At 38.1% G+C, this 71037-nt stretch overlaps 8 protein-coding genes across 8 annotated transcripts in view; 3 read left to right on the top strand and 5 right to left on the bottom strand.

Moving 5' to 3' along the window:
- Positions 1-18480: 18480 nt before the first annotated feature.
- LOC115629324 (nucleosome assembly protein 1-like 1) lies at positions 18481-19982 on the bottom strand. Its single transcript, XM_030525772.1, has 2 exons — positions 19865-19982; positions 18481-19492 (listed from the first exon to the last, which is right to left on the bottom strand). Exons 1-2 carry the CDS (start codon positions 19909-19911, stop codon positions 18481-18483), a joined length of 1059 nt encoding a protein of 352 aa, XP_030381632.1. The 5' UTR covers positions 19912-19982.
- A 1344-nt stretch (positions 19983-21326) lies between these two features.
- Positions 21327-22142, bottom strand: LOC115629322 (proteasome subunit beta type-1-like). Its single transcript, XM_030525771.1, has 2 exons — positions 22051-22142; positions 21327-21930 (listed from the first exon to the last, which is right to left on the bottom strand). Exons 1-2 carry the CDS (start codon positions 22140-22142, stop codon positions 21327-21329), a joined length of 696 nt encoding a protein of 231 aa, XP_030381631.1.
- Positions 22143-28977: 6835 nt separating this feature from the next.
- On the top strand, positions 28978-29613 carry LOC115629385. Its single transcript, XM_030525839.1, has 2 exons — positions 28978-29126; positions 29196-29613. Exon 2 carries the CDS (start codon positions 29202-29204, stop codon positions 29589-29591), a length of 390 nt encoding a protein of 129 aa, XP_030381699.1. The 5' UTR covers positions 28978-29126; positions 29196-29201; the 3' UTR covers positions 29592-29613.
- Positions 29614-39407: 9794 nt separating this feature from the next.
- Positions 39408-45123, bottom strand: LOC115629347 (sarcoplasmic calcium-binding protein). The gene is made up of 4 exons (XM_030525795.1): positions 44578-45123; positions 41597-41800; positions 40777-41085; positions 39408-40701 (listed from the first exon to the last, which is right to left on the bottom strand). The coding sequence occupies exons 1-4, from the start codon at positions 44740-44742 to the stop codon at positions 40468-40470; spliced, it is 912 nt and encodes a 303-aa protein (XP_030381655.1). The 5' UTR covers positions 44743-45123; the 3' UTR covers positions 39408-40467.
- A 7294-nt stretch (positions 45124-52417) lies between these two features.
- On the top strand, positions 52418-55189 carry LOC115629321. The gene is made up of 2 exons (XM_030525770.1): positions 52418-52560; positions 52669-55189. Exons 1-2 carry the CDS (start codon positions 52511-52513, stop codon positions 54275-54277), a joined length of 1659 nt encoding a protein of 552 aa, XP_030381630.1. The 5' UTR covers positions 52418-52510; the 3' UTR covers positions 54278-55189.
- Positions 55190-55754: 565 nt separating this feature from the next.
- On the bottom strand, positions 55755-57841 carry LOC115629349 (protein SREK1IP1). Its single transcript, XM_030525798.1, has 2 exons — positions 57503-57841; positions 55755-57412 (listed from the first exon to the last, which is right to left on the bottom strand). Exons 1-2 carry the CDS (start codon positions 57605-57607, stop codon positions 56651-56653), a joined length of 867 nt encoding a protein of 288 aa, XP_030381658.1. The 5' UTR covers positions 57608-57841; the 3' UTR covers positions 55755-56650.
- Positions 57842-58306: 465 nt separating this feature from the next.
- On the top strand, positions 58307-63828 carry LOC115629348 (AP-3 complex subunit beta-2). Its single transcript, XM_030525797.1, has 4 exons — positions 58307-59189; positions 59501-60344; positions 60695-61948; positions 62651-63828. The coding sequence occupies exons 1-4, from the start codon at positions 58548-58550 to the stop codon at positions 63430-63432; spliced, it is 3522 nt and encodes a 1173-aa protein (XP_030381657.1). The 5' UTR covers positions 58307-58547; the 3' UTR covers positions 63433-63828.
- Positions 63829-69560: 5732 nt separating this feature from the next.
- Positions 69561-71037, bottom strand: part of LOC115629320 (uncharacterized protein CG3556) — a 3670-nt gene continuing 2193 nt past the window's right edge. Inside the window, exons 3-5 of the mRNA XM_030525769.1 lie at positions 70976-71037; positions 70641-70723; positions 69561-70569 (exon numbers count right to left, since the gene is read on the bottom strand). The exon at positions 70976-71037 is cut by the window's right edge and continues 16 nt beyond it. Coding sequence (XP_030381629.1) covers positions 70508-70569; positions 70641-70723; positions 70976-71037 — 207 coding nt within the window. The 3' untranslated portion in view covers positions 69561-70507. The remainder of the gene's footprint in view (positions 70570-70640; positions 70724-70975) is intronic.

Here is a 71037-nt window from a genome sequence, read left to right as displayed (position 1 = left end):
CAACTACAGTGAAAACTCTCTTGGCCGGACACTCATGGGAGGATAAAAATTGGCCCTGGGAGTGTCCACTTAAGGGGACACTTAAATACTTTGTACACCGATCGAATGTTTTAGAAAAAGTATCCGCCGAAAAGAGAGGGAGTTTTCACTGCATATAAGGCGACTAGGTGACTTTTACACTCGTTGTATATACTATACATATGTAAATATATTACTGAATATTATTGGATCTAACAGTCAAATATTTGAATTCTAATGCCCAATACTTAAATAAATAGAAACACAAACAAAATAAATAAAATAATATAAATGAAATTTATGAAATGAGTAAAATAAATAAAATTATATTCTTTTTTTAATTATATAAACATGTAAAGACTTAACAAACAAAATAAATTTAAGTTTAATGAAATTTCTGAAATGAACAAAATAAAAACTTTAATACAATAAAAATTTCAAAACTAAGCCGTACTCGCACAAAATAAATAATAAATATAAATTAAATAGATAAAAAAAAAATAGATAAAACTTTAAAAATATATAAAATATTTTATTTAATTAAATAAAAATGTAAAAAATAAACCGCACACGTTTCCTAAACAGACAAGCAAAATAAATAACATAAATAAAAATAAACAAAATTTGAAAAATAAATAAAATAGTTTTATTTAATGAAATAAAAAGTTAAAGCAGGAACCCCTCACTTTTCACATCCAACAATTTAGACCTGGCTCAGGGAAATAGAAGTCAAGTCAAATCAAGTTAGATATACTTTAGCGCAATACTTTATTTATAATAATTATTGCATCGATCTATTCGCTGTTATATAATCCCTGCGCCAACCACTGAATAACAAAGGCAACAGCAACGACACAATGTAACTTTCTACACTTCCTTTGCCAGCGATTATTTCATACAACGAATTTCTATGTGCTCGTATTTATGTACATGAATGTAGTAGAATACATATACTACATATGCATACATACGAGTACATATGTATAATTATGTGACCGCCTTGAAGCAATTACAATTGCTGCTCTCATCCGTTGCAGTCCGGGTCATCAACATTAACTGCCTGGGCCGAGGTGGCGGCGGCACTTGTTGTTGTTGTTGTTGTTGTTGTTCTGCGGCGGCAACCTAAACGTTAACACTTGAACTCTTTTTGATTTCGCACACAAGCATGTGCATGTGTGTGTGTGTATGTGTATGTGTGTGTGCCGCACAATGGCACAATTATGTTAAATATCGACAAGTGCCGTCTTCAGGCAGCGACTGCTTTTGTTGTTGCTGCTGCTGCTGCTGTTGAGCTTCATACAACAAATATTAACGACGAATGGTATTAAATACTCGAAGGAAAACAATCGAAACGAATGGCAGCCCTTTCCACAACACACACACACACGCATATTTAAACGTCCTCACAATGCAGGTTGAGTGCTCCATAATTGTTATTGTTGTTGTTGTTTTTTATGGTTGCTTCTTGTGCTTGAGGTCTCCACGTTCGTCCAACTGGGTGAAGTAGTTTTGCGCACGGAATTTCCATACTTCAACACACTCCTCTTACGAGTAGAAATGCAAATGTGTTGATACTGAAACAATCGCACATAGATCTCAAAAATGATCCATACTCGTATGTTTATTTCAAGCAAGTTGGAAAGGAACTCCAAAAGGCTCTTCTTCCAAGGTGAATTGCTGAAGGGTTTTGGATCTCTACTTTAAAGAAGTCAAATAGAAATAGCAACAAAGTGATTCGACCCGACAGGTCCTACTCATAGTTAGAAGTTTCCATTTTCTGTACACTTTAATATTCTTCTGTTTTAAAAACTTTCGAGGCGACGTTGTTAGTCCAGCGTCGTGTTCGATATAAGGTTTTTCTGTAATAGTATTTCACATAGAATCTACTTAGTTGGCGAATTTCCGATTTATTCAACAGAAGAAACTAACAGTGGACGCTAAATGGTACTTAAACACCAGTATTCGTATTATTATATATAGTTGTAGTATATATATAGTAGTATATCTCAATCTGATATCTGAGCAACACTAAATACATATATTGTTCAATTATATTCAATATTGTGGTGTTAGTAGCTTTAAGGATCAAAAAAAGAAACAAGCATTGATTTAAATAGTTTTTTTCTCCCTGAAAGATGATAAAGTCCATTATTTTATAGCCTTACACATCTGTGCTCTCTGACTTTTGTTCTTTAGAAACTTCTCTAGAGTCTGCTTTAAGTAAAAAAACAAAATGTTTACAAATGGTGCAAACTCCTCCAAGATGTGCGAGAAGATGCCGACGACGAACCTCGCTCTGGACGCTCCAACACATCTACAACAGAAGATATCGCCGAAGCTGTGGAGAAAATTGTTTTTGAAAATCGTCGAATTCCCATCAGAGAAGTTGCTGAGGATGTTGGCACATCAGTCGGCTCGTGACATGCAATTGTTTCGAATGTTTAAGTTTGTATAATATGTCGCTTTCTGAACAACATTGGCGGACTTTTCGCTTATTCCCAGTCACAGAATATTTTTGATAATGTTAATGAAATAACTATTTTAGAGCAGATTAGGGGTATCTTACTTTTTATTGTAACTCGTTCAGCGTTCATTCTTGGCTCCATTTATTTGTTCATTCATCCGTCCATCTATCCACAACCATCTATCCATCACTCCATCCGTCCGTCCATTCGTGCGTGCAATGAAAAACGCGTTACTTAATTATGCAATCTAAATGCATTGAATCACTTCAAACAAATGACAATAATCATAATGATGGCAACGATGAGAATTCTGGAATTAGTGTGAGCTTGAAGGTTGCAAACTATTGCCCGAGGCAGAGGCAGGCCAGCAATGTGAACTCATTTGTTGTTCTTTTGCCTGCCAACCACATACACCTACACCTATACCTACACCTAGATCCATACTCATACCCATACCCACACCCATCGACGACACACACAACACAGGCAGGCAGGCAGGCAGGTGAAGTTGCCCTCAGTTACATCCATGGGATGTCAAAAAAGGACGAGAACGAGGACGACGACAAATCTTTGCAATTTATTTACGTGCCATTTCGTAGCAAAATTTGCGTTAGATTTCTTTGGCTTTTATTTTTGGTGTTGACTGCTTTTGCTTTTGCTGGCGGAATTCCAAGCAAAGGCAACAACCACAGTTATGGTGGAGGTGGCAGTGATGATGACGATGACGATGATGGCGATGGTGATGGTGATGGTGATGGTGACAACGTCTACAACTTTCGGCTGGCGGCTTACAAAAGTCATGACGCGCTGATGACGTTGGCTTCGCATTAGTGTAGCACGACAGTGGAAGGATTTAATGGCACATTAAGAATTTTATTACCGCACACAACAGTAACAGAAACACCAGCACCAACAACACCAACACCAACAATATCAACAATACCAACAACAGCAACAACCTGCCTGGCAATAAGAATCCTTAATAGTCGGTGGCATCGCTCGCACCTTGCGCGTTGGTAAAAAATTTTTCGCGCGCGTACACACAAAATTTTTGACAAGGCAGCAGCAGCAGCAGCAGCAGCAGCAGCTTTAGCTCTCAAAATGATCATAATTATTATCATAATCATTATTATCATAGTCGTAATCGTCATCGTCATCTTCGTATAGAAATCTTTCAACGTCGACAAAATTTTTTGCGCTTGCACGGATTTTCGACAGCAAATGCTGACGGCTGTCAAAAATTGGAGAAGGACAACAGGAGCCTGAGCCCGAAAAACTTAAGCCAGCGTCGTCATCATTATTACAAGTTTTGCATAAATGAATGAATGAATGAATGAGTGAATGCATGGCATGACATTTATGTATTTCATTTAGCCCAACCAGCCCCAGTCAGTCAGCGACTCATTTGTCGCCTCAAATGATGCGCAACTTTTTCAAATCTAACCATTATTGTTTGTTGAATTTTGGCGACGGTGTAGTATCCTATAAGACTCCTTCCTTCCTGCCTTCCTTTATTTGTCTTCAGCTACCGAGTGTCTGTATTTTGTTAGGTGTCAGCGAATTTCAATCTGTTAAATGCTTCCCACCCACAGCATGTTGACCACATTTTTTGGGCCTTGACTATGAACCTTAATTGAATTAATTAATGCTGAAGGTGAAAGGTATTTGGCTGTCGTCTCAGCATTTCTGGCCCATCAATTTAGCATTCAGAACTTTGTTATTTTATAGAAATGATAGTTCTTTATGTTTTTAAGCAATAATAAAGAGTTTCATTGCATAATTAAATAGGATTTAGGCAAACAGATAAGGAAGAAGAAAATTTAAATATTCATTTAAAGATTCTTTTGACGATTTGCAAAAACATTCAAGGCTACAATCAAGTATTATTGGCGAAGAACTATCAATCGTGAAGTTCAAAACATCTTAGCGATGCAATATAGAGACAATTGTGGGCCTAAAGGAGTGTAAACCTCTAAGGAATGACGACAAATAACAAATCACTACTTAAGTGTCAAAACAAAGGACCGACAGAGAATACATCCTGAAGATTGTGAGATGTTAGGAAAAAGATCATGGATTGTAGTCGCATTAAACTATGCCTTGTAAACAGAAGGACTTCAGCCTAAATTAAATGATTATCTATTACCAATTGAATAAAGGAAGCTACTCGTGACAAAATGAAGCAACGATAGATATGGAGGTTGAAAAAGGTATGGTTTTAATTCATTTGCCACGGACCATTCATTAACACTTGCAATATATTTAGAAAGATTTGAGCAAACCTTACCCATATTTAACTTGTTTATGTTCACATTAGACTTAGCCATCGATTTGTGTGCGGCTCTCGAGTGTGGTTCAGCCTCTCTCATTAGCGCCCACCTTATCAATTATAGCGGCATAAAAAGCCTACAACAAACAGCTGCCGCTTCGGGTTGCACCTTGGACTCTCCAGTGCTTAAACGTCGCGCAATTAACGCAACAACGGTGTCCGTGTCCGTGTCCGCTCGCCCGCATTTGTTCAATACCGCCCCACCCCATCCCACTCCATCCCACCACCGGCCTATCCAGTCAGCAATGGCCCGCGACAAAACAATGTGAAGGCAATATACTTTTTTATTTATATGCAATTTAGTTGCCTGGTTCTTTTTTTCCGGGTGATTCTCTTTGTTTGTGCAACCCTTTGAGCACGGCCGACGCCCCGGCTTGGCTCTGCCCGGCGCACGCTACTTAATTTGAATGCATTTAAAAATGTTAAAATATGAGAACTGCCGTGAAACAACGCCGAACGGCCGGCTGAACGAAATGAAAACAGAAAAAAGAAAAAAAAAAACAGGAAAAAAAAACGTTTTAAAAAGACCAAGAAGAAGAAAAAACAAACTGTCTACAAAGACACGCACTTTGAACGTAAAACACTAGTGCTAAGCCAGTCGGTGCGAGCGAGCGAGCGAGCGAGATGGCGATTGGGAAAAAGGCAACGGTACACAAAAGATTTGTACGTGTTGTTACTTGATGATGTTGGTCGTCCACAGCCCCCCCAAAACCGCTCGCTACCTTCCCCCCCCCTTCCCCTCTCCAACAAACAGCGAGTGCTACGCGCAAAAATTTCGCCGACACACGATGCCAAAACAAAAAGCAGCAAATGCAAAGAGATAGATAAAGTGTTGGAGAATGAGAGGGAATGAGGGAGTGGGAGGAGTAGGAGATAGAGATGGAGATGGAGCACTCAAAAAACAACAACAACAAAAAATAGGTATTATAATAAAAAAGAAATGAAGTACACATACAGCAAACAGAGGGCCAACGTTTATAGGCATGGCGTATTACACGCCCCCTGCCCAGCCTCCTGCAACCGCCTCCATTACCAACACCGCTGCCTCTGCCACTGCCGCCGCCACTGGCTCATGTTACATGCCGGAAAAGAGATAATTTTATTTCATTAATCCTTTTTTGGGACAAATTCGCTGGACATTTTTTTGTTGCCTCGCTTTGGGCGTGGCTCAAACGTAATATTAGCTTAAAAATTGTGTAAATAAAAATTACATTCGTAAGAAGGTCGGACGTAACAGAAAACAGCAGCTGCTGTCAGTCGAAATTGTGGGTGTGGAAGTGGGTATGGGCATGGGTATGGGTCTGAGAATGGGACTGGGACTGGGTGGACACAATACCGGCATTGAGGGCGACACAATGTGTCCCCCAAAATGTCTGCCGCTGAAAATGACCGCAAGTATTTGGCGTTGGTAATGGGCATAGTCATGAATTATTAACAAGGTAGCAGGGCACAACTGTACTTTCGAATTCAACACATTCATATTATTGCACATACTTGTACATACATACTTAAGGTATACTAGTATGTTCGTTAATGTGTCTATATAAAACGCATATGGAACAACAGTAATTGGCACTTGAGCTGCAAAACTAGATTATACTATATGTAGATTATCGACAAAAATGCATTACTTCGTATTATATTATAAATAAATCGATCATTATCATAACATTTTTTCGGTTATTCCAAACTAGTTGTTCGTATCGTGATACCGAAATATCATTAAAGACTGACAGTAACTGTAAAACGAAGCAATGCCTACAGAAAAGTATTTATAATAATATTTTCAGAATTCTGTAATTAAATTTCTGGATTAAGACAAATAATTGCTGAAATACTTTCAATGAAGCTTACATTTTAGCCTATGCTACAGGTTTAAACGCTCTATCAAAGGTTCAAAGATGCACTATAGAATACTAGGTAGAGGATTACAGTTTTAAGCAATTTATATATCTGCACGGAACATTATGAACATATGAACATGACAGCCAACTAGTTTATTTTTTACTACAGACTAAAAAGTTGATCGGAAACCTTAAAACACACCATGAATTTAGTCACGATTAAAATGCTAGGAACTAACAAAATTCAAAGCTATTTCTATTATGGAATAGAAACAATCTTATGGTAGATTTAAACACATTTAATCTGTATTAGCTTGACCTTTTATAAAGCTGATTTTGATCCCAGCAGTACTTTTCAAATAGCCCTTTCTTTATACGCATCCTCAAGCTATCAATAGCTGCTCACCTTCGCAGACTGTTTGACTGTTCACAGGTTCACGTAGACAGGCAGTTCATGTCAAGATTCTATAATTAATCAACAAAAACATATATCTATAATGAAGGATAACTATAATTGATAACTACTAATAACATATCAGTCATATTAAAAGAGATAACATTTTGGTAATGGAAAAACTATTTCTAGCGTCCTATGAGTCATATCAACGGGAAATTATGTTCCTCTTATTGTTAATAGATGAACAACTAATTACAATCCTTTCCAGGCTTTATGATTAATTTATTATAATAATTTCCATCTCTCAACGGAACTTTCTCTTTTCTTTCTAATATCCTCTCTGACCACACACGGCTGTAAGACGGACTGGCTAGTAAATCTTTTCCACTGGGTCAGAGTTTCTTTTTATATACATTTTCTTTAGTTTATTGTTTAAAATGAAATGAATTAGCTTTCAATTCACTTGAAGTTTTCTTTCTCTTTTTGAAAGTTTTTTTGCAGGTTTATTAACGCCTTTGACTACATTTGGCTGTGATTCGCCACTTTGCCATTCATGTAGGCTTTGTTATAACCCTTTTATTATTTTACCAGTGTCGACCAGTGTCTTTCTTTGTCAACATCAAATTAAAATAAATAGAATTAATAAAAGATAAATTGAAAAACACTAGAAGACAAAATGCAGAAGTGGTTCTTCTTCTTAATTGCCAAGTTCAACTTCAACCAGCAGTTATCGGCAAGTTTGTCGGATCCTTATACATTTATCTATCCTTAAGAGCTCGAATATCGTTTGGCTTCCACAAAATCATGTTCTTCTGCAGTTTAGTTTCTTGTTGGATCGATGCAAAATGTGCAACAGCTTCTGCTCGCGTTCCAATTAGAACAGGATATCATTAACGACTTTTCCCCATCGCCTTTCGCTTTATAATCAACATCAATATTAACACCTTGGCGCTATGCGTCGCCTGTTGTAATTTACAACGCCTTTCAGCCAATATAATTTTCGCTTAATGGGCACGGGAGTGAGAAGGAGAAGGAGAACCCGGCTGAAGGAGCTGAAGGAGAACAATTTTCAAACCCCTTTGGCTGGCACGCATAATTCAAATGGCTTGGCACGTGGCGGGCGCGGCAAAAGTTTTCGGGGCCCATTTGCGTTTGCCCCAAAAAATTAATGTAACATTTTATTTGAAAAAATATTTCGCTACGCGTCTGAAGCTGGCGTTGTAAATAAATTTTAGCTACTACTACCTATACTATACTTTTTTTGTTTCAAAAATTATAAACAGTCGCAGTGCCATTGTCGTCGTCCTGCCAGTCCTCCTTGTGTGTGTGTGTGTGTGTGTGTGTGCGTAACTGTGCTCATTAGTTGCCCTACACGCAATTAAGCACAAATGGCTTTTGAGGCGTTGTCGGCGCACCAAAACGCAGGCAACCAGCCAGTCTCTCCTTGCTGTCTATGAGCCTATGATGCGTTGTCGTCCCTATGACAACTCGCTCGCTTGCTCGGTCGCGCCGGGCTGGGCCGGGCCGGGCCGGGCTTAGCTGGTGCGGCGCTATGTAACCAACTATAAATCCTGAAGCAAAAGTTACACGCAGAGGAAACATTGTCAGTGCCTTGCAGTCTTCAGCCTGCGCTGCTGCTCCTGCCATCGCATTATCATCATCCTTCTCATCGTTCGCACAGTCCGCCTTGTCGTCGTCGTAGTCGTCGTTGTCCTCCACAAAACTTTACGTTTTATATTTCTTTGGCTTTTTTCCTTTTTGTGCGCCGTGCGCCCGACATTAATAGCCGCCACTGCTACAATTTCAATGCACCTACAACAATGTCAACGCATTGCGCTACCAATTGGGAGTTCGGATTGCCAGCATTTCTATAAGCTGCCACACAAACTGGAAACTGGGCAGCTGCAACCACTTCGAATTGTCTAAACTAAACATTTGCGAGCCAAATATAAGCAATGTAAGGGGGTTACTATGGACAAAGCCAATAATCCCAATAGTCGATTTATTTTCAAAGCAAATGTTCGACAGCAATATTTATCGAAAAACTGGCATACAAATTCATTTTGAAGCAGATATTGTTATTTAAATATTTTCTGCAAAGACCAAATTTGTATTTTCAACTCAAATTCACTTTCATCTTTCAATTGCTTCACAAGATATCCAGCTTAAAAATTTTAAATATACATTGTATACAATCATGAACCGATGTGTAAAATATTAATTGAAAAGGGATTTCTTAGCTAGGAAAAAAATTAATTTAAGAAAAAAATATGTAGTTGCGAGAAACTTCAGAGGATTATTATATTACAAGGTGCGTCCCAAAGTACACCTGCTAAGAATTCTGGTTTGATATTTTGGCAAGCTGAAGAATTTTCCTTTCAGTCCGAATTGTATAAATAATTGCTAAGAATCGTTAAGTTGGAGACATTAAATTCCATTTCCATAAATTTTACAAAGATTTCGGCAGATTTTTAAAATAATTCCTACACGTTTTGGACTGCATCTTGATATCGACCTTGACCAACATGTTGGTCGTAATGCAAATCCGAATCACGTATACCACCCGTGGGCGTAGAAAGCAAATGAGCAATCATCACCAGAAACTTGTTACTTTAACTTGCATGTTTCAAAAAAAAAGTTTACCTAAATATCAAGTTAATAATGCGATCTTCATATGTGGATCTACCAGAATGGAGATACTTTTATAGCTTGTATTGCAATGTCTTTCTATCGGAAAGTTTATAACTTTACAAGAAAAATTGAAACTTTTTTCATAAATTTTGCATAGAAATTTTAAAAATAACTGACTTCAATGACTTCGCCAATAAAGTCTTTACACATTATTAGCAATCCAGTTTTAATTGTACTACTTTTTAAAATAAGTTTGAAATTAATAGTAATATGGAGAATATTTTAATACGCTCTAAATAATCTCAATGTTAAGTCCAGCTGCAAATTTTGCATTCTAATTTTGCATTATAAATTATTAAGTATACGAGTATAGCAAGCATGATGGGTCCAGTCCGTTAAAGTAGGGAGTTAAAAAGGCTCAACCCAAAGAGGTCCCTCAATATGCACCCAACTTTTTACCCATACAGATCGTACACTGCATATTAGCGTCCATTAGATCTCAACGTAGCCGCAACTCTGTTAGGGCCGCCACCCAACCGCCTTTTATTTGGCAGCCACTTGCAACGAGGGCTACCCAATTGGTCTTGTTTTTGGTAGCGCATTAAAATTTGTCGTTCGTAACTTTAGAGCGCGCATCCGCTGCTGCCGCTCTGCTCCACACTGCCCTGCCCCGCCCTGCCCTACCCGGCACCACTCTGCTTTGCGTCTGGAGCTCGGAAAAAAAGAACCCTTGCCAAAACCAAAAAATTTATTACACGTAAAATTTCCACCTGTGAGTCGAGCAAAGTCAAGTCGTTGAGTCGACTCGAGTCGAGTTGCGCGCCATTTTAACGCTTAAATAAACTTTTTGCTTGTTGTTGTTGTTGTTGGCAGTGCTTTTGGCATACATAAATATACATAAGCACAAATAGCGTGCTGACAATACAACAACAACAGCAACAATAATAGCAACAGCAAGAGCAACAATAATAACGGCTACAGCCGCGACTATGAGACTATGACTATGAAATTGTTGCCAGACGCCGCTGCTCCTGCCCTACCCACCACCCACTACCCACTCCCCTCTATCACGCTAACAGTGCTTAATGCCACTACACAGTGTACCCCCTCCAGCCCCCACCCCACTCAGCAGAAGCTCCAGCAGCCGCTGCCACACACAAAGGATTCATAAATTTCGTAATTGTGAAATGTGCATTTTAATGTGCATGAAAATGAGTTTAAGACAAATTTTTATTTATTTGCAAAATGCTGTTGATTTATTGAAATGGTCGCTGGAAAGTTTCTTCTTTTTTTTTTTGCCAGCACACACACTGCTGCGAGAACTCCAGTCCGTCCCCACGCTGTGATGCTGCGACTCTACGCGCTTTCGCGTTTTCCAACACTGCAAAAGTTGCTCTCCGCTGTCCTTTGTGTTAGTTTTGGGAATTTACACAAAATGTTGTTGCCGACAATCACATTTCGCTCGCTAATTGAAATAATTTAAATGTTGATTACTGATCAACGAAGCATTTTACCAGATCTCCAAAACCCGACCCCAACCACAACACCAACAGCATCCACAATAACAGCAGTCAAGAGTTCGCTGCCCACGTTTACCACTCACTGAATTCGACTTAATGACTATTTTTAACTGTTGCGCCCACAACGGTCGTTTGCTTCACATTGCGCCTTCCAGGCCGTAGCAAAAATACCAAAAAAAAAAAAAAACAAAAAGTAAACAAAGGACTGAATGTAATTTCAGACTCACCGAATATTGCATACCCTGGCGCACTTCATTTTAGTGATGTAAGAGCTTTAAGGACGAATAGCTTGAATGAAACACGAAGTTGGATCAGAACTGAACTCTAAGATAAAGATAAAGCCAATATATTAAGAATCCTAGAAGAAAAAAAATAATTATAGCTCCCCAGAAGATCTGATGGGCATAAATTCTGTGGCGAATTTTTGGAGATTGTAATATGAAATCTGAATACTATATTCTGAAAAAAATTACAAAATTATAATTGACTTTATTAATATTTCAATTACTTAGAAGGAACACAAAAGACTCTCATGATTTCCAAGTGCTCTCATCCGTGATATTATATTTCAATGGTATGGGATTATTTGTTTGTTTCAAGATCATCAACAACTTCATAAATATATTTGAAAAATATAAATAAATGCTGTGGGGTTTGAATTCGAATACATTTCACAAACTCGAATTGGGTAGGTTATGAAATTTTCACAAATCGAGCAAAGTTGCAAAATCAGAGTAAAAACGACAAATATATTCGATCAAAAAGTTGCATATACTATACTTGTATACATATATTCAAAAAATTTTGAGAAACTCTCAAAATGAGTGTGGCGCTACAAGAATCAGGTTGAAGTTACAGTGAAGGGTATAGTTACATATATATATAATATAATATGTACGAAAATATTCACTGTTCTACCTCACTGTCCTGCCGAGCAGGACCCAGTTTCAGGCACATGATGCCGCCATACCTATAGTATGTATGTAGGAGTATGTACGACTATGTAAAGCAAAATTCAACCATGTGCATGATTCGTTTATGCTTTTGTCAGTTCGTCAGTCCCAACACGATGTTACGATGTTACGTGTGGTGTGTTTCACCTGTCGGTCGCTGTTGGGCAACCGTCCGAGTGGCCAGTCAGTCAGTCAGTGAAGCACCGCCCTCCCCCCTCCCCAGCCCTCCCACCACCTGCACCACCTTTCAGCCCCAGTCTTTGCTGCACTGTGCACTGTTCTGAGCCGACTCCTCGACGGCTACGAGTCAGTTGTTTGATTTTACAGTTGTAGTCCAATTACGATTTTGAGCGCATACCAACCGCACAGATTTTTGCCCTAGGTACGAAGTACAGTCCGTCAGCTAGTCAGTGAGTCAGTCAGTCAGTCAGCCAACCAGTCAGACTGTCTACCTATCTACCTCCTGCCTGCCTCCTGTCTACTTGCCAACCGTTAACAGCAACAACAGCCTGGCCATAGTCCTCGTTCCTCCCTAGTCCTTCCACCTTTGGTGTGTGTGTGTGTGTGTGTGCCAGCGCGGTTTTTGGTCAGCTTCCGTTGTGCTGCCACTGCGCTCTAAATTACATTTTAGCAAGTTAATTGAAATGGAAATTAGTTGAAATTGTAAAACGAATTGAATTGTATGTGATTAGCTGGAACATTTTCGAATTGGTTAAACAGGAACTGCAGCTTTGAGCCTTGAGCCTGAGTCCAGGTAAACGAAACACACTCCAATTGGTAGCACACAAAACTACATCGAAATTTAAGGCTTGAGTGGTTCTAAGCAAAAACTACGCTATAAAGTCAGCTTGACTGAAAAGAGATGCTGGCAAACACATAAGTACTGTATATTTTGCCGGGCTCTTTTAAAACACTGGGCTTTCAATTGACTCTCTAGGCACAATTTTTATGCTAGGGTCAAAAAGCCATAATAAGATTTTTCAGTCGGAAATATGCGCTCCCTATTTCTGGCCTGAATGTTCTTCTATTTTCAATAAATTGCTAAACAAATTCAAGAATTTTTCAGCTCCTGAAAAATTTTAACACACAAATATATTGCTTTGTTCGTATATGTATGTATGTATAGCAATATTTAAAAGTATAATCAACTTAAAATAACTAATGAATGAATAATTATCTACAATTATCTACGCTCTTTATTTCTAGCCTGAATGTTTTTCTATTTTCAATAAATTGCTAAACAAATTAAACATTTTTGCAGCTCCTGAAAAATTTTAGCACATACAAATATATTGCTTTGTTCGTATATGTATGTATGTATAGCAATATTTAAAAGTATAATCAACTTAAAATAACTAATGAATGAATAATTATCTACAATTATCTACGCTCTTTATTTCTAGCCTGAATGTTTTTCTATTTTCAATAAATTGCTAAACAAATTAAACATTTTTGCAGCTCCTGAAAAATTTTAGCACATACAAATATATTGCTTTGTTCGTATATGTATGTATGTATAGCAATATTTAAAAGTATAATCAACTTAAAATAACTAATGAATGAATAATTATCTACAATTATCTACGCTCTTTATTTCTAGCCTGAATGTTTTTCTATTTTCAATAAATTGCTAAACAAATTAAACATTTTTGCAGCTCCTGAAAAATTTTAGCACATACAAATATATTGCTTTGTTCGTATATGTATGTATGTATAGCAATATTTAAAAGTATAATCAACTTAAAATAACTAATGAATGAATAATTATCTACAATTATCTACGCTCTTTATTTCTAGCCTGAATGTTCTTCTATTTTCAATAAATTGCTAAACAAATTCAAGAATTTTGCAGCTCCTTAAAAATTTTAGCACATACAAATATATTGCTTTGTTCGTATATGTATGCAATATTTAAAAGTATAAAATAAAAGTTAAAATAACTAATGAATGAATAATTATCTACAATCCAAGCATTGTGGGTGCTTCAAATATTTAAAAACTCAACGAAAGGTATTGCCTTAAACTTGTATGCCAGGACTCTCAAGCTGCAGGCTTGATCCTAAAAGATTATACAAGTATGAAGAATAATCTGCTAATCAGCTTCTACTGTCTAGCAATCAAAGTCCATTAACAACCCATAATGGAAGATATCCACTTTTCTTGAAACTTTTGCTTAAGAAAAGGAAAAAAAATAAATAAACTATTATTCTATTTATAAACGATTGATTTTACAAGGTGTGTTCCAAAGTAAACAGGACTTTTTAAAAAAAGAACAGAGCAAATGGTTTTTTAGGCAAAATCAATTTATTTTATTGAAAATAGTCTCCTTCTGCTTCAATACAGCTTTTTGCACGATCCAAAAGCATGTCGAACGAGTGTTTTAGCTCGTTGGCCGGTATGGCCGCCAGTATGCCGGTGCAAGCCTTTTGAATGACCTCTACGTCTGCATAATGCTTTCCTTTCATGGGCAAATACATTTTTCCGAAATGGTAGAAGTCGCACGGTGCTATATCAGTTGAATACGGCGAGTGATTAATGGTTAAAATGTGATTTTTGTTCAAATAATCGGTCACAAGCGTCGATCGTCTGAGCAATTTTTGGTCGTCAGTCAATTTGTGCGGAACACACACCTTTGTAAGCCCAAATGCGCCCAAATGGTCAAAATGCGATAAATCGATGACTTGGAGATGTTCAATTCCATTTCCATCAATTTCAATGATGATATCGTCTGATTTTTGATGAATTCACGCACAGTTTCGATGGAATTTTCGGTGATCACGGATTTTGATTCGCCCACATGTTGATCGTCATTTATGTCCTCACGACCACTTTGAAAACGTTAAAACCACTCGTGCACTCTGCTACGGGATAGGCAATCATCGCCATAAACTTGTTCCATCAATTGAAACGTTTCGGTAAAAGTTTAACCAATTTTAAAACAAAATTTAATGTTGGCTCTTTGTTCGAAGCTCATTTTCGCACCGATAACACAAACATACTGACACTTAAAACGCAATAACTTCACTTCCAATCGATGAAATGTCATGAAATTCTCACTGGACAGTCGATAAAGATAGCAGATTCTAACGCACCAGTCGACAAAAAGTGAAAAAGTCCTGTTTACTTTTGAACACACCTTGTATTTACAAAAAAAGTTATTCTCAATGCAATCCATTATTAAAACGAACAGCTACAGCTTAACCTATGGACAACCGGTATTGTATAAGCTGCCATTAGTATCTTCTTCTGTGGGTACTAAGTTGACATTCTATAAGCTGTTATATACATAAGTATTCAAGGTCGTCAACCTCATCTCATCAGGCTAATTAAAAATCAAATTCTAATAAACTGGTAACGACTAAGTGTGTATGTTAATTTAAGAACTTCTTCTTTTACTTGAAACGCGATTGGATGAGTATTTATCCTTTACTAAGCTACAATCTGGCGGCAACTACTCCTTCCCCTCCCCCAAATAGTGCAGAAGCAAACATTTGGTGACGTTAGCAGTCTCATCACATTGCAGTGACCGCAAAAGTTAGCAGCGCCAACAATTTACTGCTCCCCATCCTGCTCTCGTGCTGCACTTTCCTTCCTCTGGGAGGACTGCGGTGGGTGGAAGGATATGGCTGCTCACTGACCACAGACGTCGACATCGCACGCGCGCACGTATATTTAACATAAGTAATATTAATACCCATTTTTGTTAAAAACTAACGTGCATTTTTTGTGCTCGTGTGTCGCTCGCGGGAGCAGCAGCAGCGTAAAAAATTCTTTATATATTAAGTGTGTGTGTGTGTGTGTGTGTGTAAGTGTGCATGTATATTTTGTGTGTGTAAAATTATTATCCTTCACGCTTAATATGCAAAAGCGGAAGCCGTCATTTGTACGAAAAGCGACAGCGAGCTCAGAAAAAAAAACGAGAGAAATGAGAGAAGAAAGAAATAAAAACAAATCAAAGCATTAACTACGCTACGCCGAAGATTAAATATCCTTGCAAACCAATTCAGGCGAAGTAAATGGTCCTTTGGTGTATGCTTTAAAATCGGGTTTAACTTTTTGATATTTCAGATTTGCATTGTTTTCCAATTCTAATTAGATAATTTGACAATTGGATTTAGCACAAAGATAACAGAGCGTTTCAATCTAAAGACCTACTTTGATTTTTTGATCTAGTAATAACTGATAGGATATAGTCAGCCAATATGTGTAAGATATTGTCTTCTTTCAAAATATTAATTATATAGCATTAACACAACATTATTTATAATTTAAAAAGCACCAACAATTTTTGCCAACAGCTTTAATTTAATCGTGCACTTATTATAACTTTTAATAATTGTTTTAACTGCTTGTAGTCATACAAAACAACTGTGTTGACAATATTGCTTTAGCCATATAAGAAAAGCTTTATAATACTTGTAACATAATATTTATTGTTTCTTCTTTTTGGAAAATCCACAATAAAAGCTGCCTACGCCCTTGGACATATGAATGGATGGACTAGCCGGAAAATATATATAAATAAATCATATTATGCGCAACTTGTATATATTTAGGTTACGAATTGTAGACAAAAGCTATCATAGCCCTTTGAGAGGGTATTAAAAAAAGCTGACCAAAGGATAGCTATTTAACATGGCCACGCATGGCGCTTCTGCTGCTGCTTCTGCTTCTCCTGTATATACATACACACATACATACATACATATGTATGTATGGCGGCATTTTTTTTATGTCAACGTCGTCTACTTATGCGCCACATGCTCATATATACGTGTGTCCGCCATTTGTACGCATGTCCTTACAAAATTAGTGCCTCTTTTTTTTGTAATTCTTCTCTTCTTTTTTTCTGCTTTTGTAAGTATGTAAGTACAATTTTTTTAATACATTATTTGACTGCATTTGCATGCGACTAGCGCCGCCTCCCAAGCCCGAGTGCGTTGATTTCCTCATACTATCTATGAATATGTGTGTACTCGTATATTTGTATATGTATGTTTTTCAGTTCGCTTTCCGTTTTGTTTTTGCAACTGTTTGTGCCACTTTAGCGGAAGTATCGTGCAGCAGCGGGCACCCCTACGATATTGCATTGGGAGCCTGACCATTCGCCCTTCCGCCTCTCCCCCTTTCTTATCATTTTTTTACACAAATTATTTTTAGCTTGACAAAATGGTTGTATGTATAAAAAATTGAATACGTTTTCTCATGCAATGCGGCTGCCACTTCATCTCCCTTATCCTTTTTCTCGATGCCACACTCCCACTGCCAGGACTGGTTAATAATGTAAGTGTTTAAGATTGCTTTGGGTTCGGGTCATGAGACTGGACATTGTTAGTATCCCGGGCTGACTGTACTTATTTAAATCGAATTCCTATGACTGTTCTTATATATAGAGTTCAAACTTGTTGACTTGTGAGGAAACACTCCATGACTTCATAAAGGGAACGGAAAAAGATGAAGGCAATATTTAAACGAATAAAAGAATTACACAAGTCTTCGTCTTCCTGGACCCTCAATGCCCCAAAGCTTTTTTCATATACTTGTATAAGTAGTATACATATTATATTGCAAAAAAAAAGCCAGTTCTTAATTGGCATTGAGGGGTTTTTTATGATTTTTCACAATTTCGCTTCATCTTTTATTTTGTAGTGTTTGCTTAATAATTGATAATATTGTTATCATAGACTTCAAGAGTTTGTATTGCACCTCTTCCATACCCCTATGTAATGCTGATATCTGGTATAAATACAACATAACTAGTTTAATATCGTCTAGACGAACAGCCTTGCAGGCTTCACATCTCTCAGGCGCGGGGTTTTTCCGTTGTATTTCTGGTAGATAGGATTTTAGAGAAAGAAAAAAACTAATTAACCTGATTTTCGGTACTTCCATAGCTCCAATATTTTCAATTTTACAAATTATCCTTGTGTCCAATTTTAAAAAGCAGACAGATTGGGTAGCATTAAATACTATATACTATAATTATACTATAAAATGAATACTGTAACAAAACTACAATATTAATATTATAATAGTACTGTTGTAGTAAATTTATCATAATAAGACTATAATTATAATATTTGAATAATAATACTTGACCCTCAAATTCAAGAATAATTTACACCTACAAATTCTATGTTTTAGTTGACCCTTATTTGTAATAAAACTTTTAGTGGAACATTGAAGTTCCCATTTTTACTGACAGCAAATAATTCTTTAATATTAAATAATACTTACAAGTTTCATTTTAAAAATACATTTCATAAAGAGAAATATTTCATGGGTACATCAAAAGTATTTGTGGTGAAAATATTTGGTTAATCTCACTTCTTAGTACGTGGATTTGGATTTGGCTTCTTCTTTGAGGTATTTGATTTTTCGGCCTGAACTCCAACAGCGCCTTCATCTTCGGTCGGCATCATTCCCATATCAATATCATTATCATCAGAATCGTCCCACTTTTCGACAAGTTCTCCTGTGTAGAAAAGAATTGCTTTTGGAACGATATGGGTCCGAAAGAAATCCCCAATTATAAAGTCGACTGCCAGACTACTATTAATGTGTTTGAATTCCTCCTTGCTGTTAAAGAAGTCAAAGAAAGACGCTCGACGAACGACTATTGAAGTTATTTGTTTTTTCTTCTTCTTGACAATGGTCTTTATAGTCAAGTTCTTGTTAGCATTCCACTGAATAACAGACCCTTCAGATTTGTAGATTACCGGCCCTTCGTAATAGAACGGATAATCCTCATCCACAGTAACAGTCTGGAAATATTTCTTTGTAAGAATCGCATTTGGGAAAAAGCTGTTCTTGTCAAAATGGAATTGAATTGTAAACGATCTGTCAGCATCATAGTGAATAGAGATGTCTGTAAGTTTTTTTAGGACTGGCTCATCATGTTTTTGAATAAATTCCGGAATCGTAATTCTGAGTACAGTCGACCAGAATCCGGGAATGCCCTTACACTTTTTGGGAACACTATTGAACTTTTTTAAAATCTTGGCGAAACTCTCCATATCAAAGCGTTCGAGAAGTTGCTTGCCAATTTTCTTATCACCAGACTCAATCCAATTGGGAGTCGTCTTGGGGACTTTAATGAGGCCGTTTATAATTTTAGAACGCTCATCATACAATGCCTTGAATTGTTTCTCAAATTGTAGTTCTAACTGTTGCAAATCGTTATAGAATTCTGCCTCCACTTCGATTTGCTTGTACTGCAAATTTTTCAGAGCTACAATTTTATTTTGAACAGCAATCGGCAAGAAGCTGATTTTTTCATTGATGTACAACCGTCGGTACAGAGTAGGCATGACGTCGAATACTTGTTTGACCGCCCTAAAAATACAAATAAAAATGATTTACAATTATAAGCAAACGGTGCGCTTTTATGGGCGAAAGAGTTTGGCAAAAGGCACAACTTTCAAAGCTCAGTGTGCTGCCTTATTTGCTTCGCTGATGAATGCAAGCAAATGGGATAATGGAGGCTCTACTGTTTGCCAAATCAAAATCAGTTCACATAAATTGCACAATTCAAGGTTAGGAGCAAAATATACACACATATGTACGTATGTACATACACATGTACATCTATGTATATGTGTGTATGTATGTGCATGCTTGCAGGTGCCAGCCCAATATGGCTGCGCAAGCGCATTTGACAAAACGAAAATTGAGAGCCTTCACTTAAACAATATTCAATTCACTTACTCTTTATCCACTTCGAAAACGTGCTCCTTATTCTTGTTTGCACTCATTGTGGAAATAGCTGCTTATTTATTTCAACAGTTAAGCAGAATATAACAGAACGCAAAAGTAACACACAAACGATGCGAAGACAGGCACACCAGAGAGCAGCCAGCACATCGAGATAACTCGATAGATGCTTATATATCGACTACGCTTTTGTTTACTGCTACAGTACTCTAAATCGATAACGAAGCATTTAAATGAAACGCTTTATAATACTACTCTATACATATAACAGATTGGCATTTTATTGAGAAAATGCCCCTTAATTATGGCTAAAAAGGATGGAGCTACAGAATTGAAAGGCCAGTACGCAAGTACGCATTGTGAAAAGCGTATGGTATTTTTATCGACACAAATTGTGGTAATTTTCTTTTCTTTTGATTACTATTATACTTATACGCAAGGGCGTTGGCCAAAAATTTAGCCATATATAGTCGAAAACACGTTCATTATTATGACGCAATATTTCGCCTTAAAATGGATCTGAGTTGGATTTGTTGAAGATTTTCCATTGATCATATGCATGTTATTTTTTAAATGCATCATGCATTATTTAACCAAAATTTTAATGTTTTTTCCCTCCCCTCTTTGGTAAAAGCTGCCTACGCCCTTGCTTATACGCCCATGTACATATGTTAAAATTTGTGTAACATTTATATGTATATTATACTGAAACGGTGTTGTGTGTGTGTGTGTGTGTGGGGGGGGGGGGGGGGGGGGGGGGGTGTGGAAATTCCAATATTCACATTTTCATCATATTCACATAAGGCATCTCGGACTAAAATTTGGTTCCCTAGGTCTCCGAGATATGGAAAATGTCCTCTTGGTGAGCAGTGGGGGGGAGGGGGGGAATCAAACAAAATAAAACAAACTCGTATAGCGTACACACATAAGGCATCTTTGTGCAAAATTTGGTGGCTCTAGCTCTTATAGTCTCTGAGATCCAGGTGTTCATACGGACGGATAGGCAGACATAGATCGGCTCGTCTCGTCAAAAATATATATACATTGTGGGGTCTGCCACGCCTCCTTCTGCCTGTTACATTTTTCACCTCCCGCAAACCTAATATACTCTAGTATGTATGTATCATGTACAGAGTATAAAAATCTGACTGAGATTTGTTGTTGCAGAATAGATCTGCTATTGTTTTTGATGGAAATAACATTAACAATCAAATCATATTCGTGAAATTCTACAAAATATCTACTTGCTATTAAAAAAACATCAAATGTTATTGAAAAATCACCATTATTGGAGCTTCCTTTAAATTTATTTCCGAGTGTGCAGTTTTCAAACGTGGTGTGAAGATTGGCAATGGAGATGACCAATAGGCTTCAACTTTATCTTCTGTATTATTTACATCAAAATAGATTATCTTTCGAATACACTTTTAGATGAATAGAGCAACAAATATTTAGATTAGGCCTTGTCCAGTTCGATAAGCTGAACATCGATGCCCTGCTTGGTTATGATGTTCACAATAATGGACTTTCCAGTGTAGGTTTGACGATTGGCCACACCGAATGCGTATAAAGCTACGTTCAGAGCATATGTCTTGGTTATTTCATGCTTTCTGAACTTGAGCAAGCGGCCAATACGCTCGTGCAGTACAGGCCTCAAGAAAGCATCAGCCGAACCGCCGCTAGTATATCTCTGACGCCTGCAGCGACCGATGCCATTGTAGGTATAGACGATTCCCTCTCCAGTCTTATCGATGCCAACCAATATGTTGCACAGGCCGTGCGGTACAAGCTTACATTTGTACATAGCCATGGAGAGTTCATTGGCCGCCGCATTGGTGGTCATTGTCTTAAAGTTCTTGAACTCGTAGGTCTGCATGCGACTCTCAATCAAACGTTTCACCAAGAACGCGTCGCCCATGGGTGCCGTAGAACCCAATACCGTTAACGGCGACAGCGCAAAGATTTTATCATGGCTGATCAAAACTCTCCCGGAATTGGTGCACAAGCGCGCGTCCGCTACCACAATCGCAAAATCAATGCCGGCGATGGCAACAATCGACCTGTCGAACAAATTAAAAATTCAGTGTGTAAATACATACATATATTACATACATATGTACATACATACATATGTATGTATGTACATATGTACAAAATAGGCAGATTGCACATGCGCTCACCCAGAATTCAACTCAAAGGTCTCAACATCAGATTCTTTGAAGGTGGCAGTGCCCAAGTAGTGGGAGAAATTGTTTAAGAAGCAAGGATGCATTTTTAATTTGAATTCACTATTATTTCATAAAACTTTGGTTATATGCGATATACTTGTATTTAGCACGTTTTTTACAGACGCGAGCAGTGGAAAGCGTTATCGATAACTAAAGTATATCGGCATTGACGATTCGTCAACAGCAACGGTCAGGTATCGTTTTGATTTCTTAGTAAATATCTATCAGGTTTTCCACTTCAACTATCAAGAGTAGGAGCAATTTTTGGGTTCAGTATCATTAATAATAGTCTAATGATACTAAATGGTAATAATATTTACCCCTTATTCCACATCACGAGTCACTGCATTGTGACGAAGTATTAATTAAGTAACAAGTATATACTGCCATATTTGATTAAAATAACGTATTACTGGTCACATGCAAGGTGTTATTCCTGCATGATTGGATTTGATAAAAAAATATTATTAATCGAATACATATATAATCACTTGACTGATCGAAAATTATCTTATGAGATTTTTTTATTTAAAAAACGTAAACAAAGAGCACACGCGGAATGAGGAATGCTGTGGAGCATCAAAGCCTTTATTTAACACATAAACATATAACCTCTAAAGACACTTTGGGATTCAGTAATTGGATCCGAATAAAACTTTACTAAGTCTTTCGTTATATGGAAAAACTTCCTATCCCATTTGGCTTCGCAATCTACATAAAGGTAATAACTTTTTAGCTTATCGATCCCGAAATTAAACGTCTTGGATCTGGTGGGATCTGACACGCATTCTTCAGTCTTCAAACACTCTTTCATCCTACGAGTACAGTTCTGATGGTTCCAAAAAATGTTGCGTAAAAAGAAAACCGTGTAAAAAAGACATTGATCATATGTTATTTTGCATCGTGCTAAATGAAATAAAGTTGTGCAACCATACATATATAAAATGTTTAGTTTTCAAACCGTGTAAAAACAGAATTAGGTGAAGTATCGAATCTCACGGTTAACTGTGTTTCAAAGATTTTGAAAAACATATAGTAATATAGCCTTTAATACCTTGGATATAGGGTGTAGCTTACCGCATTTACTGAAGGCATTTCATTTTATTCATTTGTATGCTTTTTTGCAACCTACTTCCTTATGTCGCCACGCTCTCTCTCTCTCTCTCTCTCCTTTCTCTCTCTTTCTGCTCCTCTCGCCCATGGTTCTGCGAGGCTGTGTGGGCACAAATCCGTTTCCTGTTCTAGAGACAATTTAATGTTGATCTCTTTTGCTGATGTGTCGTTGCTGTTGTTGTTGTTGCTTCTGTCATATCTGCCGCTGCCCCTGCCCCTGTCCGTGTCCCTGCTGCTGGTGATGTTTCTGCGGCTGTACGTGTCGCCTTGGCACTTCCACTGCCACAACCGCTTGCCACTGATTATTATTCCGCTGACCATTTCGTATTTATTTGAAAGGCATTTGCCGCGCTCGCAACAAACCCACATGTATGTATATACATATGAACACACATGCCTGGCATATGTACGTCCTCGCTGGCCCCCTCCTTTGCCGCTATCTTTGTCGCTGCTGTCTCCTCCACCCACAAGCTTGCCGGCTGCTGGACCAGTTGGCCGGTTGGTGGCAAACAAAACGACATATTCGTCCTGCATAAATGATGTAATTACAGCGCAAGATTTTTGCTATGAGCAATTTTTATTTTAATTTCTCTCGTGTTTTTTTCTTTTCATTTTTGTTCTTCTTGCTTCGCTGCCTGCCCTCAGTTTCCCACTTTACTCATTTAGCCGTTTTTATGTTGTCCTTTTTTTTCCATACGAGCATGAAGCCCCTGTCCTAGTCCTGCTCCATTCTGTGCACGTTGGCTGCTTCGTTTTTTCTTTATCGCTCGTTTGCCTATATGCTTCTGAAATATTTAGCATGCTTTTATCATAATTTTAATTAAATGCGCAAATGACTATATAATTTATGTTTGTGTGTGTAATTTCTTTTTTTTACATATACATACATATATATGTATGTATTTTTTCACACCGCCCACACAACTGGACCTCAGTCGTCCATTAGATTGATGAGCACGGAAAAGGCGTTTTTAATATGAATGCTTTACACATACAACATACTGCCGGCTTAGATTGCAGCCGGAAGGAAAAAAGGAAACCTGATAAATATTCGTACTTTCCAGCCGCTCAGCCTCATTTATTTTGCTCGATTCTCGAGTGGTTAAGGAATTACCCTACATGGGTCTTAAAAACTGTTACTGTGAAAAAAGCTTCGCCTAACCTGCGCTGTTTCGAACTCTATGACTAAGCATGGATTGCTGCCTTTTATTAATTTCCCAACTGTTTTAGGCAGAGTTCAATAAAATACCAGACAATTTTGTGCCTCAATATTCCGCCTTAAAAGTCAAATTTTTCTACAGAACCCCGCTGCGGGCCTTACTCGAAAAGTAAATGGGTAAAGGATTCATATTAGACAAATATAATAACATCATATTATATTGCCATTGCATTTAATTTGTTGATTTCGTATTTTCATTGCTTGATCCACTTGTAAAAATACTAGTATACTTGTATATTGTATATAAGTATGAATAGCTACTCTTAATAGGCCCCGTCTACTACTTACGGAATTGGACCATAAATTCCACATGTCATTTCATTGGGGTCTAATTAGTACACTGTAGTAGCTGCTGCTCCTTCAAATGCCGCTACTCAGTGTGCTAATTAAGAATTATAAACTTTTGCAGGCTCTGGCAATTTTTAATACCTTTTCTTGATTGTCTCGCGACTTGGCGCTGTCATAACCTTTTTTAAGCAACAATATTTAACAATAATGCTTATTCAATGTTCAACTGTCTGCCCGAGCTCCTCCTCCATCCTTTCTTCGGAACTCTAGGACGACAGTCTGGTCGCATTTGTAACCGCCACATAATTCAACTGATTTTAATTAATTAATTTATGAATATTTGTAGGTATGCATAAATACCTTCCCACCCGCCAACCCACCCACCCACTCACCCACCTACCTATGTTGCAAACCCTTAATGAAAAAAAGACAGCTCCTGGTGAATGAAAAAACCAAAGTTTTCTCGGGTTGGCAAGGGGGAGGTTTTTGTGTTTTTTTTTTTCATGATTTCTTAGCTTTTCATTTTGCAATTAATTTCCAAGCTGATTTATGTAAATGCAAGTTATCCTTTATCTCTATCTCTTCCCTCTTTTAATGACTTTTCCCCCTTCGACGCAGTCCTGCTTATGGACTTACTAACATAATTTTTATAGTAGTGGACCTAAGCAAATAGTAGTGCAGAGAAGCCGCAGCGTACAAATATCGAATCGGTGGAATTGCCCATTTTTGGGGGAGTGGCCAGGGTTTTACAGTTCGAGAGCCTAGCTCTGTTTGCTTGACCATAAATTTAGACCAAAGGCTCGCGCTGGCGCTGGCACTGGCGCTGTTTGTCTTGCTGCCGTGAACCTCCTCCTTCCTTTTCTCCTACCCGTTCGTGTTTGTTGTTTTTGACTTTTTGCCATTTGTTAATAGCCAGGTATTTGAAAAAGGCAGTGACGCACGTTGCGATTATTTTGGAAGGATACGATTCGCTACTTGGTGCAGATTTTGAATATTACTTGGTGTCCACAACGTAATTTTAATGCTTATATTCCGATTCCTCCTCTTCATTTCTTCTTCTATTCCTATCTTTCTCTCTCTCTCTCTCTCTCTCTCTCTCTCTCTCTCTTGGAAAAGGTATAATATGCCTTACATTTAATATTTCTTCTTCATTGCACTGTTTTAACTTTTTTTTGCCAATATGATGACCTTTTCACTATTTCTTCGCCAGCTGGTCTTTCTAACTCGCCTTTTATTTGATTTATTTTATTTCGTAAATATATTATTTCTCACTTCCTCTTCTTCAGCTAGTCTCAAATTTTGTACCCTTTACGGATATTTTATTTTATTTTATTTTTATTCAGAATATCAACAAAAATACAACTTAATATAACAATTTTATTATAACACTTAATATAACAATTTAAACTAAATTTAAAAGATAAGAAAGCCTAACACAAAGCTGCACAATGGCGTCTATTAATGCCTCTGAGACGTTGGGGGAATTTTATTTGCCAGTTGGCCAGCTATGCCCTTTATCTTTAGCTTATACTAAGTATATTATAATATTGTTTTGATTTCTCTTATCTCTCTGTCTCATCTTTTATCTACATTATTTTTACGCATTTTCTTTTGCCTCGTAAGCCGGCCAATATTTCATTTTTCTCTCTGAAATTCTTCCTTTTAAAAGTAATCTCTCCTCTCCTATCTATCTCTATATCCATCTCTCTCTCTCTCTCTCCTATCTATCTCTATATCCACTCTCTCTCTCTCTCTCTCTCTCCCTATCTATCTCTATATCCATTCTCTCTCTCTCTCTCTCTCTCTCTTGTTGTTCTTTGGTCGTTAAATGTGTTCTCACTTTTTCTACTTTTGTTATATTAAAGCGTTCTTCGTATTAACTTATCCTCTATTTATCTAATCTTTTCATCTTTCTTCGTATTAATAAATTCTTTATTTTCTGAAAATTTCTATACAAGTATGTATTCTCTTTCAACTTGTTCTCATTCCACACTTAGTCGGAATCTAAGCTTCGTTCTCTCCCTCTATAAGCTCTACTTTCTTATAAGATCTGATTTCTTATATGTCCAGCTGAAGAGTTCGTTTTAAAATGTCTTCAATTTTATGTTTCTTCCTCGTTGTGCGTCTCTTACTCTTGCAACATTTTTAGCGCCTCTACCCTTATTACATTTATTATCTCAATTCCTTATTTCATCGCCCTCGTCCTTACCACTTACAACTACTTCTCGCTTTTTCCTCGCACTCTGTTTCATAGCAGAGAGTATCCTTTGAGCCGGGTTGGCTCGTGTGAAGGCGCCCTAAAGCGAACGAATGGCATTTTCGTTGGCCACTCGAACGGTGTCAACATCTCTGGCGGCTGTTCGTTAGCTGCATTAGTCGGCGGTTTAGCTAACATGGCTGTTATTTTTGTTGTTGTTGCTCCTGCTCCCGTTGTTGTTGTTGCTGTTGTTGTTGTGCGTGCGTTTTTGATTTTTCAACACAGGTAGGAGTGGCACCTGCGACCGTGGCCGTCGCAACGTTGTTGACTGCGCTGCCTTCGAGTAAAATAAATGATAATGGCCTCAATGATTATGCATCGGCACGTTTCTCATCGCGTTTGCATACATATACACAGACACCTGTGCGAGTGTGTGTGTGTGTGTGTGAATGTGTGAAAGGATTCAACGGGCCATTCGCTGCTGTTTTTAGCTTTGTGGCGTTTAGTCATCGTTCTTTGTTGTTCTTTTAGCTGCTGTTTTTGTTGTTGTTGCCACTCCCTTGCCGCCGCCCCCGCGATTTGCCAAACAAATTACAAATTGGGCTCTACTATATACATACATACATACATATGTATGTATGTATGTGTGTATATTTATTTTTTATGCTGCCGCCGCGTTTTGTCCGTCTGCACCTAAAAGCCAGCTCCCCACCCCCCTCCACCGCTCGCTTTCCCTTCTAGCCAACCCTTCCGCCATTATTTTTTATTGTTGTTTGATTTTCGCGGTAACGCGCACGTTTGGCGCCTTTTAGCCTTTCATTTCATTTAACACGCCCGCCAATGTTTGCGGCTGTGTCAACAAATAGCCATCCATGCCCGCCACCCAGAACCTTCCCATCCAAATCGGACAGCAGAGGAAGCACTTTTTCGCCACAGCTATAAATGCATTAGAATATTATACTGCATGGATCGGTGGATGTTGAAGAAGTGCAGAGCTTTAATAAAGGCAATGAATCGGAAGCAACTGGAAGCTTGTCGTGTTTCCAAAAATTATTTATCGCGATGCTTTTCCGATTCAATGTTGAATTCTCATTCAAAAGACTAGAACACCAAATCGGTCATTTCTAAAGCGAATTGTAAATAAGATTTATGGTGTTTTATTAAGTAGAGAGAGAGAGAGACAGGCGAGAGACGCGAATCGAGAAGCTTTGAGTCTCTCTCTCTCAATTGCTTTCGTAGTCTCTCCATTCCTCGATGCATAATAATTCACGTTTTGTTAAAACTTTCCCAAATCCAACTTGCTGTGATAGAGATCTGCCTTGATGCCTTCATGCATGCGTCGATATTGAACTTAAATCTGCATCTGAACATTAAAGACAACACATTCCCATTGAAAAATTAAAGGTACTTTACATTATTAGTTATAGGAAAAATCAAATGGAACCTACTACTCTATACATATATGTACTCTTGAAAAACGCTCTGCCTGAATGAGAGTTTGCGAAAAGCGTTCAGATTCCATTTCTGGTTTGTCGAATTACGTACAAATTGTTTATGTTTTGAAAATATAAAACATTGCCTAATTGTGCATTTATGTATGAAAAAACAAATATCCCAAATAACAAGAATGCATTCAGAAAAATAACTAGGTTGGCTTCTAAGCGAGTAGTCTGAGCTTTTCTAGTCGAATTGAATTCAATGTTATTCCTCATAATATACCTTAGAGGGAATGGAATTAATTAATAGAATAATACATATTGATTAATTTATTAATAATTGCCTCATACATATAATAAACTATTCATACATTCATAAAAGTATGCAAAATAGAACGGAAGCTATGCAAACCGAATCGCATTTAATAAATGTTTAAGAAATCAACAATAATTTTCCCAAATATGCTCCAGAAGGAATGATTTTAAAACTATATACGATTAAAGCTGCTGGACAGCGCATCGTTTTACATCTAGCCAGCAAGCCATGACTTAGCTGTACGATTCGAACAGCTATCTGTAACTTATAGACCCTACTATATTCAGTTCAACTCAGACACTTGGCAGGCAAACAGCTTGCAAGAAAAACAAAAAAAAAAATTGTATTTCTATTTCTATAGAGAACTTTTGTACATTTTGTAAATTTTTAAAAAGAAACACACACACAAAAACAAGACACTAACCACCCATTAATAGTACTAAGAAGACTAAATAAGTGGTAAGTGTGCGAACATCGCTTCTGGCTAACAATGATCTGCAATTATCGCGTCGTCCTTTACTCCGGCAGACTAAGATGAACAAACCAAAAGAAGCGGATTGTAACGAGCCAGCTCAGAAACTGACCGAACCCATCTGTGAGCCACCGTTATCGCCGGTGGTTCGCGCCCGTGGTTCCGTCGTTGGCACCTACGCCTTCTATCAAAAGAAGCAAATGGCTCAACAGCTAAACGATAGCGATGACAAGGCCGAGCAGAACAACGAGATGAACAAGTTGGACAAAACAAACATAATGGATATAGACCAGAAGGCGGGAGTCGGCGAGGAAGCCCTGCTACCCTGGCCACCACACAATCGCTATCGCAGCATGGGCGAGCTGCTGGGTATTGTCCAGTCCAATGGACGTATTCAAAGTCTATTCATGTCACGACTAGCTATGGCCTTCATGCGCATTTTCAGGCGCTAGCCCATCAACAGCTATCTGAAGTAGTCGTGTAGGCCAATATTTCAATTGGACGGACCCCCCCCCCCCCCCCCCCCACCCCCAGTCAAGCATTCCAGCAATCCAAGCTCCTTGGCAAGCCAACAGCAAACTGAGTTCCTTAAATGGCTCCCCACTTTCTCATCAACCGAAAATATTTTAAGCTTTGTAACATTTCGGACATAGATCATGAAGCAATCCTTGGACTGGGCCCAAATCAACAAGTTTAATTCAAGTTTTAAATAAATTTCGATTTCAAGTTTCGGCCGCACAGTAAAACCAAGCAATGACTTATTCTTTAAAAGGCCACACTATGGCTAACCGCTTACTATAATTTGTAGAAAAAGAGAGAGCTAAATGGTGAATATTGTTGGGCACTTGTTGGCAGGAAAGTCGTGAGAAAAATGTGCCTAAAAGTGGTAGTGTTTAAGGACTTGAGAGTGCTTGAAGTAATTTCAATTCACAAGTCGGTTATATATGACAAATAATGTCTGCTGGTAAGGATTACAACGCTTCTGATTCGGCAGCATTTAAGACCAATATAAGAGCAGTTGTATACAAAAAATTTACACAAAACTTGAGCGAAGCAAAAGCTGAAGGAGACGAAAAGGAAATGCAGCTTTAGGGATTAAAATGAAATAATTCAATGGCTTTGCTTGAAAAGTAAAAATTAGTACCGAAAACATTAAATACTGAAGTCTATTTCGGGCATTCGGTTATTTTGATTCTCTGCTCAGTGGAAATTAAATTCTTCTCTGCATATTTCTGCATATTCCCCATATATGCGCTACTCCAGTCAGGGGCGGGCTGCAAAGGACTTGAACAGGACCATACATAAACCGTTTAAGTGCATTAAAAGCGCATCGCGCTGAGCCGCGTGAGCTGAGGAACATGCGACCAAATCACAAAAGGACCAACTGCAACAACAGCAATAACAACGACAAAAAATAAATAAAAAAAATCAGTTTTTAAAACTAAACAGCCGTTCTTTGGCCGCTGAGACCGAGGGGCATGTATGCAGGGCAGGATAGGCAGGCCGAGCATTTAGAAAATAAATTTAGTTGAACAAATCTCAGACGAGGATTCCCAAAGGTGCCGCGCAATGCTAGCCATGGCGACGACAACAACATAAAGGGTCGTTGTAATTGTAAGCTGCCAGGGCTGTCAGCTCAAATGTGGCTACAAATAATGAGTATGCGCCACCAAAGTGCAGTTCAAACTAAGGACTGTAACAAAGTAATTGAAAAGAGCACTGCGAGTGTACATCTCTTTAATACTCTACAAAGGACTCTCTGCCTCTACAAATGCCTTGAAGTCTAATTGTCTGCACCATTTTTAATGGATATTGTAAAGGGCTGAGAAAAAATAAACAGAAACTTGTTTTAAAAAATCAAGCTGATCATACGAATTATACTTTAATTAAACGGTTGCAATTTATATTAATTTAAAATAAACTTAGAGAAAAAATACAATTATAGCTTAAAGTAGAAGTTTACAATTTTATATATAATTTATAAAAATCAATTGGCAAGGTCAACGGGGTGTGACTTCTTTAGCCTTCTTCTCACTCTAGTTCTTCCTTGGCTTAAATAATATTTGTTACTTGTCTTGACTTACTTTTACATTAAAAGCCGAACGAAGTTCTCCGCCGGATCAGTTAACATAACATATTTAGAACAAATTGATTCTATTCGTATTTATTAAAAAAAAGGGTATGATTACTATTTTGTATGAGCATTTATTTTCAAGCAAGATCTAGTGGCCCTCTCTTATCATATTTGCTGTTCAAACAAGGACTAGGAGACCTTTATTATGTATATATGTAGTATATGTATTTAGCAAACAAAATAATATGAGAATCATTTTAGGCATATATTGCTCCTAAATGGTTTACTATTCTCTATGACCATTCGTCTGAGACAAAGTGTAGTTGAGCTGAGGTCCTTTTGAGCTCTTCGATGTTTAAAGAAAGGCTGGAAGACCTAAAAAAAATATTTCGTACAAGAAATAATGTGCGTATTACCATTTGTTATAGCCATGGTATTTAGTTAGATTTGAAAAAGAAGTTAAATAAATTTCTGATAATTAGTTAAATAAATGAAACAATTATGTAAAATTATTCTGGAAGACGCAAATGTGGACTAAAAAAGTTATTTGAAGTGGGTCTGGAACCAACAAATCTTTGATGGTTGTATTCTTCAAGACAACAAAATGCTGAAATCGAAATGAAATAAAATTCCTAGTTCAAAATTTTTGGTAATCAGAATACTACTTGTATATCGTAGAGGTATTCCAGCTTAAACAAGTAATGCTTGCGGAAAAATTGTTAAATGAACTCCAACAAACATAATGGCTATCAATGAATGCATCCTGTTTCTTCAAAACTGAACTATAAACCAAATAAAATACGTTGATAGCCAACTTTTGAAAATCCGACTCAAGTTAATAAAATTACTGTAATTACTATTATTCAAAATAAAATTTGATTAATTGGGTAAAATTGAATTCCTCGGAATTTACTTAAATTGTAAAATGATAGAATTATTGAAATTGCGATTGATAAAATTAAAGCCATTACCCCTCCTAGTTTATTTGGGATTGATCGTAAAATAGCATATGCAAATAAAAAATATCATTCAGGTTGAATGTGGGCGGCGGTTACTAAAGGATGGGCTGGGATAAAGTTATCTGGGTCTCCTAGTAAATTAGGATTAATTAGAACTAAACAAATTAAAAAAATAGTATAATAATAAACCCTACAATATCTTTGAATGAAAAATATGGGTGAAATGGAATTTTACCAATATTTGAATTTAATCCGATGGGGGCACGGTTTGTTTAGACGACTTTTTCTGGAACCAATCTACCGTATATATGTATATATTGTATATATTTATGAATTGTTCATATTGCATTAAAGTACGAGTATTTTTAAAAAAAGAGCTCGAATGCATTTAAAATCGATTTAAAATTATTTTACTGCAGTTCCTTTTGTAAACTGGCAGCTGTTGCTCCAATATTATTATCTGAAAGAGTATACGAAAGAGTATTAGCAGTGTTCATAGATTTTTGTAGCTAAACGAATTTGTTGATCGTGGCTAACACAGAGAGAGGCAGAGGCCCTCTAGCTGGACCCCAACTCTTTGCTCTGTTGTGTGATGTGGGGTGTGTGTTGTCCCCTTTTTAGAAATGCCAAAATATAATTTTTGCGTGGATTTGCGTTGCCACAACAATAACTTAAAGTGCAACAACAACAACTACAACAAATGTCTCTGGCACTTTTGCAACTGCTGCGACGGCTGCTTATCGCAACGTCGACGTCGCTGCTGAAGTCAACGTCGCCGCCAGCACTAATGTGGCCTATGTGGCTCGGCTCGGATCTGGAGCTGGGATTGCATGTCCTTCTGTGAGACATAATTTTTAATAATCTACAATGTGATGCCATGTGGTCGGGAAGTGGGGAGCTGGGGAGCTGGGGGTGGTTGCCAAAATGGCAGCTGCATGCCAAAAAAAAAAAAACACAAAAAAAAGAGAGAAGAAACGCTCACATGCAAATGGCTTTATTTAATACAAACACGCATACAAGTACATACTATACATACTGTATGTATGTACATATGTATGTATATGTATAAGTTAGTGTGTGGGCATAATATTTTTATGCTCCCCACCAAGGTGTTAAGAAATATATACAAATGCGTGTGTGTGTCGGCAAATTGCCTCGTCTAAGCTCGAGATTGATGCTGCAGTCGCTGGCGCTGGTTCCGACGTTGCCACGCCCACTTAAACGCGTGTAGGTGGGCGGCAATGTGGTAATTAAATTATCATGCCGCCGCGCCGCCAACTTATAAGCTTACCCCAACAGTGTGTGTTTGTTTGTCTGTTTGCTGTAACTTAAGAGCCCGCCAGTAAGGGGTTAACATTAGCGCTCTCTTTATGACCCGCACACCGGCTTGATAATAAGTGTGTGATTTGTTGCTGCTGTTGTTCTAGTTGTTGTTGTGGCTGCTGCCTATGATTAGCATTTGCATTGCAATTTATGATGTCGCAGCCCAACAACAACAGCAACAATTATAAGAGCTGTGCGCAAGCGCCTTCATCAGGATAAGAAATGCCAAGCAAATTCGAGTCAAATACTCATAACTGATTCGACAACCCGCCTAGATTATGATAATCCCATGACAGATCTTAAGTAGGAACTAAAATACAATTTTTTTTAAAATCACAAATAATAGTAATAAGAAGAGATGATCTTCGATCAGAAGATGATTCTTAACCAATTAGACAAACCACAATATCAATAAATGTTCTTAATTTCCAAGCAAATGGCAGTCTGCTGCCAATTAATTCTTCCAAAGATGATCTATTAGGTTTAAATCTTCTGTCACCTGACAATAGCATTTAATGAACAGCAGAATATAAATCACAAATAATAGTAATAGGAAGAGATGATCTTTGATCGGAAGAATGTTAACCAATTAGACAAACCACAATATTAATAAATATTCTTCCTTTACAAGCAATTTGTAGTCTTCTGCCAATTAATTCTTCTAAAGATGATCGATTAGATGTAAATCTTCTGAACGGCTTTATAAGCAAACATGTTCCTGTCTGGAAAAGTTTCATTTAAAGTTGAAATTGTTCATCAATTGTAATGGTGAGTTGAAGTCAGATTTGTCCTTATTTTCCACTTGACGTCTGTTAACTGATTTTTGTACTGACCACCATACCTTTGAGATTATTTATAGCGAGGAGAAACTCTACTGGCTGGCATTTTCTAATCACAGAAAAGGAATTTTAAAACTGTAAATCAGAACACTCAAATACTCGATACGGAGTAAGCTGGGCTCGAGTATGAACAGCACGTGCAATGGAATGGGAAAGGACATTGCTTTAGAGAGGCACTTAAAGACTATTTAGATATGTATGTTTGCGACTGTGGCTGTGACACAATGTCTATGTGTGTGTGTGTGTGTGTGTGTGGCCGGCAGCAGCAGCTGTTGCCCAAAATGTGAACTTAGAGTGTGCATTTCATTAAACAGGAGACAAAAAACATTACTTTTAAAACGCGATAAAACACGTTGAAAAACTGCAAATAGTTGCAGAAAAAAAACGCAAATGTTGCGCATTAAAAAATGAATGCACATACATATACTTGTACATATGTACATACATGTGTATGTATGTTCCTATCAAGATATTTTTTCATACATATAGTACATATGTATGTGTGTATGTGCGAGTATGTGTGTCGCTCGTAGAACGCGCTCAAATCCCAAGCCACCAAAGTGGGCAGAAAAAAAGCCAAGCTGGCAAAGCAGAGCTACGAAAACAAAAAAACAAAAACAAAATCCAAAAAAATTGTGTAAAGCGTGCATTTACATAATGAAAGATGTGTAGCACTGTGTGTCCAATGGGCACGCTGCATGTCACAGTAAATGTGTGTTGGTGTGTGTGTTGGTCTGTCGGGCAAAGGATATGCAAGGACGGAGGCGACGATGACCGTCGGCCAGTGCGCAACGTCATGTGCGTGGCATGGCAAGAGAAAAAAACCAAATAGAACTGAAAAAATGAAATTATAAAATATTGAAGCGCATAAGAAATGCGCAAAGAACAAATTTATACACACACAACCACCCACCCACACACACACACACACTCATATATACACTGAAAGAAATAGCAGCATTAATATCACAATTATACTCCGCAATATCTTGATCTAATAGAGATCACCTAACAATGAAATCAAAGAAGGTCTATTTATCTATATAATTTGCAACATAACGAGCGGCATTATTAAAATAAGCACCAAAACTTGTAAGGATAAGGATCAGGAACCTATCTAGAAACTCTGCCTAGCACTAAATGCCAGCAGCTATGCTGCAACCCATCTCTTCGGCTGAACTTTTCAAACAGCGAGACACTCCCCAATCAACAGATGTTATGACGTCGTTAATTGCCAATCATATCTGAATATCCACTTGTGATCTGTGTCCTTAAGTGACCGCAAGATAAATGTAAATTTAAATTCACAAATAAAATCTCTAGGGAAATCTGTGGGACCACTTACTACTTCACCGGGTTGAAGATTTTCTCTTCTTGCTCCTCACTTTATTAGTCTTATGTATAAGTCCTTAAATAGAATTAAGTTTTCTCCTCTACTTCCTATTTTTTTTTAGTTTGTTAGGTTTATAATGTTTTTGACCAAATTTCCCCCAACGTGTCGGAGACATTATTTTATTGTTTTTTTTCTATTACTATTATTATTTATATTAACATCAACATTGCCTATCGACATATATAAAAATTATTAAAAAAAAGTATAAGCTAAGAAAGCCAAAGTAGGAAAAATCTAATCAAATTTTTATTTACCTAAAGCTTTCTCATCTTTCAAATAGAATTTAAAACAGTATATTATTATTACATTACATTATTATTATTTATTATTATAATAAAATACATGTTTATTGTAATCTGCACAATTTGTTAATTTATTAAAAAGAAATAATTAAATAAATTATAAAGAAGGCATTAATACACATTATTTTATTGTTGCTTTTATTATTTTTATTTATATTTATGCCAACAAATATTCGACATAGGAAAACAATCTATAAAAATTATTTTAAGAAACGTTTAAGTTTGGAAAGTAGAATTATTATTGTTTAATTAATTATTTTACATTTATTTTAGAAGCTTTCTCATGTTTTAAATTGAATTTAAAACATTATATTATTATATATATTTAATGTAATATATTATAATAAAATACATTGATTTAAGGAAATGAATAAATAAATTGTTAAAAAGGCTCTCAAAACATCCACAGTTGAAATGAAATTTTCTAAACCCTTGATTTGATTTGATTTTTTTCGGTGCACCTCACACACACACACACACACACACACACACACACACACACGGAGAAAGAGGGAGGGATGAATTCCAAGTCGGGCCGCTAAAAGCGCTGCAAAGCTCGCGGTTGGCTGGGGAGAGAACATCACTTACGAGCCGCACACACACACACACACACACAATTAATGTCCTTTTAGATACAAATGAAATTTATAAGCAGTCAGCGTGTATGTATGTGTGAGGGACGCCCAAAAATGCTTGCACATTTTTTTCATCGAGCTGTCCCAGGCTTGAAACCCAATCCCTCCCCCTCCCCCTCCCACTACTCTAACACACACTGAACACAATTTTGAATAAAATTAAAATTATTAGCTACAAATGAATAAAAAATATACACACATACTATATATATGTATATATGTATATGTATAAAGACGCCAACGGGCGTGGTCGCTCAACAAATGCGCATAATGAGCAGGCGGCCTAACAAGATGGGTGGAGCTGGTGGTGTTCGGCGGTGTTCGGCGGTTGGCGATTGGTGGTTCAAGGATGGGAGCTTGGTTTGCTGGATTTGGGCGAATTTTTTTTCTAGCCTTCTCCTTTTTTTTAATTTTTTTTGTTGCTCGCTGGTCGGCCGACCGTGGCGGCTAAGCACTTTTCAGTTGATATCGCAAATCCTCGGGTGGAGCGCTTACATAATGATATGTGGCCGCTGGCGACGTCGTAGTCTGGAGCTGTTGAGACGACGATGTCATTTGCTGTTCTTTGTTTTTTTTTCTTCTCTTTCTTCTTCCTCTGCCCTTTTCTGTTTTTTGCGGCTCCTGCACTTGCATGCCAGTTGCGTTGATTTTGGACCGACCGCCAAAAAGCGACCACAAACAGCGGCACAAAAGCAACTTTGGTTGGAAAGAGAAGAAGAATTGAAGCCTAACTGGAAGCTTTAAGAGATAATCGGATTTAATCACTAAACACCTATTGAATTAAAGAAAGAAAGAGATTAATTTGTTGGAAAGAGAAGAAGAATTGAAGCTTTAAGAGATAATTGGCATTAATTACTAAACACCTATTGAATTGAAGAAAGAAAGAGATTAATTGTTTGGGAAGAGAAGAAGAATTGAAGCCTAACTGGAAGTTTTAAGAGATAATCAGCATTAATCACTAAACACCTATTGAATTGAAGAAAGAAAGAGATTAATTGGTTGGAAAGAGCGATGAATTGAAGCCTAACTGGAATCTTTAAGAGATAATCGGCATTAATCACTAAATACCTAAATAAATAAATACTACCAAGATACTCCCATTGGGAGGCTGACTTCAATGACAGGACTTGGAGCAACTTCTCCACCCGTGATACCATAATCAAAGTTCTGGATGGGTCTCTCCCTTTTCAGCCTCCACAGACTCGGTCTCCTCTACGACAAGCCCTCTAAAATGACGTACACATACCATTGTATATGATATAACTTGGTTTTGACATAAATTCTCTAGTTAAACCCTCTACCGGAAGCGTAAAAAAGGCATGTTGGGTTTGTGCAAAGTATGTGACAGCGAGAAGGAAGCATCATCTTAAAGTATAGATATTCTTGATCAGGTATTCTTGACAAGCCGAGTCGATAAAGGAATGTCCGTGTATTCATCTGTCTGGATGAACGCCTGGATTTCGGAGCTGGTTAAACTCACATTCACTAAACTTGGTATGTAGACTCTTATAATAACTAGGCAGCACGAGCTTATTTTATTTTTTGACTTCCCTCCCTCTCTGTTTACGCTACAGAATTTTGTCAATACTGTCCACATTTCAAAAGCTAAATAAATCAAACTTTTAACACGTAATCTGTATACAAGTATCTATTTTGTTTAAAATGGCATCCAAATCGCTCAATTCTAAGAAAATAGCTTGAGCTCGTTCTTCTTCTTCTTTCTTCTGCTATGGGCGCATATAACTCAGTGATGGAAGTTTCTTTGGATACAGGGTATTTCACTGTAGCGTTCTCTCTTGTTTCAATAGTCATTGGGTATTCAAGAGCGAGAATCTTAGGTATGACTCGATATATTGTATTATGCATTAAATAGATGGCAGAATAGTGTAAGAAATTATGTTTAATGTTTAAGCTTTAGATTTTCGGTGGACTTTCCAAGTGGACACTCCCCTGGCCAATTTCTGTCCCAAGACAGTTCTCACTGTATTGTAATTGAATATGTTTGTTTTTCGACGATTAATCGGTGGATTTTTCTCAGTTCTACGTTGATTAAGGGCTTTCATTTGTTGCTAACGATTATGCAATGTTTAACAAAGTTTATCAATCAATATTTATGATATACCAATGAATCGGTCCATCAAGAATCGTCGAAGGACTTTTTTTTTTTGGTTTTCCCATAGGGGAAACTCCAAAAAATAAAATAAACTCGTCCTTTCTCGGACCTGGAATCTGGATACCAACTTTGGTTATTCTAGCTTTTATAGTTTCTGAGATCCTTGCGGTCATCCAGACAGACGGACAGACAGACAGACGGACAGACGGACTGACATGTCTAGATCGATTTCTCTCGTCATGCTGACCAAGAATATGTATACTTTTTGGAGTCGGAGATGCTTCCTGTTAGATACTTTGCACAAACCTAATATGCCCTTTTTACCCCACGCATACAGGATATAAGAAAACCAACCCAATATATTCCACTCCACTCTATTCACCAATGCTTGGTTCTCGACTGCAAGGTAGAAAGTATGTTCAAGAATATTTTTTTTTTTGAGGCGATGCTCTCTCCTTGGTAGTCTAGTGATTTCTAGGGATTCCGCTGTATCAAATGTTTTCCTTAGCATTGTCCAGCACCCTATTTCCTCTAGAGTCTAGACTCGCTATATCGCAGATGATCTGTGTCCAGACAAGAGTGAAGGCTCGCCACTGATTCGCCATAGACTCCAATGAGAAGACGTTACACTTTCGTTCATAAACATAGCTTTAATTGTTACGTACATATATGTATGTGGGGGGTTTGTGTATATCGATCAGTTTATCAGTGTATAATATTATTATCAGTAGGTATAATTAAAAATAAATGCTGGCCACTCGCACCTTTCTTCCTCTATTTCTTTAATTCTCTGCTCAATCATTTGCTGCTGTCCATCTCTCGCTCTCTACACTTTCAATTCGAGTCATGCAGCACAATTTGTTGTTGTTGTTGTTGTTGATGATGTTGTCTTTAGCTTTCGCTTGCGTCGTTTGCGCGCCTTCCTGCGCAACCGATCGAACTCTCTGATGTGCTGCACGATAAAGTGCTTGAACTCATCACCCTCGTATTGGCGGCACGACATTGTAAATAGGATTAGCGAATTAACATAGAAAAAAAATCTTATATCATAGTTGTGTATATTAGAATTGGGGCCGTAATCGTGACGGTTCTTGTCACGCTCCTGCTTTTGCTGATCGTGGCGCTGGTGGTGGTGATGTTGCTTGTCTTCCTGCTGCTCTCGCTCTTGCTCCAGTCTCTTCAATTCCTTTTGCCGTTGGTATTGATTGTGATTGTGCTTGCGAGGCTTCTGGCTGGGCGGAGCATCTTCGGGATCATCAGCGTAGCGACGATAGCGTTTGGCCGTATTGAAACGTTCCCGCAAATAGTCATAAATAATCGTAGTCGTGGTCATTGTCGAGGTCGAGGACGAGGACGAGCTTGAATGCTTGCCTAAAGTCCTCGTTATATATGGCGCCACATGCTGTAGATAGAGCCAACGAGCGCTCATCTCGTTTCCTTTGCTGCGAGCGCATGTTGCTCGTGTTGGCGTGTTTGTTGTTGTTGTTGTTGGTGTTGATGGTGTTAGTGTCGAAATTGTTGTTGATGTATTTACTGGTATAATTGTTGTTGTTGTTATTGGCAGCATTGGCTTTATTGCATCGTGAACATTCTGATAATGATGAAGATGTTGATGTTGATGTTGTTTGTGATTGTGATTGTGATTGTAATGACTGTGATGATGGAAATCTACAGCAGTGGCTGCAACGCGTCAATGATCAGCAATCAGTGGCCCCCAAAACATCTTCGATATCTTTGTATCGTCCTCGGTTATAAAGAATTGACGACCCAAATGTACAAACTCCTTGAGCGACAATTGGCCATCGCCATTTTTGTCTATCACAGCGAAAGAAACGGCAGCGTCTTCATCGGTCAGTCCCAGACATTGGAAGAAGAGCTTATATTGTTCGAGATCCAAGTGACCGGTGTGATCAAAATCTACGGCCTACAGCACAAGAGAGATAAGCACTCGATTAGACTATGTTCTAAATTTGAGAGAATTCTACTATTGTTTGCTCACCTTAAACAAATACGGCAGAAAGCGGCCAATGCGTTTAGCCATCTTTTTGTCGTTCAAGCGATGGTGTAAATCGGTTAGAAACTGCTCAGCAGTCACCAAATTGTAGGGTGTTATCTCGCCAAATTGCTCTTCCCAGGTCTGTTTGATGACATCCATGAATTCGGCGGCCACTTCCGGCGACAAGTGTCCCAAATCGTTGAAACGTTTTGCCAGCAAATTGAAGTCATCGAACGATATGACGCCGTCGTGATTTACATCCAATATGCGATGCAATGTGCGCATTTTGCGGCGCCAAAACTCTGAGTCGCCCTAAATCGAATAAATTAAACATTTTTGACAAATTAGCGATAGTTTTTGAATTTTTATTACAAATAAAATTTGTAAAATGTAAAAAATGAGTAAAGCAGTTGAAAATAGCTGAGACACACACCATTCTAAACTGCAACTCCAAAAACTCTCAGCAACTGCTTGAGAGGACAACTGCCACAGGAACTGCACACATTCGCCAGCTAACTGCTATGTGACTGAACAAAGTTAACTGCTTGTGCCTAGTGTGGACACAAACCTGAGGCAATGGCACGCGTCGCGCATGCGCCGCCCACTTTTTTTTTCTTCTTCATACTTTTTTGTTACAACAGTCGAGTTCAAAAAACCGCCTTGAATTTTCGAAAAGCGTAATGCGCAAAACACGTTTCACGCATACCCAGCACGATTATTGTTACTTCCCTACTCTTCTTTTTTTGGCTCTGCCTGTCTCTGCTTGTCTGCCTGCCTTCTTTACAACATTTACATATGTAAGTACGTAAAAAAGTTCACTCACCCGCTCGCTGCGCTTGGCATTTGTATTCAGACGACGCCGCTCGAACTCATCATCCGAATCGGAATCGCTGTCGCTCTCCTCGCGACGCATGGTGGCCGGTGCGCCCGTTTTCTTTGAATATTGGCGCACCGCCGGTACCAAGCTGGTGTGTGGCATTTGATGCCAAGGTATACGTGAGCCACTGCCATTCTTCTCCAGTAGACGCTGTAATCAGATTATAAAGAGATGGCATAAGTATTAGTCGTGCTTTAATTCAGCAACTGATTGACAAATAGACTAGGAATTGAGTATAATAGTTTACAACTACTATTATATTACCGTTACAGTTTAAGATACGTTGCGGTTCCACCAAATGCAACTGTAATACATACAAGCAACTGTATTGTCACTGCACTGCTTGCCGTTTTGAACATAACCGCTACAGTTTTAGAGTCGCACTATTAACAAGTCCAAATAAACCAACCACGTGGCCACCGCCCTCATTATATTTTCGTATATTCTGTAAATATTTACGCGTAGCGAACAAAAACCAAAACTAAAATAGAAACCGAAACCGAAACCGAAACAGAAACAAAAGCCAACAACTATTCTGAAGCTGTACTTGTTTTCTTTTTGGCGCCTCACTGACCTTGAGATTGTTTTTACAACTGGCCTGTTGCGAGAGCTTGGCTCGAGGCTCCCAAAATCATTCCATTCCACCAAATCTAGCTCTGAATTTTGATAATTTACATATACATACATATGTATGTATGCATGTATTAAAATGTGTGCATGTGTGTACGAAAAGCTCATTAGCTGCCCTTTATATGTTTCAGGTTTTAATACCCTACAGCACAAGACGTATCAGTTGTTTATGCGAAGAACTGGGCGCTTAGCTATCAGAAGTCTTTGTTGTAGGCCACTCCGTAAGTCGTAGTGGCTGATCAATTCCGAATATGATTGTTTATCAAATCGCTTTTCAATTTGTGTTTAAAAATCAAAAACCTTTCGAGATTGCTTCACGCGTGGCGATTAAATGTGGAAATGGTGGAAGCTTCGAAATTGGAATGTAAACATGTTGGACATTTTTAATGAGCTCTTGCTGCTTTGTTGTTGTTATTTCAGCGAAACTGATAAGTGCAACAAACTGTTAATTAGAAGAGAAAGAGTGTTGTCGGAGGCTTTTAAAAATTGAAGAAGAAAAGATTACATTCGTGTAGCTGCCTGCATACATAATTCAGCAATAAACATTGTCAATGCTTTTCTTGTTGCTGTTTTGATTTTTCGTTTGATGATATCACAGGCCCAGTATTTAGACCTTTGGGAACTACAAATATGAACTTTGTTCGAAAACGAAAACAAGTTTCGAAATGCCCAAAAGCAGGCCCAATAAATACAGACACGAGCCTCTTCTCTTTTTTAATATAAATGCAAGAAATAAATGAGGAGGAAATATTTAATTCGAATTCGTCTGGTGGCTTCAAGCAACGGACGGAACAAGTTTCAAGTCCACAAACAAAAGGCAGACAAACAAACAAAGCAGCAGAAAACGAAAACAAAATACAACATATTTAAATACTTTTTTTCTGATTTTGTTTTATTTATGTTTATGCCAAGACCGACCAAAGTGCCGAAGAATTCGAGCAACAGGTCAATGTTGAAAGAAACGGAAACGCGAATCAAAGCGAGTGGGCTAGGGGAAAGGAAGAAGGAAGCCTTCAAAAGCAGATACTGAAAACTAAAAGCATAAAAAACTCTACAAAATACACTTAAATATTCTATGATTACTGAATAGAAAGGAAGTCACTTATAATTATAAAAAAACAATGTAAGGATTTAGCAAGCAGGTAATGGTATGACTATGGTATAAAGTATATATTTTGTATGCTGTTCAAGAATTTATGCATGCATATAGTCCTGTCCTATCCTTTGATTTGTCTGCATTTCCCCCCTATTGTCTTGTAAATGGTTCGCGACAAGGCTAAGTCGAGCGAATCAGCAATGGCTGTAAAACTGTGAAGCATTTAGTCAGCTGTTCTAAGCCTTCGATTTCGAGGACAGGTAAATAAACATTGCAGAGCATTGTTATTGTTTTTGTTGTTGTTCTTGCTGTCGGAGCCTTTGGCCCTATGCGCAAGGTTTTTGCGCACTACGAAAACTTTTAATAAGAATTGCGCAGTGCGCTGCCAAAAATTTGCTGCTCACCCCTGCCTGCTACATCTCCCCTGCCACTCCTTGAACATATTAGGGGGGTTGAAAAGCAGTTTTCACTCAGCAGCTTTGAATTCTGGAATGTGCCGATTTCTGTAGTTGTTGTTGTTGTCGTTGTTGTTGTTCTTATTTGTTGTGTGAAAGATGCGTGTGGTTGTCATATTGATTGGAACGTATGTATGAGCAGAGGGGGGGAAGGAAATGAGGTCGACGTTCGGTATGCGAATGAAATTTTGACATGCAGAATATGCTTTTAGTTTTTACATATATGTGGCCCATAAATTAGGCATAATGTATTGATATCCAAATACTATATGCAATCGAGTTAGTGGCTTACAGTTTTAAAAGAACTGTGTGCACTTAGCTACTCACTAACAGTTTTGTAGACGTTTCTGCGCTTAACTTTCTTTATTTTTTGTGTATACACAAAGCCCAGTCCGTAGCTGCCTAATAGGTATTTGCCTAAGCTCTATTGTTATTTGCCATGCTCTTGTTTCTGTTTGTTTATGGTGGCCTTAAGTTAATTGGTGTGCATATTCTAAGGAGCTACTAATATTTATCTGTTTATCTGCCTTTTTGCATGTTTTTCCTAACTTTTCTGAACAGTTTTAGATGCACACACGGCTGCCTGCATGCAATACCACCGCTACATTAGGTTTCAGCGGCATTGGCCTCATTCCTCTGCTTGTGGTTTTTTTTTTTAAGCTCTTTATAATTTAATTAACTCCACTTAAAAGAAGAAACAACACGCATACAAATCCACACACACACACACGAACACAAACACTTACATTGTTGTAATCGGCAGCAGCAACAACAATGTGAGACGACGACGAGCTGGACAGCTGCTGTATTTGTTGTTGTTGCTGGAGTGCACCCACTGTGGCGGCCATATTGCGTTCAAGAATTTCTCTCGAAGTGCGCAAAAGGCCGCGGCTTACAATGGATAGAGCCATTTTAACTGTTTTTGTTGTTTTGCTTGTTGTTGTTATGGTTTTCTATACAGTTGCACTTTTAACGGTGCTTCCGCTGCTGCTTCACAGTTTTAGCTGCACTTTCTTCTTTTATGTATCAGTCAATTAAAAAGAGATGTGCAAATTGAAGATGTTGCCTTGCTGTTGTTGCTGTTGGTGTTGCTTTCGTTGCAGTTACAGCGCTCATTTATTAACCGGTTTTCGAGTTTTTAACTAAAAGCACTTATTTCTTCTTGAAGTTGTAACACATCAAAAAAAAAGAAACAACGTTTAAGAGTTTTATTTTTTGTTTGCTCTGCTTTTGCGTTTTGCTCTTCTTCTTCAAACTTCTTTTATTTTGCTTTACTTCTTTTACGCCACCTCCTCCTTTACATAGAAAGAGACACAACCGCTCACTTAGACGTTCGAATACGTTTTGAAAAAAATGAAGTTGATATTTTACTTTTATAAGCGCTGCGTTGCCGGCGAATAAAGAGAGCGAGAGCGAGAGCAAGAGTGCGAGCGTTAAATTTCGAACTCAGTTCGAATATTTAGTTTCTCTCAAGCAGACCACCACCACCAAAACAGTATATTAGGCTTTCTCGTTTATTCCTTACTATAAGTCGTGTTGTCACGAATACGGGGGACTTAAGGAAAGACAGTATAATATGTACATATGTATGTATGTATATCTAATAAGAAAAAATAATATACTATGTGTATACATATACATATGTATAACAACTTAGTGAATATTGAAATCATTATGAAATAGTGTACAATTTAAGTACCTGTTGCTGACAGGAGGTATTTGGATTTCGACACTCCATCCGACATCGCTGTGATAAATGTACCGGGATGGTATATAGTATATACATACATACATATGTTTGCAGGAGTTAATCCTAAGCAGCATACGCTAACCGCGTGGACAATACTGTGATCGTTCAGGACATGTGTAAAAAGATTATATAAAGTCACCACTCGTGACTCACGAGGATGCCAGTTCGGAGCTGAACGATCGTATGGTTTTTATTTATTTTTTTTTTTTTTATTGAGAAGAGCGCAAGAGAATAAAGAGAGAATTTGTGGAAAAGCGAATCTCTATTCGAAATTCGAACATTTACCTATGTTTGGGCTGTGCTGATAAATTATATCATTATTGTATTATAGTATAATAATATATACATAGATAGTATTCTACTAATATACATACATACATATGTATGTATGTATAATAGTCACACAGCTTAAATATCTTAAAAGCCTTCTTTAAATGGTATTTGCAGCACTCTCGCCTCAACAACAACAACATCTGTTGACCGGCGGCCAATGGCCCTGATGCTCTCATTAATGTACGCATAGCAATATATCCGTTCATTATATATACACACATACATACATATGAACATATTAATGTTTATTTTATGTAGAAAATGAAATACAACAAAGTGAAAATGCAGTTGATGTTGTTCGAATGTAACGTAACAGTTACTTATGTAAACAAACCGACACACACACTCACCACACATACATATGTACATACATACATACATACATTACCGATCATCTGGCGACTAATTTTCTGTTGATAAAGTAAACGAAAAATTGGAAAACAAAATATAATAAAAATCGTATTTAGGTCGTGCGACAAACTGACAACCAGCCCTATGCATAGACTAGCAAGCACGCACATACATACATACATACATGTGTACATATGTACATAAATGTGTGTACACACGCAAAGGGGCAAATGTAACGAAAACGGGACAGAATAAAGTTCTTTCGTTACACTTCAATGCCTCACAGACCTCATGCTTGCGCACATACAAATGAAAACACATTTACAGCATACACACACGTTATATGTTCATCTATGTATGTATGTATGTATGTACACATATGCCCTTAAGTTTGTGTGCAATGCGCTTTGTTCAAATAATGAATCCACGGCTGCTGTGTTGTTCGCAGCGCCAAAAATGGAAAAAAGGAAAAAGTGATATCATATGGAAAATTGCAATTTTTAGAAGGTACACACATACATATGTACATACATACAAATGTATAAGATGTTTACTAACATATTTATATACACACGTATGCATGTAAGCATATATTTACATATGTACATGTTTTCTTGTTTTAAACAGTAAGTATCTAATTAGAACGACAACCATAGATTGTATCTTATTCTTCTCATAATATTCCTTATTTCGTACCTTTCTGTGTATCTGGAAAATAAAATCTGCGAACTAGCAACAAACATTGTATTTTTATTAATATAATCTCTTTTGAAATGAATTCCATAACAAGAAAGCCAAGAAAATTGGGCAATTACATTTTTATATATTTTTTTTATTTGTTACAGTATTTATTTCTTAAATATTCTGAAATCGGTTCTAGTACTGGAGCAGTAACGTACAAACATACATATGGTACATTATATTAATATTGGGAAATTTTGTAGGCTATCTGCTGCAATTCCTTAATAACATAATCTTGGGATTATTTATGCAGCTCCGAAATAGTAGCTTGCCTGATAGCTGCTCATTTTTAAAACAAACAAAACAAATCCAAATAATAAATAAACAACTAATGAAATTAATCCATAAGGTTAGGCATACATTTTGGCATCGGCTTGGCACGGGAGAAGAAGAAGAATATGCAATGCTACGTGACAAATTTACCGCATGCACTAGCGGAGCAAACACCGTTTGGGTATGAGTATAAGTAGAGTGACAGAGCGAGAGAGAGAGAGAGAGAGAGAGAGCACGCTCAGAGAAGCCGGCAACTTGTCTGCATATTCCAATGAGCAACATGTTCTGGAAACGTTTACAGTAGCAAACCAGAAGTGAGAGAGGAGAGGTAGACAGACAACATACACGAGACCCACAGCAAAGACTTCCCATCCCGCTTCCCCCCGCTATGCCATAACATAACAGCAGCGCCGCATTGACATAAACAGAGTGCAGTGCACTGCACCTAAAAATGTGGGGCCACATTAAGGCGAGTGTGTGCGTGCGTGCCTGAGTGTACGTGCATGCATACATGCATATGTATGTAGATACATATGTACATATGCAGAGGCAAAAGAAAACATTCATGAATAGTTTATAACAAATTAACACAATTGACACCTGTGCTGCAGTCGCCTCTGCCCCAACCGCTCTGGCTATAATTGCCAAGTCACGTCGCCCACAAAACATAATATCAAACAACAACAACAAAAACGAAAGCGCCACAACCACACCCAAAAAAACCAAAACTGTAACAACAATGTAACAGCATAAGAACAGCTGACGTCACGGACGAGCTGCTTCACATGTTAAGCAGCTCCCAATCAAAAATTACATGCATGTGGTATAAATATGAATGTATGTATGTAATAAATTATTGTTGTAATGGAAATTATTCAATTGAGATGGGAATAACAACAAAAAAAGCATTTTTATTGCGTACTTTAATTATGTAAATATTTTCGTTATACATTTTTGCGCTGTTTTTTTTTTGGGTGGTCACGCACACTGATTCGAAAACCGATATATTTTGGTAAAAAGGTTTGTAATATTGTTCAAAATGCCATTTGTCTTCCAAAGACTGCGTTTTATTGCAGAGGTAATGCTCCATAGGACAGCACCTCCAATTTGAGGAACAGATGTCACTGCACTGGAATAAAATATTTTATAAAATAAATTGGCCGTTTTAAATCATTTAGGACATTTTTGATTTGCTCAATTTGCTTTTCTACTTGAATATTTTTATTTATTTATATTATTATATCATTTAAATTTATTTATATTTATAATACATGGATTTGGGTCTACTAAAGAGGCTAAAATAATCTCTCCTATTTGTTTACACTTTCCTTTTTTAATTCTAATATTCTCTTGAGCTCTCCTCTGCCCTTCTCCTACCAAGCACATTTACCTTTAGTTTCTTCATTTTGATTCGAATTAATATACAAGCTTTTTTGCTTGAGGAAGTCGCTTGAGTAAGAAATTTACTTAGAAAACAATCAGATTGCACCCAATGTTGTTTTTGTCGTACAGACCACAACGACACAAACAAAGGGCTCATTACATTTGTCTATACATTAAACATCTGTTGCTGCTGCTGCTCTTGCTGTTTTTGTTGTGGTGTTTTTCGTTGTTGCTTTTACTTAACACTCTTTCGCATAGTCAACAATTCGCTTTGTTTTTGGGGTGCTGGGTGTTGTCGATTTTGTTGTTGTTGTTGCCGTCCCATGCTGCCTGCCGACTAGCGGATCTTGTCGCGCTTTTCAAGGTTTATGAAGTTTTTAGATTTCCGCAACGCAATTAAATATTTTGGCGTACGTGTTGCGGTTGCCGTGCGGCCTCCCTTTCAGCAAAAGACAAAACAAAAACAAAAGAGCAGTAGCATGAGCACGAGAATATGAAAAAGAAGCGGTGGAAAGCAAAAGATGCACAAGTGGCTAACATTAATCGATTCAAAAGTTCAATATCTTTTGATTGAATCATTAAAGGCAAATCAGAAGCGGAGCAACGTACTCCGTTTTAGCAGTGCAGTCCGTCCGACTATTACATTCCCTTTACGAAACAATATTAAATTTGATAGATGCTTATGCCTTTAAAAAATTACCAATAAGCATTACATTTTCAGTAGATTTTCGTCTATAGAAGTGTAGTGTATATAGTAATTTCAATATCAACACGTTCTGAGTAAAAATTGTTTCACTTCTCTGCTTACATTTTAATAATCCTTTAACCTATTGCAAAATTAATGCTTAACAACTTTTTCGCTCAGCTAATGCCGCAATTGAAGTTACAGTCCTTTTCGTAGACATCGTCACATCAATTTGCAATTAAGGACCGTTAATGTTTTTCAGATTTATTATTCTGCATTAATTTACAATTAATTAATTTTATTTATTTATTTATTTTTAGGTCAGGTGATTGCAACAGAAGCACCTAGTCCGCAGACTATCCCAAAATCTAAAGTAAATATAAATGGGAAACAACAACAATATATGTACATACTTGTATGTACATACATATGTGTGTGCCGCTGATAAATTGTTGAAGGACGCATTTATGCTGAAAAACAAATTAAGCCCTTGGTGGCTCTTCAAGTGGAAAAGCCTTTTCCACAAGGCCAAATAGGTACCTGTGTACATAATTTCTTGTTTACACGCACACATTTGAACTTATTTGTGTGTAAGTATGTATGTATGTGTGTGTGCATGCATGGCAAGTTCTTTAATTGCGTCGTCGTTGTTGGGTTCTCATTGTTGTTTGGTTGTCATTGTTGTTGTCGTCTTGGTGACGAAGTTGTTGGTTTCATTCACTCGGTGGTGGTGGTGGTGGTGATGGCGTGACAGAGAGTTCATGTAACCAGCTGTTTTTTGTCTACGTGCGGCTTGCAACGCATCCTTCTTCATTGTCGTAGGTTGTGGCACTGCTAATGCGCTGTTAACAATAACAGAGCGCTGTTAATGTTTAAAATGCGGGCTAGACGACTGAAAAGATGAGAAGAGAGAAAAAGAATAACATTTGCGCTGCGTTTGTAAATTTAATTACAATTGCTTATCAGCGACCCGTTTATGCTGGGGCTGTTGTTGTTTTTGTTGGTCTAGCATTGATAAAAATACATAACAACAACAAGAAGAGCAGCCGCAACTATGGCTGTCCATCATTTTGTAAGTGCCTGCCTTCTGATAAACCCAACGTAATGAGAGCGGCATGGTGGGGCAAGGGGCGCAATGTTTGTGTAAAGATTAGGCCAACGGTAAATGGAAATAAATGAAAAACATAAACAGATATGGAAATGGCTTTGAAAAATGGTAAATAACATTTAATGCTGCCTGGGCCCAACTGAAAAATTTACAACCAGACAAACAAGCAAACACACACACATAAAGAAGTACTACTTACATAAATATGTAATTACAACACGCGAGCATAAATAAATAAGTATACTTATACGTAAATATATGTATATGTACATATGTATGTATGTACATACATACATATATGTACATATGTATATGCATCAGTACCTATAAATGTGTTTTATATCGTGCAAATGGCTATTTCTCGATTAATCGTGAAGACCACTTGACCTTGCACAACAACAGCAGCTGTAGAAACCACCAACACTAAAGAGGGCAAGAAAAAGAGACGTACAAAGCAAGAAAAAACAACAACAAAAATAGCAACAAACAACATGTGAGAAGTCGTACTCTAAACAAAAACAAACCAACACATAAAGTCAGTATCATGCCGTGATATAATAAGACACGATATGGCATTGCGTAGGTTCGTTATGAGGAGCTTCTCTTGTGTGTGTATGTGTGTCTCTTTAAGAAACGTCACAAAGTGCGTCGTGGCGTAGTCAGAATATTGGCTCAGTGTTGCACATGTTTCTTCGTTTAATGCGGCGCGCCATTTTGTACGAGAGATCACAAAAACAAAGCAATAGAGTGCGCAAATGTTCGGCACGTGCTTCGTGACGTAGACAAGGAGAGAGTAAAGAAACTTCTGCATTACTGTCCTCATCGTGGACTACATACTGGAATGAGAAGGGTATTACTTTACATGATGATGATGCTGAACATTTTAACCCATTTAGGCTGTATATATATTATTTATTTATTATGTTCGTGCGTAAAATCTGTACAGGAAAGTAGTCCCCAGACTTTAATTTAGAATGACTTTAGTAGATGGCATTCGCATCATTTGATAATAGGATTGGTTTGTTCGCATTAGTTGCAGAAATCATGGGTATAAGATACAAAGTACATATAGAAGATCAGTTTCTAACACCACTCCCAATTAAAATTGTTATGGACATTAACAATTAATATAATTAATTAAAGTACCCTTCACGATAAGGGATACTAAAGAAATTTTATACTGCGCAGCTATTCAAATGGCTTTAAAATGTTTACCAAATGTTTATCAAGCCAATCAAAACAAAAAATAACTATTTTTAGGCCGTTTCGGCCTCGCCGCAAAGCCACAAAAGGTGTTAATCAATAGTTCAATACGATTCCCTTTCGTTAGCCCTTCAGCATAATTGTAAATTTAGCGGTTTTTTATGGCTTGTTTATACAATGGACCTTATCAACAATGGTAAATGCATGCACACATACATATGAACATACATATGAGTGTATGTATTTATGTACATATTTACATTATAATAAAAAGGCGAATTCGTAACTACGATGATGGCTATTTCCGAAGGCGCTGCTGGTCTTTGGCCAACGTTTGTGCAGGCACGTTAACACAATTCCGCTTAAACAGAATTGTAAAGAAATAAACAAAAATGGGTAAACATCAACAACCGTAACTTATCTAGACAAGCGGCGTCGTTGGTCATTTACGTAAACAATGTAATAAATCAATGTACGGGCATTAAATTACAAAAGCTGGCATACTTCTGTTCATCAATTGAGTCATTAGAACTTAAATTCCAAAAGAAATGTAAGTTCATTTATTGTCTAATTTCAAATTAGTTGTACTTGGAACGCTGAAGTGTTGGAAAAGGCGCGCTTTCGCCAAGAAAAAACAGCGTTGCCACTCCTATTGAGAACGAAAACGAATCTAGCAGCTGATTTAATTCCTGCCTTTGAATGACAAAACTCTTCTTCATTTACTTCGGCATTTTCAAACGAACAGAAAATACAACGAACTTATATTTGTTGTGTGCAAAATAATTTGTAAGAGTTGTTTTTTTTAAATTGCGACTAAAATAACTAGAAGTAGATCGAGAGAAGCACGCGAATATGGATTTCGGTGAAAGTTCATACCAGGAATTCTTCGATAAGTTGCGCAGGTGATTTCTCATTACCGATTGATATTTTCCCCTTTCTTTTTTCTTGCGGCTTGTGCTACAGCCTTGCCATTTTGTTGTTGTTGTTCTCATTAGTGTCTTATTTGACAGCACAACGGGTCCAAATAACTTGAGACGCATATTCGAGGACGATCAGAGGGGATTGCAACACGAATCCAACTCGTTGCGCTATCAGCCACAGTTACAGTCGCCGCGCATTCCACAGCAACAGCCACAACAGTCCCATAATGGCCGAGGCGATGGCACTGAATTAGCTGCTGGCCCTGGAGCGGCCACCACAGAATCGGCTAGGACTCAGTCGAGCGGAGCAAATGCACAAGGCACGCCGATATCGACAGCTCACTACATTCCGGAGGACGCACCTCGTGGCTCCGGCTCCTCAGCCGTGCATTGGACAACAGTGATTGCCAAGGTGGCGTATGGCTTCAATGGCAGTGACAACGTTGGACGCGTAGGTGTGGCTCTCTCAAGGCACATGAACACCTCCGCTATGAAGCTGATCATATACAAGTCGAAGCAAGAGGTGTACGGAATTTTGCGCCTTATTGCTAACGACACATCGGCCAGTCGCGCGTGCGTTATATTGCGTGAGTCCTATATGCAATTCTATGACGATCAGCAGCACTTTTGGAGCGTTCGCTTCGACAGCCACCAGGACGAAAAGGACTTCACCAAGGCTATGCGTCTGTTCGGTCTGCTTGTAGAGAAAGTCGACACTGTTCGCCGGTCGAGCAGCCCCCATACCATTTCATCAAGCGTCTCAATCTCTTTAATGACCTTGACAGCCGCGGCGGAGCAAGTCCTGGGCGGATCGGTGACACAAGACTCTGGCGCTCAGTCGCAGCGCCCATCGCTTCATCGCGCTGGTCGTGGCGAGGCTGTTTCGGCGGCCACATCGGTGACTGAGTCCGTCTCCGATACCAGTGAGAATGATGACGACGATGATGTGGAGGACATATTGGTCACTCCAGCTGCCAAAGCGGCTCTGTCACACAGTAGCTCCAGCCAGGCCCTGGTGCCGGTGCTCAGTAGCAGCAACAGCAATGCTAATATATCGTTGGCGGTGAGCTCGACCAACACTAGTCGCAACTCCGCGGAGAAGATCGAGGCCTACTTGGACGAGCAACGCGCCTCGGGGCAATTGATGGAGAGGAAGATGGATTCTATACTGGATGCCATGAAGCGCTTGATGAGCACCCACAACGCTCAGGAGCAGGTAGCTCTGTCGGCTGATGAAACGTCAACTACAATAGATATGTCTGAGAAGGACAAAGAAGATGAGCTCCTGGACTTGGAACAAAAGTTGCTCAACTTTAAGAAGGAGAATCGTCGACTCATTAAGAATCTGAAGGCGAAGGAGCAGGCCCTTCTCGACCTGCGCACCTCCACATGCGCTCTCTGCGAAGATCTTCTGGCCCAAAACAATGATCTGAAGAAACAGAACTCAACCCTCTTGTCGACCATGAATGCCCATTTGCATGGCAAGGGCATCAACATGAATTTACAATCCAGAGCTCCGTGCACTCAGTGCGAGCAGGCAACTGCCAAGATCATCATGCTGGAGCGTCGTGTGACAGCGTTACAAAACGCTTTGCTCACTTGTACCTCGAATTTTGGGAATACTGGGAATACAACCAAAACCACAACCACTACCACAACAACCGCTGCAACCACTGCGACTCCATCAACCATCATGTGATGATGATTACAAAAACAACGCCAAACATCTGCCATAGATACCCGGGCTGTATTATTAGTTGTAAGCCTGAATTCTTCAGTTTTAAGAAACGTTGTCAAGGCATCGTGTGTGATTGGTTGTGAAAGGGCGGAGGTCAGTGAGAAGGAGGGGGATCTTATACTTAAATCTAGCATTAGTCGTGACAAATACCAAATCATATTGTACCTAAGTGAACCTTTTAGGTAATCTGTAATTTTCGAAACACACATAGATTCCAAATTTGTTTCAATATCCAACGGCACGAATTGTTCACATTTTCTCCATTCATTTCCGGACGACAAACACAAACTTGCGCATAAGAACGTGATATAATAGTTAACTAGAATACGGCGATTTTCATTTCAATCATACGATATGAATTCGTGACTAACATTCAATATGTTTGTATAGGACATTCCAAATTTTATTTATTTGTTTTTGTTTTTTTTTTTTCGGACGATCTAACCAAATTGCCGCTTAAGGCAGTGATATAAGAAAATGGCACACAAATTGAATATTTCATAGAGACGCATAGCTCTTTAAATTGTTAAGTAAGTGAGGCATGAAACACATAATACACATAATATTTAGGTTCCATTCAATACTTTTGGCACACTGCCGTAGTTTCAATCATAACATTGTAATATCAACAAATAAAATTTGTTAATAACAACATACCGAAGAAAATGAAATCGTTAGTTCTGTATTGCAATTGTCTTAGTTGCCACAAGAATGTTCATTTTAAAAAGTTCATATCCGCCCATAATTTAAGCAAAGTGCATCATTGCATTGCATTTTGGGCCAATTAATATTATAAGTAGGATATATACATATGATAAATAATGTTTCATACTGACTATAACACAATAAAGATCCAGTTTCTTCCACACAAAACAATTCAAACAACTATGTGATGATGCATTCGAGCTCGATGTTAGGGACTATTTGGGGCATAAGTAGTAATGGATATCGAATAAACTGAAAAATAAATACAAATAAAATGATATCACAACAAACAATAACAACAACATAAGAGACTGAAAGACGACAGAGAAACAGATTGACGCTAGAGAGCCTTAAAATACAGCAAAAGTGGGAAAATATAGTCAAGCAACCATAAAATGAAATAAAACCGACTACCTGAAGAATGATTGTTTCTTAATTATTTTTAACTAAGAAGTTGCTGCCCCAACACAATGGCTCCCACAATAACTAATAATTTAACTCTTCTACACATTTTAAATATTTCAAAGAGAGTTCAATGTGAAGGAGCTAGTTTTCGTCATGTTTTGCACAATAATTACTTGCCTAACTGATTCCAGCTTAAGTGTTTCAAAAATACATTTCTCAATGACGATATATCATTTGAGAAGTTATTCTGTAGAAGTTATCATAACTTCATTATACAAGATTCCCTTGATGTCTGTATTTGTTGCTCAGAAAAAGGAAACGACATTCATTTGTTGTATCCATTTATTTCTCGATTTTTAAATCATACATATATGTACATATATAACTCCCGAATGGCGCAATCGTGCTAGTTGCAGCCTTTTAACTTGTACATAGATATGAGCTAGTTGTAGTTTCAGTTTCTGCATAGCTGCCCTGTGGCTCGCTTATGTAGGGGCTCGTTTTAAAACTAAGATGAGTCTAGGGTTCCCATGGCAATGGGCGAACAATGCAACATAATGCTAAATGATTTGCTTCGTTGTGGATATGGGGATGACTCAACAGGCAGTCGGAGTGTTGCTCTCTAATTAGAGGTGTGCCTGAGCTTTGCATTTTTATTCATTTCTTTATGTTTCGGAAGCACATACACTTGCATCCAAGCATGCGCCCATCTAATTGACAGGATTGAAATTTCCGTGAGTGTGTGTGTTGAAGGAAGGCCTTACAAGATTGTTTGTATAAACTAGCCTAGGGTGTGAGTTCTTTCGTCCATACAAGCCAGCGACCTGAACTTTGCATCTTAACAATTTTCCTTTCAAACAAAACCAGCTGGCGAATGAAATAATTTTGAAAAGATTATTATGCGTAAAAAGAAAAACTATACTGAAGTTATGTGTAAATCGAGCCAATTGAATAAAAATGTAAATGTGAATAGAGATTATACAGAGATCACACGCATTTAGGAAAACAGCCTAGAAAAAAAACATTCATAAAAATTCCACTAATACCTAAAATCATCGTCATTGTTGTTCGGATATATAGCATGTATAAGCTGCAATGCACTTTTTAACTGCAGTAAAAACTAACAAACTATTTTTGCGTGTACGGCTTAATGTCTAGAATGTTTCTAAAATATGTTGGCGCATGCTTCGGCTTCTTTCTCCGTCGAGCTACTTGTACACAATCTCAGTAGGTGCTGCTGTCGCTGCAGCTACTCAAATAGCTGCCAGCGCCCGTGGCACTGGAGCCACCGACACGATGGCGCTTCCGCTTGACCTTCGTCTTCTTGCGACGAAGAGCTTCAGGCTCTGCTTTGCGTTTGTATTTGCCTTGACGCTTCTTTTTGCGTCCATATTCGTCCGATTCGCTGGTGCTGGACTCTTCATTATCGCTGGAATCCGATTCGGTGTCGCTGCTCGATGACTCCGATTTTGATGACGTTGAGGATGAAGACGAGGACGAGGAGCTACTCGAAGAGCTGCTCTCGCTACTTGTCGAGTTGTGACGATGCTTTGAGCGTTTGCTTTTGCTCTTCTTGCTGTTGTTGTGATGTTTCTTTTTCTTCACATCTTTGGAGGCGACAGCGCTGGACTTTGTTTTTTCGCCGCCCCCGCCGTTGCTGCTCTTTTTGTGTTTCCTGCTCCTCTTGTGTGTGTGGGTGTGTTTGTGCTTCTGCTTCAGAACGGATTTTTTTGATTTCGTGGCAGCCTTGGTGCGCTTCTTATTATGTTTGCTTGCTGCCGATATCGGTGACTTTACCGTCACTGCAGCTCCAGATTTAATCGTCGTCGCCGTTGTTGCTGTTGTTGTTATTGTTGTACCAGCTGCCTCGCCGGCGCCGCCTTTAATTTCTTGGGCACGCAGCTCAGTCAGCGGCGTTAAATACTCGAGCTCTGAATCCGAACTGGTGCTCTCCACATCGAGCAGAATCTCCTTGTTGGGATCCACCTGAATAATATATGTTCATATGTACGCATGTATATGTATGTATAATTTCAGCTTGCAATGTGTTTTGTTGTTTGTGTTGCAGTGGCTTACCTTGAGAAAATTCCGGCATTGGTATGTCAGGTGACCCGCATAGCCGCATTTCTTGCATGCCGCACGCAAGTTGTCCTTGTTTGCATTCGCCAGAGGAAAATTCATTTTGCTGGCTATATCTGTGTAAAAATTAAGGCTACACTTTTCTCGTTTGCTTCAATTGGTGGAGCCCATTAAATTATGCGGTCTCTGCTCATACACTCTGCCAACACAAGACGGCGCAGCGGCAGCAGCAACAACACAAGTAAATATCAGCTTAGTGTTGGTAAACGCAACGGCCTATGCCAGCATTGCACGAAAGTGATGCCACCTGTGCAAATTATATTTTTGCATGTATGCTCATCCGGTAGCTGTTGCTCGCATTTACAGTGAGATTTATTTAGTTCTTTATAATTTTGAGCTGTTGATGTGAAATTTATAGAATTTGAAGAGTTCCCTCACTAGGACACACGCCCCATGAATTGAAAGCTAAGCCAGTATTTTTTTAAATGCTTTGATTTAAAACGGAGCTTTGAATATTTCCCTATTTTTAACACAGCCAATTCGCTGATTTTATATGGAATCCGTGAAAATAACATAACTTTAAAAACAATAAAGTTACAAAATATGCTTTTAAATTTAAATGGCGACTGTTGATATCAGTAATGTAGAGTTCACAGTTGGGAACTACAGGAAACCAATGCAGCTCATAAGCTCAAACGCTGAACCGGGTAAGAGAACTTAATAGCCAGATGAAGTTGCCGGACCGGTCAAATATATAACTACATGGCAGCCTATTTGCCAAGCTGAGATGTAAACTTACATAGGAAAAAATTGTGCTAGAGTCATGAATTATTCGTATTGAAATTCCATTGGATGTATAACATTTTATATAAAGTCAGTGCAAGTCAAGTGCTTTTAGCAGGTTTCACAATAACAAAAACAGCAGCCTCAGACAACAACAGCAACAGCATTGAGGAGTACAAAGAGAAAGTTTTTGCACGCCCCCGCATCTTCAAGTAAAAGAAATCTGCATCATTGTCGTCCTGCTTCATAACCTGCAACAATGCAACAGAACGCGACGAGCAATCCATTTTCAATGGCCGCCTATGGGGAGCGTCCTCAAATGGGTTTAGATGTGGAATTCGGCGCCGATCCGGCGAGTGGGGCGGCCTTCTTTCAGAGCGATGGCAGGAAACACGATGACCTCAAACAGATGCTCGACAGCAATAAGGACGGTCTAAAGCTTGAGGCAATGAAACGCATCATTGGAATGATAGCTCGGGGACGTGATGCCAGCGATTTGTTTCCCGCTGTCGTTAAGAATGTTGTTTCCAAGAATATTGAGGTCAAAAAGCTGGTCTATGTGTATCTGGTGCGCTACGCCGAGGAGCAACAGGACCTGGCCTTGCTCTCCATCTCGACATTCCAGCGTGCTCTGAAGGACCCCAATCAGCTGATACGCGCCTCAGCGTTGCGTGTATTGTCATCCATTCGGGTGAGCATGATTGTGCCAATTGTGATGTTGGCCATACGCGATAGTGCCGCCGATTTGAGTCCATATGTGCGCAAGACAGCGGCACATGCCATCCCCAAGCTGTATTCATTGGACGCAGAGCAAAAGGATGAGCTCGTTATGGTAATCGAGAAGCTGCTATCGGATCGCACAACACTGGTGGTGGGATCGGCTGTCATGGCCTTCGATGAGGTAAGTTCTCTTAATTCATATAAAAACGAATTAGGATCCGATGTTAGAGGAATATTGTTATTGTGAAGCTTAACGAACTTAAACCACAAAAATATTCTAAAGTTATTGAAATCGACGTTATAGAGAGCACATCTTATTTTGTTTGAAAAATAATATAATTGTGCTTATCTAAAAAAGCTTAAATTCACGATATTTTGCTTTACTTGCTTTCCATACAAACAAAACGAAATTTTTGGTTTTTTTTTTTTCAAACGCCTGTTGCTTCTTCGCATGCCTTATGTTGCTGATATTGTTGCTCGCTTTTGTTTTAGGTTTGTCCGGAACGCGTCGATCTTATACACAAGAACTACCGTAAACTGTGCAATCTGCTTGTCGATGTGGACGAATGGGGTCAGGTCATCATTATTAACATGCTGACGCGCTATGCGCGCACACAATTCGTCGATCCGAATGCAGACGAGGATGAGGGAGCGGCTGATGCCCCAGCCAGTGAGCGTTTCTATGATGAATCCACCAATAGTAGCGGCAATAGCGATGGAAATTCCAGCAGCGAAGATGAGAACGATGACAACAACAAGTCGAAGTTGCGCAACAGCAGCTCCAACAACAACAACAGCAATAATGGAAACAAACGCAGTGCGGGAAACTCACCCAGCAGCAGCTACCACATCGACCTGGACCATCGTTTGTTGTTGCGTCAAACGAAACCTTTGCTGCAGTCCCGTAACGCATCCGTCGTCATGGCCGTGGCACAGCTCTACCATCATTTGGCGCCTCGGAATGAGGTGCAATTGATAGCCAAGGCTCTAATTCGGTTGTTGCGCTCTCACAAGGAGGTTCAGAGTGTGGTGCTCACGTGCATTGCGTCGATGTCGACCAAACGCAAGGCCATCTTCGAGCCACATATCAAGTCCTTCTTTGTGCGCACCAGCGATCCTACACATCTGAAGCTTCTCAAGCTGGACATACTGACAAATTTGGCCTCGGCAACGAGCATATCGCTAATATTACGCGAATTCCAAACCTACATCTCCAGCAGTGATCGGTCGTTTGTGGCCGCTACCATACAGGCCATTGGACGTTGTGCGGCCAGCATTAAGGAGGTGACCGAAACATGCCTCAGCGGATTAGTCCACTTGCTTTCCAATCATGATGGTGAGTAGCTAGAAAATAGAAGAAAAGGGACAACCTAACATATTGCCATTGGGGGAGACATTGTTGTCTGATTAAATGTTATTAAATGGTTATTTTATGCAAAAGGCACGATGAGTTGTTAAACTGAAGAGAACTCTTAGAAATAGTTCCTCGTCATGCGATTATTTTACTCAGTAATTCATTAATTTAGTATTTCCCACCATACCCATTAGTAAACCTTTATAAATAATTGAGGAATTAAGACTGTCAGAGCATCGAACTTCGGAAGTGCTATGCTTCGAGCACAGTTTTTCTTCTGTTTCCACTTTTTTCATTCCTCTTATTAATACATTTTCATTCCTTTCTGGCAGAACATGTGGTGGCCGAAAGCGTTGTTGTGATCAAGAAGCTGTTGCAGACCAAGGCTGCGGAACACTTTGAGATCATTACACAAATGGCTAAGCTGATTGACTATATAACAGTGCCGGCGGCACGTGCTGCCATTATCTGGCTAATTGGCGAATATAACGAAAAGGTGCCGCACATAGCGCCCGATGTGCTACGCAAGATGGCCAAGTCGTTTGTGGACGAGCAGGATGTGGTGAAGCTGCAGGTGCTCAACCTGGGCGTCAAGCTCTATCTGACCAATGCCGAGCAGACGTCGTTGCTCTGTCAATATGTTTTCACACTGGCTCGTTACGACACCAATTACGATGTGAGGGATCGAGCGCGTTTTCTACGTCAGTTTATCTTCCCAACGAGCGGAACCAGCAGCGTCCTCTCACAGCATGCTCGCAAAATCTTTCTGACGGCCAAGCCAGCGCCAGTGCCTGAGAGCAAATATCGGGATACGAATAACTTCCAGCTGGGCTCGCTCTCTCACTACTTGAACATGCGTGCTTCGGGCTATAAGGAGCTGCCCGCTTTTCCTACTGTGGCGCCCGATGCGAGTGTCCGGAATATTGCGGGCTACATGCAGGAGAAGCTGCCGGGTGATAGTCCCACGGATGACACACACTCGAAGGCTGCCAGCGGCGGCAAGTCCTCGAAGAATCGAGAGAAGAACTTCTTATCCGAATCAGAGGATAAATCCTCGGCCTATTCAGAGTCCAGCAGCAGTGCCAGCAGCGGCAGTGACTCGACCAGCTCGTCTGCGTCGTCGGGCAGCGAGAGTGATGGCGATGACAACAATGATGTGGATGGCAAACCGGCGCCAGCAGCAGCTGCTTCCAAAGCAAAAGATGCTGTCAAGACGCCGGTGGCCAAAGTAACACCCACACTACTAGATGCTGCATCTGTGCCGGCAGCGGGCAATAATAATAACAACAACGCCATTGCCTATTCGGGTACTTCGGACAGCGGGGAGTCCTCCGCTTATAGTGGGAGCAGCAGTAGTAGCAGCAGTAGCAGCGACGAAGACGACGATGTGACGGATAACAACAGAGGCGATGGGGGCGGGTCGGACAGCGAAGCTGAAAAGGCATCCAAATCCAAACCAAAAACCAGCACCAATAAACCAACTGCAGTGGCAGGCAAAAGCAATTTGGATCTGCTGCTCGATTTGGACGACATACCGGCCATTGGACCCGTATTGACGCCGTCTCTGGGAGGATTCTTAACGCCTGGTAAGTAAACGCAAAAGAGATGTGCACGACAGGAATCTATCTGAAGCAAATATCTAACGGAATTTGTAATGTAAAGACTCCTTTTTAAATAAGTTAAATCATTGTAAACGAAAATTGTATGAATTACTTTTATAATTTCTCTCCTTTGCTGTGTATTTAATTTAAATTTAGTTCAAGTATACTCGTACCCATTATTTTTGAGCAGAAAAAAGCAGATATTATCTATAACTATTCATATAACACAACGTGCCTAAAGATATTAATAAATCAGAAATGGAAGTTATTTCAAATCAATGTTATGTGTTAAGATTCTCGATCTTAACTTTCGTCTTTCTAGACATCGTTATATTAAGTTCTTTAATTTGCCTGCAACAAGTTGTCTTTGCCTATGTTTTATATAATAATTTTACTTTCTTTTTTGTAATTGGAAGGATACGTATAATAAAACAAATGAAATAAAAGGCTATAGTCTTTTCAATACCCTGCCCTGCCTGTTACAGAAACATACCAGTTCAAAGGTATGATGTTAGCTTAGTTTTATTCGGAATCTCAATAATTAGATCTGCTTAGACGACAGAAGACTGCTAGACAGAAAGACGAAGGGACAGACTTTGCTGCACAATATAGCACAATATTTCAGCGATCCGTTTACGTCTGTTACTTAACTAATCAGTTTTTTTAATTCATTTATTTTATAATTAGGCACGCCTATGCTTCACGGTGCTGCGCTGCAGCCGCAGAGCGTGGAAAGTCACATTGAACTGGTTGGTCCTTCCCACATCGAGTTCAAGCACAAGGAACTGCTCAATAGGATTACCGGACATGGCCTGCAATTATCGTATCGCTTCACACGCGCCCCACATCTCTACTCCTCGGCCATGTGCTCCATAGAGCTGCAGTTCCAGAATCGCTCCCAGGACGAGATCAGCAACATACAGATAGTTCAACAGACCCTGCCAGCGGGCATGCAGTTGAGTGAGTTCGCTGCCATTCCAAAGCTGCAGCCCCAGCAGATAGCAACTGCTGTTCTGGGCGTGGACTTCAATGACTCAACGCATGCGATTGACTTGGAGCTGCAGTCCAGTGCGGGAAATGCGCGCTTCACACTAAAGCCGCCCATCGGCGAGCTCGTGAGGGCCGTGCAGATCAGCGAAAGCTGCCACCAGTTGGAACGCAACAAACTCGGCGGCATGAACGAACACCAATGTGTGCTGCGAGGTGTGCAACGGGAAATTGTGGATGTGGCGTCGCTCAAACAGAAACTCTACGAGTTCATCAATGTGGCCCACACATATAGCTCAGCAACAGCGCAATTGCATTGCTTCGCCGGCCAGACATTCGCCTCCAAGAGTCTGGTGCTCATCACGCTCGAATGGCAAAAGGACGAGGCGCTCACATTGGTGGTTAATTGCGAGAAAATGGTCATTGGATCCATGGTGTTGAACGAGCTTCGCAACGCCCTCCAACAAAGCTTTGGCATGTAGAGGAGTAACGAGATAGATAGAAAATGAGAGAGAGAGAGAGAGAACGAGCGCGTGTAGGAGCGGTGCAGCATAAGATAGAGCAAGATAAGCAAGCCTTCTTCTTTCCTAAATCGTATACCTAAGTTAGAAGTTTGCTGCAACCACAGCAAACAATTCTCCAACTCACAAAACACTATACATAAATGTACATTCAGTTGAAATTGTTAAATGAACAAATTTATATTCTTAAACTTAAGCCAAAGCTTACGCATGGTTTCCGTCAACTCGAATATGAACAACTATTATGACGCTCTAAACTAGAACAATGCCGCAATAATAATGACGTAAGCTGAATTCAAAATCTATTGCTTCTAAATTTTATAATACAATTAAAAACAAACAAACATTTGTCATGCATGTCGGCTATGGAGCTATGTATGAGAAATATAGTTGCACAAAAGCGTAGGATTAAAGCCAAGATACTTGTATAGTAGGTTATCTTACAAACCAATTCAAACCAAATAATTAAAAACACGCTCACTTTTAAAGTAGAGTCGGATCTTGTAGATACTTGGCATTACAAATGTATGGATTCTCACTTTCTAAAGTTTATTTCCCTTGCATTCAATTCATCCAATGCGGTTTTAGCTAGCATTTTTATAGGGATAACAGATTAGCGCATGACAAATTTGTACAATTATTCTGAAACGTATGCGTAATGATTCTTGAAACAATGGCAACAGAAATGTCCACATTTCGTAGCTCTCAATAAAAAAAGCGGACATGATAATATTAAGTCGATGGCGATATGTGCATCGGAAGTCTTACTATAAAGTTATTTCATTCAATTTATTGTCTTCCTGTAACTCTCTATATATTCGATTAGAAAGAATCGTGCATCCATTAAGAAGGCAGCTAATTTTTTTTATAGGATCGAATCATTGCGAGTATACCGAAGAAATTATTTGTACAATACGTTAGATATGTAGAAACAACTATTTTAATCCTACGATTTTGCACGGCATCACTTTTTGGCAGGCTTATATACTGCGCACTCTATATATATACACATATACCTAAGCATATACGCATACATATATGTATTAACCAGAGATGTGGAGATCGCGACGGGAACTCGTGGGTTTCGAAGGGAATCAAATAAATAATAACATAGATAGTTGATTGATTTATTACCGCAGCGCTCCCTTTATTAAAACATAGATACGTACTCTTATGTATAAATACTTGTACAATTTCGATCTATATTTGTTGCTAATTGAATGTCGGCCCCATTGTGTAACTAATCGTCATCGAATGCGTGGGCGTATGTGCATTTTTGTATGTCTGTCTATATATATATATAGGAAGTAGTATACGTAGCTATGTCGTATATATACACCTTCTATACTTGTAACATAAATCTGTATAATTGTAAAGTGTTTTGACGTTGTACATCTGTTGCCTTTGTGTGCTCTATGCGGCCTTCTTCAAAATGTAGTAGAACGTGAGTAAAACCTTTAGATTGTGTATTAAGCCAAATTATCAAACAATGAATTATAATATAATAATATATGTACTATACTATAGAGTATGTGTGTAATTTTATGAATGTGTCGCAAGTTTCTTGTACGTAAATTGAATAACTCTTATTTGAATTTGTTGAATTGCATGAAGCAAGGAAATAAACAAAAATGTTAACTGCATTGTTGCCTAACTGATGATAAGAATCGACGAAATCTGTTTTACTTTAACGTTTTTATATACATTTTTTGCCTTTTTAGAATTTAGAAAAACAAATTACATACTTGTTTAGAATCTTTAAATGCCTAAGCTTAAATTTTTATGTTGCCTATTGATGAAAGACTATCGTTGAAAGACTATTACAAATGTTTAAAACACAACAAAGACATCTTAAAAACAAACTTAAATAATGAAGCCAGCCAGCAAATCTGCACCGAAAGTTTGTCCATTTTTTGAAAACACATATGTATGTATTTAACAAACAATTCGAATAAAAGCGGAACTCTTTTCGACGTATTTTTCAAATCAAGTAGTTCAACAAATCAACAATTTTTCGTAATATTACCTATTTATAAAATTAATAAGGCAAATAGTTTTAAATATTGTATGTATAAGCGAATAAAGTTTCAAACTCCATGCCTGCAACTTTATGAGCATTTAAAATTTTACTACACACTACATACCTATACATACATACATACATGAATAAACTCGAGAAAACAATTTAAAAGTAAAACAAACGAATGTTTGTCAAATTTATGCGCAATTATTGTTGTATATCTATAAATATTATTGTATACATTATTCTAGAAAAAAGAGGAAGAAACTAAATCGAAATAAACGTCAAGTGGCATAAATGAACAAAGTTCTTTCATTTTCTCTCTCTTCTTAATTAGAAATATGTAGAAACATGTTTTGACGGCTTGAAACTTTCAAGATCCATCAGCATAACCATTGAATTCTGTAAAAATAAAAAATAGAGCGAGTTTGCTTGAAATTTTGTGTATCCAATAGAATTCAAAGTTCCTGTTTTCGAAACTCAGATATCCGCTCTGGAGAATGCGCCCTGAAGCGATTAAAGCCATAAAATGCCAGTCGCTGAAAAAACTAAAGGATTGGATTTACAACAGCTTACTATTGTATTACTTTTTCTTTGATTTGATAAATACAGTAAGAAACCAAAATAATTGTAATTGTTTTCGGTTAACCGACATTTACTTCACTTTCTGCTTTAATGCTTTGGTAGGTGCACATCGTATAGACATACATACATACTTCTGATTTAAATTTAATCCAATTCAATGCATCGGAGTCATCCAAAGTAATGCTAAGACTAGTTATTAGCGAAACATAAGGATCCATTATAAGAATCCAAAGCGTATGGAAACCGACAGATTAACGTCGCTGATTGGCTAATGAAAGTAAAAAGAGCAACAGTTTGAGAAGCATTTGGGTAACTATCATCTAGCTTGCGATAGTGGAGCCTGCTGTATGTGGCAGATAAGGCTGGGGGCGTTGCTGTCCCCAACTTATTTAAGCCGTCATCGTAATTTCAGTTTAGTTTGAACTCCTAATGTTGAAATTTCTGTGCTCAATAAGTATGTATTATATATTTAAGTACTTTTAATAATTAAATAATTAAATATGTATTATATTTTTGTTTGACCAAATTGCAAATACACATTTTTTTTGGGTAAAAGTCAGACTGAAAGGATCAAACCAAGCTTCTGCAAGAGGAAAATTTACCATTTTTCCTTTTTTCTGCGCCAAGTATATGAACCCATTGGGTACGGTGTGAACAAACCATATAAAAGAATAATTATTTTTTGGAGGCATGCAGCCTTAATTTTGGCATAAATCGGACCCTAGAAAGAGCAAGTGACTTTGGTGAGTTGCCTGCGTTTGGACATTGGGCGTTTGCTTCTTCTTCTTAACTTTCCAGCGGTGGACATTGAACCCACCGAGGAGAGCTTTGACATAAAGGCACCGGTAGAGGGCGAGCGCAGCGTCAATCGTGAACCAAATCAGTTCCAATGCAGCGATCGCGCCGTCAAATCGCCTGAATGGACATCGGTCCGCGACTAAAACACCAAATTTAATTTAGTCAAAAAAAATTTAGTGTAAAATATAATATACATATATAAAATATACATATGTACAATGTATATTTAGTAATGTTTTTTTTTTCATTTTTTTTTCCTTCTTTCTCTCTACTACTGCCTAGTGAAGTGCATTACTTATTTGTTGTAATTTTTTTTAGTGAATATGTAATAGTGAGTGCTTATGTAATAAAATTCCAGCCCCAAATTTAATTTAGCTAAAAGAAGTTAAGTGCGAAATATTTTAACAAAGTTAAGTTTTTTTTCAATTTGTTTTCCTCTTTCTCTCTACTACCTCCTAGTGAAGTGTATTATTTTTTTGTTGTAATTTTTTTTGGTTGATTATGTAATAATGAGTGATTATGTAAAAAATTGCCAGCCCCAGTCGCTTTCATCTTCAAAAGTGGGTAAGTATCGCGATTTATTCATACATACTATACATTATTATTATTTCAAAATATCACAAGAAAAAACCAACACATTCAAAATATAAAATAACGGCATATTTACCGTTTGCGGTAATTTGCCCTCGCATCGCAAAAACAGCGGACTTGGCAGAGGAGAGAGGAGCGGAGAGGGCAGAGGAGTGGGCAGCGGAGAGAGCAACGGTGAGAGCAGGTTACTGGTTAGCAAGGGTTTATTATTTATAGTATACATACATTCATTATTATTATTTGTCGCCAAGCTGAGCAGGAAAAAAAGCAACCCATGACAAAATTTAAATTTACCGTTTGCGGTCATTTGCCTTTGCATCGGAAGAGCAGCGGAGAGAGCAGCTTATTGATTAGGAAGGTTACTGATCTTGTGTCTAAAGTCCAGTTTCTTTTCTGTCCTTTTCTACGCACTCTCTATGACGTCGTAATAAGAAATACTCCATAGTTATTATTATTTTTTCTCTTTTGCTTTCGTATGCTACAATAATTGAATTCAACTAGAGTTTAAGAACCCATTTGTTTATTTTAAATGTTTCCTTTTCTCAATTATTTTTGTTTTGTCTGTTCAGTTTTAAGATAGCGTGAGATCAGCATGCTGCCTTAATGAGATTTTGCTGGTGGAAAAAAAAACATCTTTTGTTTAAGTTCTGGCATTAATTTTATCAAATGTTCAAATGCTGAAAAAATGTAATTACATTAGCGCTTTATTGGTAGAAAAAAACGGAGACAGTTTTCAATTTGTATCTTTATGTTTATTTTATTCACGCTTTTTGTTCTTGTTGCTTGCTCATACATCATCATCATCATCGTCATCATTATATCGTTGTTAGCTGCTGCGCTCACAAAAACCACAAAGGAGCATAAAACATTACATACAAACATTGCAAAAAGTATGCGCACACACACACACATATATAGTTGGGCATGGCTATGGGTTTGTTATGTTTGTATCTCTGTGAGTTTGTGTGTATCTGTGTGTGTGTGTGTGTGTGTGTGCGAGGAGTGTCTTTTAATAAAAGTAGATTCTACCGAAGCACTACGGGCAAAAATTGTGCTTAATAAATAAACTGTAACTGTTTTTAAACCAGGGCTACAGCTTAAACAAACAACAAAAGCAACTCCGGATTGCTGCTTGGGATTGGAGATGGATACCGGAACAGGATATCCAATGAGATTTCGCTGGCTTCCGCATTGTAAAATTAAAGCTGGACATCTATTTCTCACCCATCCACTTATAAAGTTGGGATCCAGCGAAATCCAAAAGATCCTGTGCCGATAGCCATTTCGGACTGAGACTCTTTCATATATAAGTTGTATGTATGTATGTATATTTAATATTATTTCTCTTTTTTCTTGCGTAATTAAAAAGCTCAATTGTTTGTTTGTTTGTCATATAAACCATTTCTTTTGAATCGATTTAGCTTGCTAGTTTTGGTTGTTAGCATTTGTTTTCACTTGGTTTTTTTTGTATTTTTTTTGTAAAGTTTTAGCTTAGTTTAGTGAAAGTAAGTTTAGATTTGCTTGGGATAGGTTAGTTTGAGGTTAAGTTGATCTGTTTAAATGAGCGCGCGCGCGCTCTCTTCGAGCCAGCTGTGAGATGAGAGCATGGCGTGGCGTGCTCGAGCAAATAACTGAGATGAGATTTATAGTATAGTATGTAGGACTATTAGAGAGTTTTTTTTTTCGAGTAATAGAATTGATGTTTATGTATGTTTATGAGCAATGCATATGAGAGATAGGGAGAGTAGTACTCGTAGTTTTAATGCAGTTAGGAGTAACTATGTATATAGACTATACGTGTATGTATGTATGTATTTCTATTATGTATGAGGCGATCCAGTATGAGCATGACATAGCCTTGTTTATCGATGTAGTTAGCTAGTTATTTTCCTCATTCCATTCTCTTCTTCTTTCTCAATATATATAATCATATATTAGCGTTCGCTTTTTTGTGGTTGTTTTCTTCTTTAACTTAATTTCATATAAAACTAGTTGTATATGTTTGTATATTTATATATGTATATATATATATGAATGTATACATACATATATATATATATATATATATATATGTATATATATATATATCGATTCTTGTATGCACGTATGTATATAAAGTTGTGTATGTAGTATGTCTAAGTATGATTTTCAATCACTTATTGTTACGTACGGTGTTTGGTATAACTTGCTTTGCTTTGACCGACTATGTTTTGGTAGCCCCAGTTCATATTTTGCTTTGCTCTCCTAAATATCATCTTAAGCAATTCTTCATATGAGAATAGTCCAAGGAGCAACGAATAAGGAACCCTGTATATGAAAATGATAAAGAAGAATGCTGTCAGAGAAGGCGCGCCTTCTATTCTAGAATTTGTAATACTTTTGATTGAGTCAATACACCTATTTAATGGCCGGAATTTTGTTTTGAGTTAAACATTTTAACAAAATTATTCAAATATGAAAATCGAATGAAAAGAAATGAAGTTTTAAAACAGAATTCCAAATAGCTTCTCTTGTTCAATGCTTTTTCGTTTGGTTAAATAAGATAGATGGAATTCTAGTTCTCTATTTTGTTCAGTTACGTTCCTGAATTATTCGCTGCTCGCTGGCTTTGGGTTTCTTTTGATTTAGTTTTGGGTACGAGTAGTACGAGTAGTGCGTTATGTTTGTCATGAATTTCGTTTGTAGCTTGTCATTAGCCTAAAGACGTTTGCCTTTAATGTTTAGTTATAGCATATATATAGTTGCTATACATATATACCTAGTATGTTTAGCGTCTGTGCGATTTGCTTTGTGTATCCATTTTGATTACGCCATATTGTTCAGTTATATATATGCATGTAATATATGTATATATATGTATAGAGAGAGACATTTATGTTTGTATATATACATATATATATATGTATATATATATATATATATATATATATATATGTAGTTGTAGCTATAGCTATAGTATCTTATGTTCGTTTATGTTTTTGGTTATCGGCTCTCTGCTTTACTTTAGTGTATGGACGTAGGCCGGCAACGCGTTTCATGTGCTTAGAGTTTCTTATACCAATAAAGATAATGCTCTCCATCCTCGACCATTAGATCATCGACACCTGGAAATTGGGAAGTTTATAACATTAGAGAGATATGCCTCATAGAATATGAAATCTCACATGAATCTTACCAACAGGCGCAATAAGCTGATTCCCGGGCGTATTGTTTGGATCAGGTAGTTCCGGCAGTCGATAAAGTAGCCAATAGTGATATCTTTTGGAGAGAGGAAAAATAATGCGTGTAGTAGGCTTGAGAAACTATAATAAATAGTTCTGCGGGCTGGATTCAGAATCAACAAGTTCCCTACTGAATCGGGTAAATTATTATTCTTACAGACAATATTTCAGAAAAAATCTTAGTTTAATTTTGTAATTCATTTTAAAAACTCCTTAGATTAAAGGATAAAGCTCAAAGTTCTTCAGAAATTATATGTAAAGGAGTCTACTTTGTGTTTAGTTTTCTTACCCTCGTGGCTCCTCCTTCTTGCCATAGAGCGTATGTACATAATGCCCATTGGGCCATTCACG

The sequence above is a fragment of the Scaptodrosophila lebanonensis genome, unplaced genomic scaffold (genome assembly GCF_003285725.1).
Source record: "Scaptodrosophila lebanonensis strain 11010-0011.00,11010-0021.00 unplaced genomic scaffold, SlebRS2 tig00000142-arrow-arrow-pilon, whole genome shotgun sequence".
Taxonomy (NCBI): Eukaryota; Metazoa; Arthropoda; class Insecta; order Diptera; family Drosophilidae; genus Scaptodrosophila; species Scaptodrosophila lebanonensis.
The sequence above is the reverse complement of the archived record's forward strand: the minus strand, read 5'-3'. Positions and strand labels throughout refer to the sequence as shown.

Coding starts and splice junctions, on each gene's coding strand:
- LOC115629348 (XM_030525797.1), top strand. CDS start 58,548: ATGCAACAGAACGCGACGAGCAATCCATTTTCAATGGCCGCCTATGGG. Junction 59,190..59,500: donor CTGTCATGGCCTTCGATGAG/GTAAGTTCTCTT, acceptor CTTTTGTTTTAG/GTTTGTCCGGAACGCGTCGA. Junction 61,949..62,650: donor GGGAGGATTCTTAACGCCTG/GTAAGTAAACGC, acceptor TTTTATAATTAG/GCACGCCTATGCTTCACGGT.
- LOC115629349 (XM_030525798.1), bottom strand. CDS start 57,607: ATGAATTTTCCTCTGGCGAATGCAAACAAGGACAACTTGCGTGCGGCA. Junction 57,413..57,502: donor AATGCCGGAATTTTCTCAAG/GTAAGCCACTGC, acceptor TATATTATTCAG/GTGGATCCCAACAAGGAGAT.
- LOC115629322 (XM_030525771.1), bottom strand. CDS start 22,142: ATGCATCCTTGCTTCTTAAACAATTTCTCCCACTACTTGGGCACTGCC. Junction 21,931..22,050: donor ACCTTTGAGTTGAATTCTGG/GTGAGCGCATGT, acceptor TTTGTTCGACAG/GTCGATTGTTGCCATCGCCG.
- LOC115629347 (XM_030525795.1), bottom strand. CDS start 44,742: ATGGCTCTATCCATTGTAAGCCGCGGCCTTTTGCGCACTTCGAGAGAA. Junction 41,801..44,577: donor CTGCTGCCGATTACAACAAT/GTAAGTGTTTGT, acceptor ATCTGATTACAG/CGTCTACTGGAGAAGAATGG. Junction 40,702..40,776: donor TTCTGCCGTATTTGTTTAAG/GTGAGCAAACAA, acceptor CTTGTGCTGTAG/GCCGTAGATTTTGATCACAC.
- LOC115629385 (XM_030525839.1), top strand. CDS start 29,202: ATGAACAAACCAAAAGAAGCGGATTGTAACGAGCCAGCTCAGAAACTG.
- LOC115629321 (XM_030525770.1), top strand. CDS start 52,511: ATGGATTTCGGTGAAAGTTCATACCAGGAATTCTTCGATAAGTTGCGC. Junction 52,561..52,668: donor TTCTTCGATAAGTTGCGCAG/GTGATTTCTCAT, acceptor CTTATTTGACAG/CACAACGGGTCCAAATAACT.
- LOC115629324 (XM_030525772.1), bottom strand. CDS start 19,911: ATGAGTGCAAACAAGAATAAGGAGCACGTTTTCGAAGTGGATAAAGA. Junction 19,493..19,864: donor GTTTTCGAAGTGGATAAAGA/GTAAGTGAATTG, acceptor TTGTATTTTTAG/GGCGGTCAAACAAGTATTCG.